At 45.4% G+C, this 59,327-nt stretch overlaps 1 protein-coding gene across 1 annotated transcript; it reads left to right on the top strand.

The window, feature by feature from the left end:
* The first annotated feature begins 19,634 nt into the window (after positions 1-19,634).
* On the top strand, positions 19,635-46,371 carry Map3k8 (mitogen-activated protein kinase kinase kinase 8). Its single transcript, XM_004659711.3, is given in 9 exon segments — positions 19,635-19,908; positions 23,344-23,702; positions 33,247-33,414; positions 34,981-35,242; positions 36,736-36,842; positions 42,229-42,348; positions 42,350-42,382; positions 43,207-43,453; positions 45,515-46,371. Coding segments are annotated over 8 exon segments (1,404 nt in total). The 5' UTR covers positions 19,635-19,908; positions 23,344-23,366; the 3' UTR covers positions 45,646-46,371.
* Positions 46,372-59,327: the final 12,956 nt, after the last annotated feature.

The raw sequence follows: 59,327 nt of genomic DNA, 5'->3' as shown, positions 1-59,327 counted from the left end.
CACAGTCTGGAAACTCCCTCACACATATGCTCAGGGGTTGGTCTGTTAGGAGGTTCTCCCGCCCGTCAAGTTGACAATCAACATCGACGCTCACAACACACATACATAATTTTAGTTGATTGTTTTTGAGACTGAGTTTCACAATATAGCTTAGGTTGGCTTCGGATGTGTAGTTCTGCCTGAGGCTTCTGAATATGTACCACCAAGCCTGGCCATGTTTTCTTTTTTAAAAAATATTTTTATTTATTTGCAAGCAGGGAGAGAATGGGCTCCCCAAGGCCTCTTGCCACTACAAACGAAATCCAGATGCATGTGCCACTTTTTATATGGGTTCTGTACAATCAGATCTGGGCTGTGAGGCTCTGCAAGCAAGTACCTTTCGCTGCTGAACCATCTCTCCAGCCTCCCCATTTTGTTTTGTTTTGTTTTATTTTGTTTTAATTGATTGAAAGGACAGAAGGAAGGATAATCAGAGAAGGCTGCTTTGTCGTGTCTCTTTTCACTGCAGGCTCTTGTCCCCTCCCAGGGCCACTGGCTCCCTTAGGAAATACTGCAACCAGCAAACTGCAGTTAGTCTGGCTTCTCGTGGGCAAGGACAGACAGACAGGCCTGGAGCTGGATGGCACCCGGTGTCTGGGAGCAGTCGATCCTCTCTGTAGGGAAGGAGCCCAGGATTTCTCGCTTGGATCCAGCCGCTTCCGCTTGCTCTGTGAAGTCCTCACTGGGCTGGGGAAAGAGAAGTCTGCCTTCACAGAAAGGCCCACAAACCTTCAAAAGCTAGCCTTTTTTCTTTTTTTTTTTTTTTTTTTTTTTTGGTTTTTCGAGGTAGGGTCTCGCTCTAGCCCAAGCTGACCTGGAATTCACTATGTAGTCTCAGAGTGGCCTCGAACTCATGGTGATCCTCCTACCTCTGCCTCCTGAGCGCTGGAATTAAAGGCGTGCACCACCACGCCTGGCCAAAAGCTAGCTTTTCTCACATGCTCGGGTTCTAAGACATATAAGCACCCGGTAGACGTCCCTGAGACACAAAAACTGTTCTTTGACCTTTTAAGATCTCCCGAATGCCTCTGCAAATTGAAAACAGTCAGGTATTTCCTGAAAAATCTCCTGCTTCTTATCTATTTCTGATATATTTTTTTTTTCCAAGAACCGGAGGGAGATTCGCAGTGGGATCATCCAGTTCACAGGGTAAAAATGAAACCACCACCACAAAGCTTATGATGCAATAAAGTGAAGGAAGCACAAAGGAAACTGGGAGGTTGGGTATCTTAAGAAGAAAAACCGCAATGATAAGGCTGCAGCCTGGTGAGTCGCTTACCAGGTTTCTCCACGCATAAAGCTGGGTTTCTGCTAACTGGAGCTCCGCGGGGTTGACAGGAAAACCAGCAACTCGGCTCTGTTTGCCCTGCATGGAAGAACTTAACCTTCTTTCCTCCAGGCTGTCTTTTAAAATCCCAATCTCTTGCTGCTTTCTACATTAAAAAAAAAAAAATTTACTTAGGGTTTATTAGCACACTATTTTTAGTGTGCTCTGAAAGTATTAAAAAACATGAAGCGGTATGCTGGTCCCCCTTTTAACTTGGCGTAAATACATCATGGCTTTTAATTAAAATCTTTAAATCTGTGGGGATTTGCGGTAGGTAAGATTGCATTAAAATTTTTTTTCCTCATTAACAATTTGAAATAGCAAACATGCTTTACTGTCTTGGCTTCCTAAATAAGGACTCTAAAACTCAGAAGGATTAAATGGAATTTCCAAATCTCAACTTGTAAAAAGAAAGCAAAAATTGGCACCTGCACATGTTATAACACTAATAGCCATGTTTTCCAGACTTTCTTTGGGTGGGGGGAAGACAAGGGTACTGTATAATGGACTCTGTTTGATCATGGTGTGCTGGTGGGATGTATGTTGGGCAACATTCTTTATATCACTCTCTTTAAAAGGTGCTGTGTGTTTCCGGGCATGGTGGCTCACATCTTTATATTTTCATTTTTTGTGATTTTTATTTTTTGTTTTTCCAGGTAGGGCCTCACTGTAGCTTAGGCTGACCTGAAATTCACTATTTTGCCTCAGACTGGCTTCAAACTCACCGTGATCCTCCTACCTCTGCTTCCTGAGTCCCAGAACTTGGGAGGCAGAGGTAGATCTTCATGAGTTCGAGGCCAGCCTGAGATTACATAATGAATTTCAGGTCAGCCTGGATGAGCGTGAGACCCTACCTCAAAAACAAATAAACAAAAATTAAAAAAAAAAAAAAAAAAAAAGGAGCTGCCTGTTATGGTAGGGGTGACCGGTGTTTCAGGTCTGATTATGTTATTTGCTAGAAATGGGATCCTAATTGTCACCCCCTTGACCCCAGTTTCGTCTCTTCTCAAGTGACGCTGCTGCATTAAATCACCCCCAAGGTCTTTGCTTACTTGGAGGATCTAGCCAAGTCAATGAATGACAGAGTGGAAGCCTGAATATAAAAACAAACCTGTCATGATCTGCAGTGACTTTGGACACACAGCACACACACCAAGGCACTGTAACCTATAGAGAGCACTGTCTTTATGTGAGATTGTCTTCCTGGGAAGGGTCATGGCCTCTGGGAGGTCAAGAGCATCTCTCCATCCCTCACTCCCTTCATCCTTCACCTTGTGTGCTTCCTGCAAGCACTTGTCACAAGCTGTAGCTCACTCCCTTCCCCTCCCTGTCCCTGTCCCTTTTCTTCCCCCTTCCCCCTTTCCCTCTCTCCCTGACTCAGCAAGCCACTGCTGTTCCCCAGCCCTGGGCACTGTAACAAGTTACAATTCACACTCATGTCTTTTCTATGTGAATAAGTGAGATAATTGGTTTTTTTTTATTTTTATTATTATTATTTATTTATTTGAGAGTGACAGACAGAGAAAGGCAGAGAGAGAGAGAGAGAATGGGCACGCCAGGGCCTCCAGCCACTGCAAATGAACTCCAGACGCATGCGCCCCCTTGTGCATCTGGCTAACGTGGGTCCTGGGGAATCGAGCCTCGAACTGAGGTCCTTAGGCTTCACAGGCAAGCTCTTAACTGCTAAGCCATCTCTCCAGTCCAGATAATTGTTTTTAAAATGGCAAGGAAATAATGCTTTTCTTCTCCTTGCAAAGTTAGTTTTAGAAGTGGACAGCAGGATCAGGGTAATAACATTTGAGTGTGCTTTATAAAGAAAATCAGATAAAGTACACTAAAATTTCACAAAAGTTATTATTAATCACAGTGTAAGGACTAAGAATAAATATAATCTCTATTTTCCAGAATGCATTTTACTGAACACAAATTGTTTTGCAATCAGACCTAAGTTTTTTGTAATTTTTAATTTTTATTTATTTATTTGAAACAGAGAGAGAAGGAGAATGGGTATGCCAGGGCCTCAAGCCACTGCAAATGAACTCCAGACACATGCACCACCTTGTGCAGCTGGCTTTTCATGGGTATTGGAGAATCAAACCAGGGTCCTTGGGCTTTGCAAGCAAGGATCTTAACTGCTGAGCCATCTTTCCAGCTCCATAGATGTAAGTTTTGTTTTGTTTTGTTTTTGTTTTTCGAGGTAGGGTCTTACTCTAGCCCAGGCTGACCTGGAATTCACTATGGAGTCTCAGGGTAGCCTCAAACTCACGGGGATCCTCCTACCTCTGCCTCCCAAGTGCTGGGATTAAAGGCATGCACCACCATGCCCGGCAGATGTAAGTTTTAAAGAAAAAGAACATGTGCTTTTTGAGAGCTCCTGCTTTGGAGTCCACTCCATCTCAGTTTTGTTTACTATGTTACTACGTTACTACGTTACTACGTTAAGTCACCTCTAAGACTTTTGATTACTTTGAGAATCTATCCACATCACCTAGTAATGGAAGCATCAATGACAAATAGTATCTTGGTGGCAACATTTGATACTTGCCCATCTTCAATTAACTGGAGCCAAGAAGTTGCTTGTCCTGCGTCCTCACTCTGAAGTCTCTGTGCCCCAAGACAGTGCTCCGTGGCTCTTGAATCTGAGCAGTGGAACAGGAGAACCAGCAGAGCAGCCATCCACTTCACTAAGACCAGCTGAGCTGTGGGTTTTAAGCAAGGATGGGGAGGACCACCTGGCGTAACTGACAGCGAGGCTGTGGGCGGAAGTGAGGAGGGTGGACCAGTGTGGCTTTCAGGTCGGCTGCAGCTGTCAGTAACATGGGTATATATATCCCCTGTGCCAACAGAGAGCCCTGGAGTCATCCCACAGACAGACGGGTCTTAATAAGTCAGTAACAGCACAGAATTTTGAAATCAAAAAGAGTGGGCTAGAATTTTGACTTTTGTGTTACCTTGCATGCTCTTGGACAACTTACTACCTCTAACTTTCAGGTTACTCAAAATAAAATGGAACTGCTTTCAGCAACTGCAAGGATTATTATATTAGTCACAATAACTAACCAGCAAGTGCAAGTATCATGTTTCAAAGTACAGTGTCAGCAAATACCAAATTGATTTTACTTTTCTCTAAGGTTAGAGCTGCAAACTATCAACCAACTTGATATTATAAAAGGAAAAAAGAAAAATAGCTTTTCCTTTCCCTTTATGGCAACAAGGAAACCGAGGCTTGGTGAGTTGAAGCTACTTGCTCAAGACCACATGATCAGAAAACAGAGAAGTGGAGATCTGAGCTCCTTCGCTGGGCTGGTGTTTTCTGCTTCCAGTCCGCTCACGCACTCAGGATCCTCCATGGGTGACTGAGCCAGGCTTCCCAGGAGGTAACCAGGAAGCGCGCAGAAGTTCCATTCGCCAAGCCATCATTCGTGTCTTGCTGGGACAAAGTACCTCACAGCTCCCAAGGGTGAAGCCCTCATGGCAGGGAAGGCATAGTGACTGGGTGGCTCAGTTGGTGGAGGCAGGAGTGTGAGGTGAGCTTTTCTTCACCTCTCGGAGGATCAGAAAGCACAAAGCTCAGGCCAGAAGTGGGGCCAGGCTGTGACCCTCCAAGGCCTGGCTCCAGTAATCCACCTCCACCAGCCACGGCCTCTCCTGTTCCAGAGGTCCTCTAACCCTCCCAGAACACATGGGCCTATGGGGAACAGTTTTTGTTTTATATATATATATGTATATATATATATATATATATATATATATATATATATATATCTTTTTTATTTTATTTTATTTTATTTTATTTTATTTTATTTTATTTTATTTTATTTTATTTTTTTTGGCATTTCGAAGTAGGGTCTCACTCTAGCCCAGGCTGACCTGGAATTCACTATGGAGTCTCAGGGTGGCCTCGAACTCTCGGCGATCCTCCTACCTCTGCCTCCCTAGTGCTGGGATTAAAGGCGTGCGCCACCATGCCCGGCTAAATTTTTCAACCAGATCAGTTACCCCCACAGCTGTGGGGGTCACATTCACTGTGCACATGTCCTGTTGTCCTAAGCCAGATGTCAGTGAGGATGGTCCCCTGACTAGCAGTCTGTCTCCTTTGGTTCTGCAAGGAAAACATGAAACTACAGTAAGGCCCACCTGAGCAGGCTGAGGCCCATGTCACTCTTCATTGCCCAAGATGTAATTACCATTAGAAATGAGAAACGTGGGCTGGAGAGATGGCTTAGCTGTTAAGGTACTTGTCTGTAAAGCCAAAGGGCCCAGGTTCAATTCTCCAGGACACACATAAGCCAGATGAACAAGGTGGCGTATGCGTTTGGAGTTTGTTTGCAGCAGGTGAAGGCCCTAGCATGCCCAATCTCTCTCTCAATCTCTCAAATAAATAAAATTTAAAAAAAATGAGAAATGAGCAGGGCGTGGTGGCGCACGCCTTTAATCCTAGCACTCGGGAGGCAGAGGTAGGAGGATCGCCGTGAGTTCGAGGCCACCCTGAGAATATATAGTGAATTCCAGGTCAGCCTGGACTAAAGTGAGACCCTACCTCGAAAAACCAAAAAAAAAAAAAAAAAAAAAAAGAGAGAGAGAGAGAGAGAGAGAGAGAAATGTGAAGACTGGTATAAAAATAAAGTGTATTTACATTCAAAATTGGCTAAAGCCTGGCGTGGTGGTGCATGCCTTTAATCCCAGCATTCAGGAGGCAGAGACAGGAGGATCACTGTGAGTTTGAGGCCAGCCTGACACTACAGTGTGAGATCTAGGTTAGCCCGAGCTACAATGAGACACTACCTAAAAAAAAATAACATAACATAACATAACATAAATAAAAATTGGCAAAACAGCAGGACATATAAACAGTGAACATGCTGGTAAATGTTCAATAACTAGCTCTCTGAAAACACTTCGCTGCTTTCTGGAGGTGAATGCCTCTGCCAGGCTGCCGTCAAGCTACTGCCATGAAAAGCCCCTGATGCAATGTTTTTTCCAAGGAGCTGCATAGAAACTCATTGTAGGATATTCTTTCCACCACAGATATCACGGTGATTGTGTCTACTTCCTGTGTGTTGAGGTATCTCAATAATCAGAAAGTGGTGCATGCTTATCTATTACTTTTGTCTTTATATATAAGTCATATGCATGTGATTGGTGAGCATTTTGTTGTTAAAAATGGCCACTTTTAAAAAACAAGATCTCGCCAAGTGTTGTGGCGCACGCCAGTAATCCCAGCACTCAGGAGGCAGAGGTAGGAGGATCGTTGTGAGTTCGAGACCAGCCTGAGACTACCTCATGAATTCCAGGTCAGCCTGGGCTAGAATGAAACCCTGCCTGGACAAAACAAAACACAAGCTCTCACAGGTGCTGAAAAACTTAACACTGGCTCCCACCAGCTGATATTTCAGGCTTCTGCTTGCGGGGGTCTCACACAGCGGATCTGTGTTGGAGCTGAGTGAAGAAAACAGATGTCTCCTTCTAGCATACCTGGAAACACCTTAGGAACATGAAAGCGCCAATACCATCTCGTCTCGCCCACCATGATAGCTCCCTGAGCATTTCCTCAGAGTAACGGGAAGCAGGAAGTCCCTTTGGGTTCCTGCAGACCCCAAGAAATTAAAGCAGGTTTGCCTCAAACACAAGACAAAGGAACTGCCTTCAAAGCTCCAGCTCTTGGGAGATTAAAAATGGAAGAACTGAGCAGATCAAGCACTTGGGAAGTAGAGATGGAAGGAAGAACAGTTCAAGGCCAGTATGGTCTACATGAGACCTTGTCTAAAAACAAACAAAACACAGAGAAGGTAACCTGGAGATGAGAGGAGAGGAAAGGAGAGGAGAGGAGAGGGGAGAGGAGGGGAGGGGAGGGAAGGGGAGGGGAGGGGAGGGAAGGGGAGGGGAGGGGAGGTGAAGGGAGGAGAGGGGAGGGGAGGAGAAGACGGGAGGAGAGGGGAGGGGAGGGGAGGGGAGGGGAGGAGAAGAGAGGGGAGGAGAAGAGAGGGGAGGAGAAGAGAGGGGAGGGGAGAAGGGGAGAGGCCCGAGCTGGATGACTGAGGGTTTCATAGGCAGCCAGGGGCAGCCGTGTTCTTCAGGGGCCATCAACAAAGACCGGCTGTGCATAGAGCTGCCTGACCACGTGCACTGTGCGGGCTGGGAAAGGTCAAAAAGATACGGAATTGAATCTGTTTTTTCTTGGGCATTTTACTTCTTCAAACTCATTTAAATTCCCCATGAGAATGGACCGTATAGCATACACCTCAGAATTATTGTAAAAGTCAGAAGAGACAGATGGTTTGTCTAAAAGGCTTAGCAGGGCTGGAGAGATGGCTTAGCGGTTAAGTGCTTGCCTGTGAAGCCTAAGGACCCCGGTTCCAGGCTCAGTTCCCCAGGACCCATGTTAGCCAGATGCACAGGGGGCGCACCCGTCTGGAGTTCATTTGTAGTGGCTGGAGGCCCTGGCACGCCCATTCTCTCTCTCTCTCTCTCTCTCTCTCTCTCTCTCTCTCTGCTCTCTGCCTCTTTCTCTCTCTCTGTCACTCTTAAATAAATAAATAAGAATGAACAAAAAAAATTTTTTAAAGGCTTAGCAGCTGGGTGTGGTAGTGCACACCTTTAATCCCAGCACTCAGGAGACAGAGGTAGGAGGATCACCATGAGTTCGAGGCCACCCTGAGACTACATAGTGAATTCCAGGTCAGGCTGAGCTAGAGTGAGACCCTACCTCAAAAAACCAAAATAATAAATAAATAAATAAATAAATAAATAAATAAATAAATAAATAAATAAAAGGCTTGGCAGAGTGCCTGGGACACTGCTAAGTCTCAAAATGCAAGGACAATAATGAATGTTACCTTTGCTTGTTTGTTGCCTATTGACACAAGATCATGAGTTGTAGCCTCGGCTGGCTTTGAACTTCTTAAATAGTCCAGTCTTGTCTCTAACTCATGATCCTCCTCTCTCTTGCCTTATGAATGCCAGGATTATGGGTTTGGACTGCTACGTTGGCCCATGAATATTGCTTTCATAGGGTTGGAGTCTATAATGATGTCTCGTGATTATGAACTAGATCAAACAAGCATCTCTGTTCAAAGAAAATGTATTGATGGACATTAGCCCATTGGTTTAATTTAAAAAGGAAAATAAGGGCTGGTGAGATGGCTTAGCGGTTAAGGCGTTTGCCTGCAAAGCCAAAGGACCCCGATTGATTCCTCAGGACCCACAAAAGCCAGATGCACAAAGGGGCGCATGCATCTGGGGTACGTTTGCAGTGCAGGAGTCCCTGGAGCGCCCATTCTCTCTTTCTCTCTATCTGCCTCTTCCTCTCTCTCACATAAATAAATAAAATATAAATAAATAAATAAATAAATAAATAAATAAAAAGGGAAACAAGTGCCTCTCTACTTGTATCAGAGACTGGTAGGCACCTGCTGGGATTTCTAGGTTCTTATGTCCAGAAACTAAACAAACAAACAAAAAAATCCAGAGATACTTAGATAGCAGTAGGAGCAGAGACAGCTGATTAAGAAAGAATAGACTTGGGTTTGGGGCGCTGGCTCAGTGGTTAAAGGTGCTGGCTTAACCTAGGTTTGATTCCCCGGTACCCAGAAACACAAAGCGGTACGTGAACCCTGGAGTTTAAAGTAGCAAGAGTCTCGGGTGCACCTGTACTCTCTCTCTGTCAAATAAGAAATAAAAACTACAAAGGGGGAAAAAAATACACTTTCAACAGAAGTAGGTTGGAACTGGGAGAATGGGAGAGAGGTTAGAAGCTCAATGGCAAATGCTATAGGAAGGATTGGGGTTTCTTATCCTGGGGGAGGGGTTTTGGGGTCTTTTACATTCTCCATCCGTCTGCCTGAAGATGGGCGAACCTGTTTCCGGGCTTCCTGTATGCCAATTGGTTTCTTTCCTAGGCTAATTTTGACCTATCTCTCCACCTCACCCACCTTCCGCACTGCCCGCACTAAGCATTAACCGTTACGGAGCACTAAGCGGTGGGGCCTTTGAGAAGCAAGTGGCCAGGACGATGGCCATGGACGAACACTTATGCTGGGGTCAAGGTCCTTGGAGAATAGGCACCATGCAGCCATCAAGTCTCCAGCCCTCTCTGTCTTTCACCATGTGAGGACACAGCCTTAGTTCCTCCAGGAGATGCAACAGGGTGTCACCTTGGACTCCTCAGGCTCTGGAGCTGTGAGAAAGTGAGTTTCTGTTCTTAATACATACCTTCCAGCATTTTCATATGGCAGTACAAAATGAACAAGGAAAGAAAAGGGCCAAAAGAGAATTATATTTAATTTAGTGCTAGCAGTCAGTAGGCAGAGGTAAGGGATCCCTGAGAGTTGGAGGCCGCCTGGGCTGCAGAATGAATTCCAGGTCAACCTGGGCTAAAGTGAGACTCTGTCTGCAAAAAGAACAAGAAGAAAGTCTCATTTTACTCATTTGCTTTAAAACAAAGCATCACAGGATGATAAGCATGTGTTGCAGTCCGGTTCGCATTGCTGTTAGAAATCACCCAACCAAGAGCAGCTTCTGGGAAAAAGAGGTTTATTTGGCTTACAGGCTGGAGGGGAAGCTCCATGATGGCAGGGGAAAACGATGGCATGAGCAGACAGTGGACATCACCCCCTGGCCAACATAAGGTGGGACACAGCAACAGGAGGGTGTGCCCAACACTGGCATGGGGAAACTGGCTATAAAGCCCATAAGCCCACCCCCAACGATACACTCCCTCCAGGAGGCATTAATTCCCAAATCTCCATCAGCTGGGAACCTAGCATTCAGAACACCTAAGTTTATGGGGGACACCTGAATCAAACAACCACAGCATGCCACTCTTTTAATCTGTTGAAATATATTAATATCTTCCCATGCTCTATATGAAAAAATGCCATTTTGATAGAGATTTAGTAAACTATTATTTTTGAAGGATAGGATAAAGCTAGCTTAAAAAAAAGAAAGAAGGAAAGAAACAGTTTCAGCTAGAGATTAAGGCCCATGGACTGAAGAGATAGCTTAGCAGTTAAGGCTCTTACCTACAAAGCCTAAGGATCCAGGTTCAATTCTCCAGGTCCCACATAAGCCAGATGCACAAGATGGTCCATGCATCTGGAGTTCATTAACAGTGACTAGAGACCCTGGTGCACCCATTCTCTCTCTCTCTTTCTCTGTCTCAAATAAATAAAATTTTAAAGGCCCAAAGAGAACTGGGAGATGCCACCCCATGGCACCTCACCCTGGCACAAGAATAGAACTGTTGGATGGAAACTGATCTATAGCACTCCCTACTGCCCATAGTTTATCAGGCTGTCTAAATAAAATGGCCCAGTTGGATTGGCCTTGGGATCCACCCTCCAAATCTACACACCAATCAGTTCTTCCCCTGGCATACATGAATCTGATGCTACAAAGGCGAACGGCTTTCCAGCCCCTTTCTCTCTCTCATCCTCCGTGTGTGTGTTGGGGGAGGAGTCTCTGGATTCCCTCTCATCACTGCTCAGTAAAATCAGGCCTCTACTGTTTGCTTTTGTTTTTCCAGGTAGGGTTTCACTCTAGTCTAGGCTGACCTGGAATTCACTCTGTATTCTCAGTGTGGCCTTGAACTCACAGTAATCCTCCTACCTCTGCCTCCTGAGTGCTAGGATTAAAGGCATGCGCTCATAACATTATTTCTTTTTTTTTTTTTAATTATTTATTTATTTGAGAGCAACAGACACAGAGAGAAAGACAGATAGAGGGAGAGAGAGAGAGAATGGGCGCGCCAGGGCTTCCAGCCTCTGCAAACGAACTCCAGACGCGTGCGCCCCCTTGTGCATCTGGCTAACGTGGGACCTGGGGAACCGAGCCTCGAACCGGGGTCCTTAGGCTTCACAGGCAAGCGCTTAACCACCAAGCCATCTCTCCAGCCCTCGTAACATTATTTCTTGATCTGTTTTTTTTTTTATTTTGAGGTAGGGTCTCACTGTAATTCAGGCTGACCTGGAATTCACTATGTAGCTTCAGGGTAGCCTCGAACTCACGGTGGTCCTCCTACCTCTGCCTCCCAAGTGCTGGGATTAAAGGTGTGAGCCACCATGCCCCGCGCCTCTGTTTTACACTTTGAAATACTCTCCCTCTGAGTACTTGTATAATTTTCTTCTGGTCTCCTAATGTGCCACGTGTGCACTTTCCTTACCTTAGATCTGCCACGTGGGGGCTCTGACCAACTCTAGGCTTGCTACCTGTGTAGCTGTGGGCAGAATACTCTTTACTCCTCATATCTCATCTGAATATTTTCTCTCTACTTAAATATTTTCTCTCTACTTAAATATTTTCTCTCTACTTAAATCACCACCGTTTGCCCTAAAGGGTTAAAAACTTTCTTCCATGGGGAAGCCCAGGATGCATGCTGAGGGTGTTCCTTCTCAATCTCCTTACACAGCTCCGAAATTCTAGCCTGCTTGTGCTTACAACTTTACCCTAATCTCTCTCTCTTTTTTTTGTTTTTCCAAGGTAGGCTCTCACTCTAGCCCAGGCTGATGTGGAATTCACTATGTAGTTTCAGGGTGGCCTGGAACTCATGGCGATCCTCCTACCTCTGCCTCCCCAGTGCTGGGATTAAAGGCGTGCTCCACCACACCTAGTTTACCCTAATCTTTCTTTTAAGGCCTCAGTTTCTCTTAAACCCCAATCTCCCTTAAATAAATGACACAACTAGTGAGTCACCCTAAATAAAACTAGTAACACATAATTTATCCTTCTCCAGTCCATCTTTATTAATTTTTTTTTTTCTAGCCCAGACTGACCTGTAATTCACTGTGTAGTCTCAGGGTGGCCTTGAACTCACGCCGATCCCCGTACCTCTGCCTCCTGAATGCTGGGATTAAAGGCGTGCACCACCACACCTGGCTATTAATTCTTTATTAAAGGTAGGACCGAACTCAAATCATGGCGTTCATAAACTCTGGGGGACTCCTCCTGAACGCCCAAATCCTGCATCAATAGTAGCTGATTTTTCTTTACTGGCGTGTATATACTCGCATATACAGAAGGAGGAACAAATTGTACACATGGTTTTCTTAACCAGCTCTTCCCCAACCCCTCCTCGCTATGCCAATGACACCAACCTCAGGTGGCAGGCAGGGTCCCCGCTTGTGTCTGGGCCCAGACTGTGCACCCCACAGGCAGAGAAGGCTGTGGGGTTTGAAGGCAAAGGAGCATTAAGAAGCCAAAGATTGGGCTGGAGAGCTGGCTTAGTGGTTAAGCACTTGCCTGTGAAGCCTAAGAACTCTGGTTCGAGGCTCGATTCCCCAGGACCCACGTTAGCCAGATGCACAAGGGGCGCATGCGTCTGGAGTTTGTTTGCAGTGTCTGGAAGCCTTGGTGTGCCCATTCTCAATCTCTCTCTCTCTCTGTTGCTCTCAAATAAATAAATAAAAATAAACAAGAAACTGAAGATTATCAGTGAGTAATCTCCAGAAATCCACCTGGGGCAACTTTCTTTGGCCCCAGGCAGCTCGGGGGAATGAGAAGTTAGGGGAAAGATCACTATTGATGTTTCCACCACTCTCTCGAACCCTGACAGAGGACAGAGTCTTCTGGAGAGCCTGGGAGCAGCCTTCACTGTAAGGTCACTGTGGAAGGTCGTGGTTCAGAAATACTGTGCCAGGGCTTTCCACCTGGGAGGTGAAACAAAGAAGCCCAGGGTGTCAGTTTCAGTTTCAGTTTTCAAACTGTGGCTCAAGAAGCTCAAATTTGGGAAAGTTTCAATAGTAAACAAGCAAAATTAAAAACCATAACCCCACCTTTATATTAATGCTACTCTCACTTTGGGTAGAGAATCTTCTCTTTTCAGATGGCAGCGACCTTGGGACAACTCAGAAAGTATCATGGTGCTGGAAAGAAGTGACTAGAGTACCGAGTAACACCTTCCAAGGCTCAGGGTTTAATGCATAAGCGGTGGCGGAAAGAATGTAAGAGCCAAAAGAAGGGTAGGACTCCGTATAACATGCTCCCTCCAGACACAAAATGGCCTGGATATCCATGACCTCACAGTGCCTGACACCACCTACACAAGACCATCATAAGAGGAGGGAAGGATCATGGCATCGGTATAGAGGAGAAACTTATTGAGACAGGGAGGGGATGTGATGGAGAATGGAATTTCAAGGGGGAATAAGGGGGAGAGAGGGTATTACCATGGGATATTTTTTATAATCATGGAAAATGTTTTTAAAAAATTGAGAAAAAATTAAATTTAATTTAATTAAAAAAAACCATAACCCCATATACAGAACAGTGCAATTTAACAGTTTGAGGCCAACGTTTTAGCTTTCTGCACCCGATAACACGTGGTCTCCATCAACACAGGCCCAGTCGCTATGCAGCCTTCACAGATAAACAGTCACAGCTGAGTGCATTGAGGAACTCCCCTTCCCTTCCCAAGGCTACCCTGGGGGACTTCTCTCCCCCTCTCGGCCTCCTGAACACACCAGCTGTGTTTGGGGTCCAATATCTCTCGTTCAGTTGCTGTTTCTGCCTTGCACAGTGATGGCGAACGTGGCTGAGTCCAGTGCAGAGGAGAAGGCCAAAGGAGGCCGGAGGACAGAGGACACTGTCCACTTCTCTACTCTACTGTGCTCTACTCAGTGCCAGGGTAGATCTGAAGGGAAGACATATGTCATATGAGCCAGGACGAAACCTTGCACACTGCACTACAAACGCTCATACGGGTGCTCATCCTCCACCGTTCCCAGAGGCGCTGGGGCCTGTTGCCTTTCCAGTGCCATCTGAGATGTCCTGCTGGGTGCTGGGACAGAGCAGGAGGTAATGATGTGCCCCGTGGACCCTGTGAGTCTGATGGACATGTCCTCCTTCTGCAGAGCTCATGGCTGCGGCGAAGGCCATTGTGTGTGCTAGAGGAAGGAATTGGGTCTTCAAGTACCGGAAGAACATGCCCGGAGCCCAGGGGCAGTTACTGGGAGCAGAGCCTATACCCGGGAGGCAGCCTTGACTCTTCAGTTGCATAGTGCTTCATCTTTGGACTTGGGGCTGACGTGTCTTGAGCACCCCAGCTAGCTGTTCGAACAAAGCAATAAAGCTTTGTCATTGTCAAACACTCAACATAAAAAAGGTTTCATCATAGTTCATATGTTATAGTTTTATTCACTTACGAGAGAGAAAGAGAGAGAGAAGAGGGCTAGCTGCTGCAAGCAAGTTCCAGACACATGTGCCACTTTGTGCATCTGGCTTTTCATGGGTTCTGGAGAACCAAACAAGGGGTAGCAGGCTTTGTACACAAGCACCTTTAACCACTAATCCATCTCCCCAGCCCGCCAGTCATATTTCAAATCCACACACACGGTCACAATAGAGATATGTCCATGAAAGAAGACAGGCAACCAAATTCTGTCTATTTTCTGTTTCAAAGTAGGGTCTCCCTCTAGCCCAGGCTGACCTGGAATTCACTATGTAGTCTCAGGCTGGCCTTGAACTCACAGTGATCCTCCTACCTCTGCCTCCCAAATGCCTGGCTCACATTTTTATAAGATATATACATATATTTTTATTTATTAGAGAGGTGGGAAAGAGACAGAGGGAGAGAATGGGTGCACCAGGGCCTCTAGCCACTGCAAATAAACTCCAGAAGCATGCGCCACCATCTGCATCTGGCTTATCTGGGTACTGGGGAATTGAACCTGGGTCCTTAGGCTTCACAGGCAAGAGCCCCAAGCCCTAAGCCACCTATCTCTCCAGCCCGACTCACATTTTTTTTTTAAAATCCAGTTTCTATTGCTTAAAAAACTTAACATGGTAATACTTTTAGTGAGTGTGTACTTTCTCACTCAAAGTTATCAGAAGTGTAAAAAGATCATTTTATTTGAACATCTCAGTAATACATACTGTTTCAATATGAAACAACATAGAAAAAAGTTATGCTCATAAAGTCTCAAGTTCATTATAACTTTTGGGTTTTTTGGGGGGGATTGTTTTTCGAGGTAGGGACTTGCTCTAGCCCCAGGTGACCTGGAATTCACTATATAGTACCAGGCTGGCCTTGAACTCACAATGATTCTCCTGCCTCTGCCTCCTAAGTGCTGGGATTAAAGTTATTTGCCAGTATAACAGCTTAATTTTAAAAATCATTCAAATTGAGCATCATCTTCTTTTAAAATTTTATATTTTATTGTTATAGTCTTAAAGAGAACACTGAATTGCTGCTACCACTAAAACATATGTAATTATCTCCTAATTTATTCTAGCTCTTGTTGCTCACAAAAATCCCATATTTAATTTTGTTTGTGCTCTTTTGTTTTAATTTTTGTCTATTATTTAAGAGCAGCAGAGAGAGAGAAAGAGAGAGAGAGAGAGAGAGAATGGGCGCACCAGGGCTTCCAGCCACGGCAAACTATCTCCAGACACATGTGCCCCCCCTTGTGCATCTGGCTAATGTGGGTCCTGTGGAATCCAGCCTCGAACAGGGGTCCTTAGGCTTCACAGGCAAGTGCTTAACCGCTAAGCCATCTCTCCAGCCCTTGTTTGGGCTCTTTTTAGATAAGGTTTTGTTATGTAGCCCAGGCATGCACTGAACTTTGGATTCTCCTGCCTTCACCTTTCCATGTACCACCATGTCTGGCTATGTTTTAGAAATATGAGAAGATTTGAAACAATACTGTGTATTATGTTTATTAAAATATAACTATACTTGTGATTATCTAGACCCATGGACTGGCCAGGTTACCTAGTTATGGACGATTTTCTTTCTTGAAAGAGTAGTTAAGCAAATTAATTCAGATTTCCTAACTACATATTCTAAATTCATTGTTGTCCCAACTGAGTGAAGAAAAATCTTTCAGGCAAACTGCAACTGGTTACAGTCTAGTTTATAAAAAGGCATTTTGTTGACTACAAAAGGCTTCACAAGAGCTGAGTTGTAATGAACTTTAAAAAAATTTTTTAGGGCTGGAGAGATGGCTCAGTGGTTAAGCGCTTGCCTGTGAAGCCTAAGGACCCCGGTTCGAGGCTCGATTCCCCAGGACCCACATTAGCCAGATGCACAAGGGGGCGCATGCATCTGGAGTTCATTTGCAGTGGCTGGAGGTCCTGGCACGCCCATTCTCTTTCTCTCTATCTGCCTCTCTCTTTCTCTGTAATTCTCAAATAAATAAATAAAAATGAACAAAAAATTAAATTCTTTATCTTTTTGGTTTTTTTAGATAGGGTCTCACTCTATCCCAGGCTGACCTGGAATTTGCTATGTAGTCTCAGGGTGGCCTTGAAGTCTCCATGATCCTCTTACTTCTGCCTCCTGAGTGCTGGGAGTGCTTGCGTAACGCACTTTAAAATGATTTCTCAAGCTGGAGAGATGGCTTAGTGGTTAAGGCACTTGCCTGCAAAGACAAAGGACCCAGGTTTGATTCCCCAGGACCCTCCTAAGCCTGATGCCCAAGGTGACACATGCTTCTGGAGTTCATTTGCAGTGGCTGAAGGCCCTGGCATGCCCATTCATATTCTCTCCCTCTCTCTCTCTGCCTCTTTCTGTCTCTCAAATAAATAAAGATTTAAAAAATAATAATTTCTCTACCTGTGGCCACTGGCTCCAGCCTGTAAAACCAGCACCGGGGAGGCAAGGGTGGAAGCCTGGATAGTTACAAAGTGAGTTACAGATCTGCCAGGGCCACAGCGTGACTCTGCCCAAATGAATGAGTGAATGAATGAATGACTTCTCCAACCTCCTGCTATGCTTCTGAACGCTCTGGGCCAGGTGGCTTCTCACTGCGCATTCAAAACACATTTGGCTTAGCAGCATAATCGTGCACATTTTTACTCCCACCTACTTGTACACAAAAATACGACACACACACACACACACACACAAACGCTTTGAAAACCTCAGGACTACTTCTGAAAACCTGTATTTTTTTTTTCTTTTGACAGAGAAAGGAGAAGGAGAGAATGGGTGCACCAGGGCCTCCAACCATTTCAAACGAACTCCAGATGCATGTGCCTTCTTGCATCTGGCTAATGTGGGTTGTGGGGAACGGAACCTAGGTCCTTTGGCTTTGCAGTCAAACACCTTAACCGCTAAGCCATCCCACCAGCCCTGGAAACGTGTATTTTTGCAAGACCTGACCCAGAGAAATGCAAAGAATTTGCAGTCTTTGCAGGTGCTTTCTGGCTCCAGTCTGTTCAAGGTTTGCCCGGATTCTATCTTTGTTAAACTGCAAAAATGTTTTGAAAGGAAACTTTTGAAAGGAAACTTCCTAGTCAAGTGTGGTGGTGTGGTGAGGCAGGGCTGGCTATGCTGGGAGTTAGAGGGTCAGCCTGGGACTGCAGAGGTCCAGGTCAGCCTGGAAACCGTACTTCGGGAAAAAAAAAAAATCAAAATAAATGGATAAATAATCGTTCACCCCGCCAGATAATGTCTCCAACGCGAAGCAGCCAAGATGAGCGGCAGACATTGGCCCATCTCCTTAAGACCTTGGCTGCATTTCGAGGCCTCAGTGCTAAGAAGTCAGCTCCCCAGGACTTCCCAGATCAGGCGCGGTTTCAATGAGCTCATCCAGGAGGGCGGGAAGGGGAGTGGCTCCAGGGATCTATTTTTAAAATGTTTATAAAGCTCCTCCTTGGTTAAAGATAGCAGATGAGGACGAGATGGGCCACACGTTACAAGCATGCTAACCTAGTTTCCAGCGAGAAAGCCACGGGGTACGGGTACTTCCGGGTCAGCCCAGAGGCGGGAATCAGCTGCAGGCTGGTCAGCTTGGAGCCTGCAGGTTGCTCGGATCCTCCTGGGGCTGCCGGGCTAGCAGAAGCCATGCTCCTCTCAAAGACGAGAGAGACCCCCAAACCCCAAGCAGGAGCGCTCCTGAGGTTCTTGCAACCACCGGAGCGTGACAAGGGAGGGCGACCGCCCCGTCTCTCAAGTCACAGCATTCGCCTAGAGCCGGCCCTTGAGGTCACGATCGATAGTCACCCCCTTCCCGAGCTGTGTAGCGCTAGTGTTGCGTGTGCGCAAGAGAGTCCTACTTCTCCGCCCAGCCAGCTGTCCCAAGTCCACCAGCAATTCTCCTGGGATTTCCTTGGGGCTTGGGAGCTCTTCCACGGGGAAATCGTGGCCACCCCGATGCAGTTTTGAACCTGACCAGGGCGAGTGACCGTGGGCAGTGCAGGCGTGGACTCGGGAGCGTGCAAGATCCCGTGGGTGGGATGGACAGGATGCCCGCCTGATCTGGCCCCTAGTTCTCGGGGCTCTTCCTAGTAGGTACTGATGCTTGGGCAATTTGGAGGGGAGAGGGGAAGGAATGTCCGGGGCAGTGGGTTTGGTGGAAAGAGACGCTTTTTCCCTAGAACTGTCTTCGGGCTTCACCCTACTCGAAATGTTTTCCAACAAAGAAGGAAAACCCCCAGATTATCAGCTAGGGCCAAAGGTTGCAGGGCGGGATCAGCGTGGGGACTTTGGTTGCGGTGCCATGACCAGATCCCACAAACACCAAATCCAACCCGAGTACACCGCCCCCCCCCCCCCGCGCGCCCGCTCCGCAGCCTCCACCAAATCTCTACGCCCGAGTGAGGAGGCCGAGCTTGCGGACAGCGCGGCCCTCCCGGTGGACGTCAGCGCTGGACTCTGGGCAGGGCCGGTCCGCAGTGCCGGGCATCCACCGACCCGGTTCCGAGAAGCCAGCACGCCACCCGTGGCTCCACTGCGAGATCCGACGACGCCTGGAGCGTGTCCTCCCAGCCCGAGCCCGGGGCACGGAAGTGGACTCCGGGCACCGAGCCCGTTCGCACTCCGCGCCCTACCCGGGAGAGCCTGCGGCGACCCCAGGATCGCGGTCCCGGCCCGCCCGCAGCGTCCTCCCAGAGGCGGGGTCAGGACCCCTGGGGTTCCGCGCGCTCCGCCCAGGTTCCGCCTCCGGCTCCGCCCCGCTTCCCCGGGGCGCGGAGGGTGGAAGGACGGAATTTCCCAGCGCTGAGGCTCTGGCTTCCCCCGTTCCCCGGCCGGCTCTTTTCTGTTTACGGAGAGAAAGGGGAAATGGAAAAGGCGGGGAGGCGGCGGTCGGGCCGCGCCGCACCGCCCCGGGCCGGCTCAGACGCCGTGAGTCAGGGGAGCGCACTGGGCGGCTCAGCCCCGGACCACGCGCCACGCTCCGGGGTGGAGGCGGCGGCGCCCACGCCCGCGCCCGCCCCTGGACCCGGCTACCCCGGCGTGCCCGGCTCTCGAAGGCCCGCCACTCGCTGCGCCCCGAGCCCCGGGCTGGAGCGCTCGGCCGAGGACACCGGTAACCCAGACTTTAGGGGATCAAGGTGGCACCCTCTTTGGGGTACCCACTCCGCCCAGGGAAGGTAGTCCTCCTCTCGGGTCACCTGCTGCACGCGCTGATACAGCTGGAAAGCACCTTGCGCAAGGGCCTCACCAAGGGCTGTGTGCTCCGCCCCCTTCCTCCTCTTTCCGGGATCCCCCCCTGAGGCCGGGCAGTGCAGCCTGGGCAGTGCCAGGGGAAAGCGAGGAGCCGCGGTCACCGCATCTCCCGCGGGCGACGCCGCCCAGACCGCTGCACCCTCGCTGCCGAGGCCCGGTAAGTGCAACCTGCCTGGCCAGACGACCTGGCTGCCACCGCGCGGAGGGTGGGCGCTTTCATGATAGGCAAGCTTGTTAAGTGAGGCTTCCTGGTATTTGCGGACGAGATGCATGGGGAGTGGAAAGCTATATTTTGGTCCAGAAGAAAAGGAACACGGATGCCCCTTGCTTAACATACCTGTGGCCTGAGTCCTACTTCCCTGGTAAAGAACAATTGCAGTTTCAGCCAAAGCTCGTGACTCTCTCTGATGGGTTGAGGCGTGCAGTCAATTCTGGTCCTTAAAGACTAGCCTGTAGGACAATAGAAAAATAGGGTAGTTGAAGCGTCTAGAAGTTTTGAAGCTTTTGATTCTGGAGGAATCTTCTTTTTCTGGAAACATCTTTCTGGGCTTTTTTTCAAAAGAAAAACATGAGAGGTATGCCCAGAAAGACATTATTATTTACCCACTTTTTTGTTGTTGTTGTTGTTGTTTGTTTTTCACTCTAGCTCAGGCTGACCTGGAATTGACTGTGTAGTCACAAGGTGACCTCGAACTCACAGCGATCCTCCCACCGCTGCCTTCCAAGTGCTGGGATTAAAGGCGTGTGCCACCATGCCCAGCTTATTTACCCACTTTTAAAATGGGAAGTAAAAAAGGTATTAGCAGCCTTGCCCGTGCAGAACTCATGCCTGCAATTTTGGCCATTTTCATTCATGCTTGGGAGCCCACAAGTTTCGCTTATGTTGATGTAAGTACCCAAGGTTGATTTTCATGTTTAGGATGCATTTCCTCTCAATTTTATTGCTGATTTCTGATATAGTTCATAGTTTATCTCGTAGTTTTGAAGGTTAGTCACAAAACTAGCTTTAAATAAATAGATATTTAATATTTATTTATTTGAGAGAGGGGAAGAAAGAGAGAGAGAATGGGCATACCAGGGCCTCCAGCCACTGCAAACAATCTCCAGACGCATGCACCGCCTTGTGCATCTGGCTAACATAGGTCCTGGGGAGTTGAACATGGGTCCTTTGGCTTTGCAGGCAAACGCTTCAACCACTAAGCCATCTCTCCAGCCCCAAACTGTAGTTTTGACTGCATTTGCATAGCTTTTTCTAAAATTGGCATAACCTTGTATTCTGTTTAGGAATTTTGTGATGAGGACTCATATTCTAAGTTGAGACCAGGGGCAGTCTTGTGTATTGCTGTGCTTGAACATCTTTACCACACACACTTCCAACGTGGCTCCTCACCGTGCTTAACTCACAAACCATTAGCATTTTGTCTGTTTGGTGAAGGCAGGAACGTGCTGGGCAGGAGTGTTCAGGAGGCTGCCAGGGATCAGGGTTGCCTGGTGGCAGATCTGTGATCAGAGCCTGTGTTGCCACGGAATGGAGCTAGTATTGCAGAAGGTCTTCAGGGTCAAGCCCTCCTCCATCTTCCTGCTGTCTTTTGCTCCACCTTTTTTCCTCAACTGGCCATTTGGGGTGTGTGTGAGACTTTCTGCAAGATTCAAAAACCAAGACCAGTCCTTCCTCTCCAGATCTGTGTATTGAATTTAAGCCATTTAGACCTTTTTCCTCTTTCTTGAGTCATGAATTTTATTTTCCGTCAAGTCATTCATTTGACATGTCCAGGAGCCTTGGGTCTCTTCAGCCAGTGGGGCCCTAAAGTAGACCTTTTTTAACTTCTGTTTTCCTAGTAAGTTCCACAGTTACAGAAACTGCAACTTAAATGGCTTTGTGACACTGAGGTCAAGTATTCTCCTATCAGCCTGAGAAGTTCCCTCCATAACTCCACGGGTTCCAAGAGCTTGAATCACAGTGTCCCTGCTGAACTAGGTTCCCAACTCTGTAGGTGAAATGAAATAGAAATTGAAATGAAATGAAATGAAACCAACACTGGCCAAGCACTTGTACATGAACATCTCTAATCCTCTCAACCAGCTGGGAAGTAGGTACTGTTGCTATTTCTCCCTTGCAGGCCAGGGTGGTTGAGGTATAGAGAGCTTAAAATCCTTGCCCGGTATCATGTAGACAGGAAAGGCGGGGTGAGGTTTGGCCCTAAACAGAGAAATATTTGAATGGAGAATAGATGCTAGATGACTTTCTTCAGACACACTGTGAACATTGCAAAGTGACCCGTAAGTAAGCTAACAATGATACTGGGTTGTGGGGTGTTTTTGTTTTTGTTTTGCTTTTTGGCAAATGACATGCACTCAGAGGCAGATGGCTGGTTCATGTGTACAGCCGGCCCCACAGGGCCGTGCTTCCTGGAGCTTTCAGTGGACGCTCCAGGTAGATGCAGGAGCATGACTTTGGCCAAGTGCACGTGTGTGTGCACGTGCATGTGTATCCTTTGTGGTGCTAGGGGTTAAACTCTACCACTGAGCTACATCCTTAGCCAAGCTTGTGCTCTGAAGAATACATTATAATCTTTCAAAGAGACTGTTAGATATACTTTGAAAGTCCTTTGCATGCTCTTATTTGGTTTTTTTCCCCTGTCTTTTCCAAGTGCTGAGAATTGAACCCATGACCTCATCTATGCTAGCCAGGCCCTCTATCAGCGAGGCAGCCTGCTCTTATCTTTTTTTGCAATCGAGTTGCGTTGTCATAAGACCCAGAGGGACAGTCACCTTTTCTCCTTGTTTTACCTTGTTTTTGTCACCTATAGCTTCTTAGCTGGCGTACCCTGTTGTGTAGAACTGAAGTCTTCCTGTGCCTTGATTCTAACCTGTAGTTTATAATAAATTTGGCTTTCCTGGCTTCTCTCTACTACCATAGCTTATACAGGCCCACTGACTTCAGTTTTAAACCAGCCTTCTGAAACCCTGAAGTGGGTGCTTTCGGGTCTCAGGAGGGCACTGCTGGGGGCTGACCCACAGGTTAAGCCCGTCTCTTTTCTCATACTTGCTGTTGGCAGAACTAGGATCTCCAAGTCCTGCCTACCTTCCAAAGAGCTATGTAGCTCATTTGCGTCAGAATTCGTTCCTAAACTTCTTATCATCCCATTTGCTTAGATTAAAATCTGTTTTACACTGTGCTCTCGGAGCCCGGAGCCCGAGTTCTAGTTGCCAAGTTAGTTCCTCAATTTCAGTAGTTCTTTGGCCTTCAAGTCACCAGAGGCTCAGAAGCCAGGTCTAAAGCTGGGACTCTGGGCTTCAGAGATTGCTGAGCAACCCTTGACTTGTGCTTCTGATTGGTGAAAGTTTGTTTCCAGGAGCTAGAATTGCAATCACAGCAGCGAGTAGCTCTCAAGCTTTCTCAAGTTTCCCCCTGCAAAGTGTGTGTGGGGGGGGGAGGCTGAAGATTACCTAAGGTCCCTTTGAATTTGCAGTCTGCCTATCTGCATTCACACAAGCTGAACAGAAGCCCTGGAGGATTAGCTTTCCAGCCCCCTTGCTCTCAAATGCAAATACGTTCCAGGAGACGGATTATTTGTGTTTTGTTTTACAGACTCTCCAGTGGGCACCACAGTGATGGAGTACATGAGCACTGGAAGTGACGAGAAAGAAGAGATTGACTTATTAATCAAGCATCTAGACATGTCAGATGTAATAGACATGATGGAAAATCTTTATGCAAATGAGGAACCAGCAGGTTATGAACCCAGTCTGATGACCATGTGTCCAGACAGTAATCGAAACCAGGAGCCCTCAGAACCCCTGTTGCGAAGTGGCCAAGAGGGGCCTTGGCTGTCGTCTGTCAGATACGGAACCGTAGAGGATTTGCTTGCTTTTGCCAACCACATATCAAATACCGCAAAGCATTTTTATGGACACGGACCACAAGAATCGGGTATTTTATTAAATATGGTATGTTTCCTCTCATCTGTTGAGTGTTCGACTTTACCAGTGTCGGTTCATTTAATGCAAAGTGGCATTAAACTTCATGTAGACTGGCTGCTAGAGATAAACTGTAAATATATGTTTGTCAGCAAGAATCACCTTTATGTTAAAAAAAAATCAAAGACAGTCTCCGTGAAGAAGCCCATATCAATAATCTAGAAACAGTTCTTTAACCAGGCAGTTAGGAATATACTTTCTTTCCAGTGCTAGGGTGGAACCCAGAGTCTGGTACATGCTAGGCAAGTAAGGCACCACTGGGTTACCTCCAGCCCTTAAGAATGCATTTTATTATTTTATTTTAATTTTTTTATTTTGCGTTTAAATTTTTTTTTGTTTATTTTTATTTATTTATTTGAAAGCAACAGACAGAGAGAGAAAGAGGCAGATAGAGAGAGAGAGAGAATGGTCGTGCCAGGGCCTCTGGCCACTGCAAATGAACTCCAGTTGTGCGTCCCCTTGTGCATCTGGCTAAGGTGGGTCCTGGGGTATCAAGCCTTGAACTGGGTTCACTAGGCTTCACAGGCAAGCGCTTAACCGCTAAGCCATCTCTCCAGCCCGTTTTTTTTTTTTTTTTTTTTTTTTTTTTTAAATTTTTGTCTTTTGAGGTAGGGTCTCCCTCTAGCCCAGACTGATCTGGAATTCACTGTGGAGTCTCAGGGTGGCTTTGAATTCTTGGCAATTCTCTGCCTTCCCAATGCTGGGATTAAAGGCATGCGCCACCATACCTGGCTCAAGAATGCATTTGAGCCTTTGATCCCAGCACTCACTCTGGAGGCAGAGGTAGGAAGATCTCCATGAGTCTGAGGCCTCCCTGAGACTCCACAGTGAATTCCAGGTCAGTCTGGGCTAGAGGGAGACCCTACTACAAAAAAACAAACAACAAATGCATTTTAACATAAGAATTCATTATTTATACAGGAGACAAAGGCTGGACTTAAAGCTATCAGCTGAGACCGATGAGCACTTTTGTCTCAATACTTCTCGAGGCTGAATTATTCTCTCATCACATTTTGAAACGTTATCACATACACCAGTATTGACTAAATTCAGTTCCTGCCAACATGTAGTTTGTAGGTGGGCACATAGCTACCCACAGATTCACACCGCTTAAGTGCGATGAATGACAAGTGATGTATTTGCGTAGTCACCTCAGGCATGCAAATCATGCAAAACATTGCGACAACTCTTCATTGCCACAAGTCCGGCAGGTGGCGTGTTTAGGTGTGGCCTTCCGTCAGGCCCTCAGTATGTCAGAGCTGAATGCGTGGGCACTGGCTACGGGTGATCTAATTTTGTCAAAAGAACCATCTGTGAATGAGGAGGTGGCGAGTGGCAAGTGTGCACGTTGGTGTGACTCCCTTTCCATTGGTGTTTATGAATGGCAGGGGAGCAGGAGTTCCAGCAGAGACTAGAAGACTACTTCATTGGCTTTTTGTTGTGTTTTCTTGTTGTTGTGAAGGTCTTCCTTCTTCTTGCATTCCACATTCATTTAATGAAAAAAGCAACACAGTAATTTAGGTCAGCTATGTAGTGAATTGTTTTGTTACAAATCAATTAGGTTTGGTTCCACGTGAAGCAAGATTACATTTTGCATTGTGGCATGATGTCCTGTGATCTAGATTTTATAGTTGACTGAATACTTGGCCTTCAGAAAGTTACTTCCTTTTATAAACGGGGAAGTATTAATTTGAAGTAGGAGCCATACCTGATTTTTTTTTCAGTAATGTACATGTGGCAGCTCACAAGTACAATTGTTGTATGTTGCTCTTATTTGTTTACATAGTAAATGAAAACATTCAGAATAAACAAATTGTTCTTGCTTGTAAATCTATAGAAGATGAGATATATGGTGTGGTTGACCATTCCCTTGTCCCTCAGACTGAGGATAGACGAGCCATGTACCCAAGGGAATTCCAGGGAATTATAAGGAATAAAAAAAAAATAGCCAGGCGTGGTGGCGCACGCCTTTAATCCCAGCACTCGGGAGGCAGAGGTAGGAGGATCACCGTGAGTTTGAGGCCACCCTGAGACTCCATAGTGAATTCCAGGTCAGCCTGGGCTAGAGTGAGACCTTACTTTGAAAAACCAAAAATAAATAAATAAATAATAATAATAAAAAATAGGGGTTGCTCAGTGGTTAAGGGATTTGCCCATAAAGCCTATGGACCCAAGTTCTACTGCCCAGTACCCATGTAAAGCTAGATGCACAAAGCAGCACGTGGATCTGGATGTCCTTTGCAGGGGCTGCAGACCCTGGCCCATTCATTCTCTCTCCCTTTCTCTTTCTAGCTGACCCTTTCTGTAAATAAACAAGTAAATAAATAAAAACAAATATTTTAAAAATAAGGTTAGGAATGTAGCTCAGTGGTAGAGCGCTTGCCTGGTGTGCACAAGGGCCTAGATTCAGTCTCCAGAACCACAACACACGCACACACACACACACGCACACACCCCACACGCACTGGCCTTCTGCTGTTGCTTTCAAGTGGATCCAGACAATCTAATACAGAAAGGGCCGGAAGTGGAAGTCGTTAAAAGGAAGTAAAATTTTTTACCAGCAGGAGGTGTAAGATAGGATCATTCTCTGCCAAGGGGCCTATGCTCCTTGAAAAAAATGACCAATGAAACAAAACTACAGATTGGAAAGAAAATACAGGCTCGAGGGACGGCTCAGCTGTGAAAGGTGCTTGCAGAGCCTGATGACCCAGGGTCTGCTCCCCACTGTCCACATAAAAGCTGGCGCTCAAAGAGATGCACGAGTTGAGGTTATTTGCAGTGGCAAGAGACCATGGCATGCCCATTCATATTCCCTCCTATCTCAAATAAATAAATAAATAAATATTTTTTAAAAAATACAAAAATATAAAGCAAGAAGACTAAAAAGCAAATTGGAAACAGAGGAAGGATGGAGTTCTGTTCCCAGAAATGTAACCTTGGCCTCAGTAGGCCAGTGGCGTTACCCACTACAGCTCTGTGCGTATTAGGACGTGTTGTCTTTGATGCTCACCCGAACGAGATGGTAACAGAAGCCGAGATGGTAACAGAAGCCCGGTTTGCTTTGAGCTTACTTAACTCGGGCGCAGGAGTGCTCTTTGTGGGCCTCTGCTGTGGTCAAGACCTTCCCCTTCTCATTCCCCACCTACTAATCTAGTAATCTGTTCTCTGATGAGCATTACCTGCTATTTTCTGGCCCCGTATTAGAAAACGCACTACCCCATAGATTGGTTTCAAGGTAAAAGAAAAACAAAAAAAAAAAAACTTCTATAAAGCATAGCTCATAGGGACAGGAAGCTTTTGTTCCAGTAGTCACGCGTACATTCGCTAGACGTGGCTGGGATAGCCGTGGTGCACCGGGGTTGTTCCAGATGCTGGATACAGGGTTCTGAATCAGTCTGTGCCGCAGGAAGCCTGGTGCGTGCAGGAGGTGGGTGAACAGGTATCCATACCACTGTGCTCAGCTCCCGTATGTCCACACCTGGGTGGCCCTGGGAATGCTCAGATGCCGCGAGTGTGGGGAGGGAAAATGGAGAATGTAGGCACAGGCTTCCAAGAAAAATTAGTCCCGGTGCCAATGTCTGAGTTGGAGTCAGCCAGACGAAGTGAAGAGAGCTTTGGGCAAAAGAACAGCATGTGCTGAAGCCCGAGGGCCCAGAGACCTGGAGTGTTCAAGCAGCCAACAACTATGGCCCTGCAGAGCTAATTAGACAGGGTGGAGAAGCAGGATTTACAATAATATCCAAAAGCATGGGCATGTTGAATGCTATTCTGGGTGTGTGTGTATGTGTGTGCTCGTTTTCTAAAAGAACTTACTGAAGATCATCCCCATATCTAGCAAGTCCCAGGGAAGGAATTTTAGGAGGCTAATCTAGGAACGACATTGTGTCAGAGGTCAGAATTATTTATAAATAACCAGTTCATCAACCTGATCTGGCATTGAATAGTTCAAAATGGGTGCCAAGCACTTAACACTCATAGTTATATGTAGATCTAGAAGCCCCAAGGGACTTACTCATAGAGGCTGGTGTGAGATTGGGTGATGTTCCTTGAGACTGAGTCATAGAGTCATGGAGTCAGGCTTCTTGGGGTTGGAAAAAACCTTCACGATACTTGAGTCTAGCTGTCTGCCCAGAGTTTTGAAACACCTTATTATCTCCAAGAATGGGTGGAATATTTTGTTCTGCGCTTCCAAATCTGTTGGTAGAAGCTTATCACACACTGGCATTTAGTTCCCCACTTGTCACGTTCTGACTGTAAGAAAGTTTTTCCTTATATCCAACCAAAAATCCATCTCTTGTCTCCCCTCCACCTCCAAACCCAGGACTATACTCCGGCCACTATGAGAAATGGTGACATTGGAGTAGAGGCAATGGCTGTAGGCTCTGAGTTAAAGTGCCCAGAGTGTCATTGAATGTAAAATGGGTTGTCTATGAGATCTTAGGTTAGTTCCATGCCTCAGTTTACTCAGTATTCCATAGGGTGATGTTTGGAACAAATAATGGATATATGTGACCCGCTTACACACTGTAAATGTTTAATGAATGTGAGCTTATTGTACTGTTGTAACTTCCTTCAAACAATAGCCCTTCCAGTATTTTAAAAAGCACAGATGAGCTGGAGGGATGGCTTAGCGGTTAAGGTGTTTGCCTCTAAAGCCAAAGGACCTAGGTTCGATTCCCCAGGACCCACATTAGCCAGATGCACAAGGGGGTGCATGTGTCTGAAGTTCATTTGTAATAGCTGGAGGCCTTGGTGAGCCCCTTCTCTCTCTGTCAAATAAATAAAATATTAAAACGCACAGATGCCAGGCATGGTGGCATACGCCTTTAATCCCAGCACTATAAGAGGTTGAGGTAGGAGGGTCACCATGAGTTTGAGGGCCAGCCTAGAGCTACAGAGTGAGTTCCAAGTCAGCCTGGGCTGAAGTGATACCCTGCCTCAATAAAACCAAAAACAAACAAACAAAACCCAACACAGGTTCCCTAGGTTGGCTCTTCCTTCACATTCTTTTTTTTTCAAACTTATTACTGACAACTCCATTCATCAATATAATGTACTATGATCCTAATATCCCATCACCCTTCAGTGTCCCCACTTCCACTGAACCCCTTCTTCTTTACAGCTAAGTCCCTCTTCTATCTTGATGACATCACTTTATTTTTTTCTTTTTGCGCTCTTCTCAGGCAGGGCTTGTGTAGGTAGCATCAGCTGCTCTGCAGTGGCCATGACTTCACACATGTCCCGTCTGCTACTTAGATTTTGCAGTGCCGCTTTTCCTTGCTGTCTGGTGGTGCCCTCTGAACTCAGGCCCTAGCCTCCTGTCTTACCAATTAGAACTTGGATATCCTGGAGGTCCACTTGTGGGCCCAGCAGGGTAGGAGAGAGCTTAACTTTGTCTTTCTTCTAGATTCCCATCTCCTGCTTCACAGTGGTAGCACCTCACAGGCCCTGTATGGAATTTAATCTTGCTAAAATACCCAAGATGTTTTCTCAAGTACTGCCCCGGGCCCAGAGTGGCTTGGTATAGGTTGTCGAAGTCTGGATGAGGGAATAGAAAATACCTGTCCAGTGCCTGTACTCGAAAGTGACCTTGGCAAGTCGAATAATCAGCAGAGGTAAACGGCACAGAGTTCTGCAAGGTTGTTTAGAAGGGCCCTTGGAAAGGAGATCAGAGGTGAAAACCTAGGTTGGAGAGATGGCTTAGCAATTAAGGTGCTTTCCTGCAAAGCCTAAGGACCCAGATTGGATCCCCCAGAATCCACGTAAGTCAGATGCACATGGGGGGCCATGCATCTGGAGTTTATTTGCAGTAGTTAGAGGCCCTGGTGTGCGCCCCCCTCTCTTTCTCTCTCTCTTTTTGCCCCTCTCAAATAAATAAATAAAAATATAAAATAAAACTCATGGCAAACCCAAATAGGAAAGGTCTGTGCTAGGGAAAGCCAGGAACCCTGTGACTTGCACGCTGGTCAGGACGTCACCAGATAAAATCAGGGCCTGTCATCAAGGTGCCAAGGAGGTACCAGTGTAATGCAAGCAGGATCCTCAGAACACCGGTGCTGCCAGACCTGGTAGCAGAGAACTGCAGGGGAGAGGGCACGGTGGCACGTACATTTGTGGGGTTTTGTTTGTTTGGTTGGTTGGTTTTTGGCGGTAGGGTTTCACTCTAGCCCAGGCTGACCTCGAGCTCACAGTGATCCACCTACCTCTGCCTCCCGAGTGCTGGAATTAAAGGCGTGCGCCACCACGCCCGGCCACATTTGTGTTTTGAATGACTGGATTTGCATCCTTGCTCGGCTTTAGTGACAGCTCTGGCTTTGGGGTTAAGCTGTCCTGAGTGTGAATTCTCTTTCTGGCACTGATTAGCGAGTTAATCCACCTATCAGCTGGTTTCCTCGTCTCTAAAAATAGCATCCAGCATAGGATTGTGGGAGCCTTTGATGAAATAATGGAGTGCAAACCCAGCACCCGGTCCATAATTAGCCGTTGGTTATTAATGTTCCATGTCCTCCTGGGTGCAGCAAGAGGATGAAGCTAGGTTGTGGCAAATTGAGTTTGGTGAAAAGCCATGCTTTCATGAAGCGATCAGAAGTTAACCTGAAATAGTGAACTGGAGGGGATGATGAAATGAGTGTTACTACTTAAGGAGAGAAAGGGGTGACCAGCAGGTGCCCCAGGATGCCCTGGACCTGTCAGATGTAGAAGGGACTGCGATCGCTAGCTGTATCCTCAGCTTACTGCAACAAGAGGCCTTTGCTGACCCGAGGTGACAGTTGGAGAAGCGGCCGTATGTCTAACAACGAAGCCGCTATTCTGTATTTACTCGCATTCTCTGTGGGGACCAGCACTGGGCCCCACTGAAGCAGGGACGCTGATTAAATACTGAAATTTTAAGAAAAATATTTTATTTTTTATTTATTTGTCGGGGGTGGGGGAGAGAATGGGTATGCCAGGGCCTCCAGCCACTGTAAACGAACTCCAGACCCGTGCACCCCCTTGTGCATCTGGCTAACGTGGGTCCTGGGGAATCTCAGGGTCCTTTGGCTTTGCAGGCAAATGCCTTAACCGCTAAGCCATCCCTCCAGCCTCCAGTATATTGAACTTTTTTATTCAGTAGCTGTGCATTTCTAAGTAGAAGGGTTATTCTCTACTTAATAGTGAGCACATGTCTGTGCGCTGTGTAGCTAAAATGAGCAATAATAGAGGCTGAGTGACTTGCCCTGAAGTCACCAGAGCCGGTCGCCTGCTGTGGCTCATTCCTCTACGTGGGATAGACCTGGGGGTTTCCATGCCACGTTCAGCTTCTTCAGATAGTTTGAGGCCCTTTCGCATTTCATAATTCCTGAAGTGATATCTGAAACCATAGTATTGCTAGTTAGGATTTTAGACAACTGTTTATCCCTTTGAAAAACACTTCAGGCATTTAAACATTTTAGATTTTTAAATTTATTTTAATTAATTATTTTAATAAATTGATACATTTATTTTAGAGAGAGAGAGAGAGAGAGAGAATGAGAATGAGAATGGGTGTGCCAGGGTCTTCAGCCGCTGCAAACCAACTTCAGACGCATGTGCCACTTTGTGCATCTGGCTTATATATGGGTCCTGGGGAATCAAACCTGGGTCCTTTGGCTTTGCAGGCAAGCACCTTAACTGCTAAACCATCCCTCCAGCCCCACTTCAGACATTTTTAAAGGTGTGTGTTCCAGGTCATATTCCCCATGGACCACCATATTTCTTTTCATTGTAATTATTATATTATCTTTTCAATGTCTGTATGTTTTTGTTTTTGACCCAGGGTTGCTATTCAGCGAAGGCTGTCCTGGAAGTTACCATTCTCTTGCTTCACCCTTCCAAGTACCAGGATTATGGGAGTGTCCCACCACACCCTACTTAAATATCAAATTCCATGCACATTAATAAACACATCCTCACATCCCACATCACTGTCAGAATATATAAGTTTTTAGTTGACTTGTTTTTATTTTGTTTATTTTTTCCTTTTGGAGTTAAATAGTTTTTTGCCTGTTTATGCAGTGCTGAAGGCCAAACCCGGGGCCTTGTGCATGTTAGGCAAGGGCTTCTCCACTGAGCTACGCCCTCAGCCCTCTCTGGGCAAGTTCTGAAAGACCTGGTGCTAAGTGTTTGCATGTTGACGAACACCTAGAGGTCAGAAACCCCCTGGCTCTTGTTCAGGCTGGGCACATAAGAGGTACACGGTAGGGCTGGAGAGATGGCTTAGTGGTTAAGCGCTTGCCTGTGAAGCCTAAGGACCCTGGTTCGAGGCTCGGTTCCCCAGGTCCCACGTTAGCCAGAAGGGGGTGCACGCGTCTGGAGTTCGTTTGCAGAGGCTGGAAGCCCTGGCGCGTCCATTCTCTCTCTCTTTCTCTATCTGTCTTTCTCTCTGTGTCTGTCACTCTCAAGTAAATAAATAAATAATTTTAAAAAAAGAGGTACATGGTAAATATTGTGAGTAAGACAAAAAGAAGTAGCTTTACCGTTTATTTATGTCGTCTGAAAGCTCATGTTTTTGGCATCACACGCTGGTTTCCACAGTCCTCTGTGATCCTTAGTTCATTCCCATGCTCTCTATGCATCATGTGTGAGTAAAAACTATGCAGACGAACAGGTTAGCCTATTTTAATAGAAACAAGTCAGTCTACAGGCACAGTTGGCAGCCTTTATTTTTAGCCTTTATGTCACCAAAGCCACACTCCTTAGATAAATAATTTTTTTCGATTTCCATTTGTCAGTGAATTACTCACGAGCATTTGGAAATATGACCAGGTCAGACCAGAGACCTGTGTCTGTTACATCCTTTCTCTGTCTTGCTCAAGTTCTAAACGTAGACTGTGGTGTCAGCATTACACACAGTGTCCCTGAATTTAAATGCCACGTGTAAGGATGTTTCTCAGGTAACTTCCAGGGTAGGGGAGGTGTTTAGCAGTCAAAGGCACTTACTTACAAAGTCTGCTGGCCCAGGTTCAATTCCCCAGACCCCACCTAAAGCCAGATGTACAAAGCGATGCATGCGTCTGGAGTTCATTTTCAGTAACAAAAAGACCTGGCTGGCCCATTCTAAATCTAGCTCATTTTCTCTCTCTGTCATCACAAAAAATAAAGATATTAAAAAAAAAAAATAAAAGTGACTTCTATTGAGTGGGCCTTGGTGAAGGGTGGTCTTCTGAGATTCTCACCCTTCTCATACGTTTGTATTAATTTTTTTTTTTGAGGCAAGCCCAGCAGACTGTCCCCCGCTTTTTTTTAAATGTGAGAGTGGGAGCAAGAGTATGAGAGAAAGAGAGAATGGGCATGTCAGGGCCTCCAGCCACTGTCACCAAACTCCAGATGCACGCACCACCTAGTGCAGTGTGTGGCCTTGCACGCTTGCATCACCTTACCTCCAGCTTACGTGGGACCTGGAGAGTCGAACATGGGTCCTTAGGCATCACAGGCAAGTGCCTTAACTGCTAAGCCATGGCTCCAGCCCTGTGTTTTTTAATTTTGTTTTTTACAGGTAATCACTCCCCAGAATGGGCGCTACCAAATCGACTCAGATGTTCTCCTCGTTCCCTGGAAGCTGACTTACAGGAACATTGGTTCTGACTTCATCCCCCGAGGAGCCTTTGGAAAAGTCTACCTAGCACAGGACATAAAGACTAAGAAAAGGATGGCATGTAAACTGGTACGTGCACTCGCACGCCGTGCCTGACCTTCTCGCTTGGGCCATTTGCACTGACCCAGCAGCTTACCCGTACACTGGGTCGTACCTACTGGTGGCCTACTCACAGACATTCTCTGTTTCTGGAGTTGCTGCTACCTGGCACCATTCGGCACCTAGTTCTCTATGTAGGTGCTTTCTTTCTTTCTTTTTTTTTAAAAAAATATTTTATTTATTTGAGAGAGAAGGAGAGAAAGAGGGAGGAAGGTAAAAATAGAGAGAGAATGGACACACCATGGCCTCTAGCCATGGCAAATAAACTCCAGATGCATGTGCCAGCTTCTGCATCTGGCTTACATGGATACTGGAAAATCAAACCTGGGTCGTTAGGCTTCGCAGGCAAGCACTTCAACTGCTAAGCCATCACTCCAGCCCATAGGTGCTTTCTTGATTTCATTCTAGTTTAAGGAACATATTTGTGTAAGTTTAGTTTCCTTGTATTGCTTGCTATATTTACTATTTAAGCTGATTTTTAGGGAAGATAAACACAGATGATTAAAAACTTCGCCATTAGGTTCAACAAATGATGTGGCTTTCTGTAAGGCAAACACGTTTAGTGGATTCTTGTTTCATGCATATTTCCATGCTGAGATGTGTGTACATTTTTTTAATAATTGGGCCCATAATGCATGAGCTTCTGTCTCTTGCTTTTTGCACATAGCACTATATTCTAGAGACATTTTCAAGTTTCTCTGCTCTGAAAGTGCTATTTCATATATATATATGTGTGTGTGTGTGTGTGTGTGTGTGTGTGTGTGTGTGTATATATATATGATTTTAAAATATTTTTATAGTATTTTATTTATTTGTTTCTGAGAGAGAAAGAGGCATATAGAGAGAGAATGGCCACACCAGGTCCTCTAGCCAATGCAAACCAACTCCAGAAGCATGTACCACCTTGGGCATCTGGCTTATGTGGGTATTGGGGACTTGAACCTGGGTCCTTGGACTTCACAGGCAAATGCCTAAACCTCTAAGCCATCTCTTCAGCCCTGAAAATTCTACTTCTTACTGATATCCATCAGATCTTTTTGTGGGATGCATAGATGGTGAGTGCTTATTATTTTTTTTTTCTTTTCTTTTTTTTTTTTTTTCTGGTGAGTACTTATTTTAAAGGCATTGCCACAGAGTAAGTGGGACGAGTGGCTTGTTTTAAAGGCACTGTTAGAGGAGAACTTGTAGGACCAGTGGCTTCATATTACCACAAATTAAGTTGAAATATTAAATTTAGGTGCCATAGAGAGTGTATTGGCTATAGAAAATTCTCTCAATTCATTCACCATTTTAAAATCTTACTTGGATTTCTCTGTTCTAAATGAAAATGTCTCTCCTGTCTTTCGTTTCTGTTCTGAATTTTATACCTAAAGCTAATATAATGCAGGGCTGGATCTGAGGGCAGTGCCATTTCTTGCCAAGTCAGAGTGTCCGTGGGCGTGTCCGTGTGTCTCCTGGCTTGTGGGCTGCTCATATTGTTTATTTTTCACTGGTTCTAAGATTGTTTAGAATCTCGCTCATGTTTTCCTCTTTTAGATCCCTGTAGATCAGTTCAAGCCATCAGATGTGGAAATCCAGGCTTGCTTCCGGCACGAGAACATCGCTGAGCTGTACGGCGCTGTCCTGTGGGGCGACACCGTCCATCTCTTCATGGAGGCAGGCGAGGGAGGCTCCGTCCTGGAGAAGCTGGAGAGCTGCGGGCCCATGAGAGAATTTGAAATTATTTGGGTGACAAAGCATGTCCTCAAGGGACTTGACTTTCTGCACTCCAAGAAAGTGATCCACCATGATATTAAACGTGAGTCGCTTGGGGTGGACTCTGTTTAAGGAGACTCACAAGCTCCTCCAGCCTGAAGACACCCCATTCACTGCAGGCTCCCCAGAGACTCCTCATCTTCCTTCTCTGCTCCCGAGCAAGCGCTTACCGTCAAGCTAGGTGTATCAGACAGCTTCAGGTTCACTGAGATGAACTTCCAGACCAGGCACAGTTATGGAGGAAGGGATATTTATTGAAGTTTACAGATCCGGGGGAGGTTCTGTAAATGGCAGAAGAAGCTGGCCTGCCTTCACAGGTCCAAGCAGAGAGAGAGGTACAAGCCAAAAGCCACAGCACACTTTAGGAACTCCATCTAGGCACACTTTGCGTATCTTTAGATTGAAATCTGAAACCCACCACCACACCTTAAGATCCATCCAGTGACACTGCCTCCAGCCAGGTGGCTGCAGATGCAAACTACAAACAAATAAAAAACCGAATATATTGGGAGCCATCTATTCAAACCACCACAACAGGTTTCCAAGTTTTCAGTCACAAGAAAGCAAGAGTATCCAGAATCCATGTGGACTGTAGTCACAGAGCCAGAGCTCATTAGATGCACACCTACGCCTTTGTGGCGAGCCTTTAAAAACAGTAATTTAGGGCTGGAGAGATGGCTTAGCGGTTAAGCACTTGCCTTTGAAGCCCAAGGACCCCAGTTCGAGGCTTGATTCCCCAGTACCCACGTTAGCCAGATGCACAAGGGGGCGCACGTGTCTGGAGTTTGTTTGCAGTGGCTGGAGGCCCTGGTGTGCCCATTCTCTCTCTCCTCTCTCTCTCTGCCTCTTTCTCTCTCTGTCGCACCCAAATAAATAAGAATAAACAACAACAACAACAAAAGTTTTAAAAACAATAATTTAGGGCTGAGATTGTGGCTTAGTGGCAGAGTCCCTGCTTAGTACACTTGAGGCTCTGGGTTTGATCCCAAACACTAAAACTTTTTTTTTTTTTAATTAACTTACTTAACACATAGGCATATATTTTTGAGGAAAAATACCTTTCCCGTTGTGACCACCAGTTTGAGAACAGTTTATCGAACAAGCTTTCACTGCCTCTTTGCTAGAGTGTAGATATGGTGTGGAAATGGGCCAGAGAGCTGTACTATCAACCTTCACTACTTCAAGACCTAGTGCCAAATTGGACAAGCACAATTTTAACCAGAAAAAAAAAAAAAAAACTTTTTTATTTTAGAAGAGTGGCTTGAGAACAGTGTGTTTGTATCAGAATATGAAACTGAAGCGCTTGATCTTTGTAATGGCTGAAATCATACGTGTCCACACTGGCTAGATTCTTGACAGATCTGAAAGGATTTTCACCTAAACTCTCACCAACATTCCTCTTCCTCTCTTGGGTAAAATATCCCTGTTTCATTAGGGAAAGCCTTTCAGTTTGTTTTGATTTGGGACTCGTTTTAGATAAGAGTCTTATTTGGCTATATAAGTAGTTTCATGGTAAAATGTCCTCTCTCATTGCAGCTAGCAACATTGTCTTCATGTCTACAAAAGCCGTTTTGGTGGATTTTGGCCTGAGTGTTCAAATGACTGAAGATATCTATTTTCCTAAGGATCTTCGAGGAACAGAGGTACTTATGTTTCAATAGAAAATTGTTAGTATCTTATTAAGCACAAAAATGAGAACTGGAGAGATGGCTTAGCTGTTAGAATGCTTACCTGCAAAGCCTAAAGACCCAGGTTTGATTCCCCAGTACCCTCATAAGCCAGATGCACAAGGTAAGACATGCATCTGGCATTCATTTGCAATGGCTAGAGGCCCTGGCACTCCCATTTTCTCTCTTGCTCTATCTTTCTCTTTCTCTTTCTTTTTCTCTCAATCAAATAAATAAATATATTTTTTTAAAAAGAACAAAAATGATGCTCTAGAAGTACTGTGGGACAGAATAAAGGAGAAGATACTGCATCAAATCATTTCCATTAGAACAAACTTAATGAATACTGGCCATGTAGTAAGCTTAAACACTTGATATTTTTATAGTAGATAGTATATGTTATTATATGTACATATACAATTAAAAACACTTAGAAACAATCCATTACCAAAATAGATTACTAATTGAATGTCCCTAATCTGAAAGCCCAGATGTTGGGTCAAGGAGATGTTGCAGTGGTTAAAGGTACTAACTTGAAAAGCCTGTCAAGCCCAAGTTCAATTCCCCAGTATCCATATAAAGCCAGATGCACAAAGTGGCGTGTGCATCTAGAGTTCATTTGCAAGTGGCAAGAGGTCTTGGCTTGTCATACTCTCTCAAATAGACAAAAATGTAAAATAATAACAACCCAGGTATTTATGAAAGTATTCCAAGATATGAAAATCTCTTAAATCTGAGATTCTGCTTGGTCCCAGGCATTTCAGATAAGGGATACTCAACTTGTATATTTTTAATTCATTTTAAAAACCTGGTTCGAGGCTCGATTCTCCAGGACCCACATTAGCCAGATGCACAAGGGGGCGCACGCATATGGAGATCGTTTGCAGTGGCTGGAAGCCCTGGCGCACCCATTCTCTCTCTCTTTCTCTATCTGCCTCTTTCTCTCTCAAATAAATAAATAAAAATGAACAAAAAAAATTTAAAAAAATAAATAAATAATAAAAACAATTACAGGTAGAGAGTGTAGGAAGAGCTCTCTTGGTGTTCAGATGACAGCTGTTAGTAGCTAGTATTTTTGTTGTTGTCCTTTTGCCGTGTGTGTGTGCGTGTGTGTGTGTGTGTGTGTTGTGCTTTGTGCACCTGTATGCCCCCTTATGGTGCCCCATACCCTTGCTTGTGGGGGGGGGGGTTGTTGCTCTCAGTGGCTGGAGTGGAACACTGAAGCATTCCATCACTCTTCCACCTGGTCTTGTTTTGACCCAGAGTCTCTTTAAACTGACTCCAGAGCCCGCAAGCTCCGGTTATTCTCAGATCTCTGCTCCCCTGCAGGATTGGGGTTATAGGTATTAGTGACCACGCCCAGGTGGAGATTTGAACTTGGGTAGTCTCAAGGCCCCTTCAGGCCCTCATGTTTGGGTGGGAAACATACTTAGCCTCTGATCCCTCCCTTTAGCCCTAGGAGCTAGTTTTATGTATTGCATTGAATTGAATGTCAATGAAGACAAAAAAAAAAAAAAAAGCATGCTTCTTTTCAAAGCATGGCTCTGCCATTCTCTCCTGAGCAGTTTCAAAGCAGACACTGGCTGCAGCAGTAGCAGAAACCCTTACTTGGCTGCACTCCCTGACAAGAGAAAACTCCTCACGTTTGTCTTTGGACAGAATAACATGCAAAAGAGAAAACCATAGACTTGTTTTTTTGAGACAGGCTTGCTCCGTAGCCCAGGCTGGCCTGGGACTCGCAATCCTTCTGCCTCAGCTTCCCAAGTGCTGAGTGGACAGGTGTGAACTGCCACACTCAGCTCTGTAGACAAGGTATATATATATTTTAAAAAAGAATATTTTATCCCCATTTTCTCAGAATACTTTGTCATGGCACAAAATTCAGTCAGACTTAATGCTGACAGCGTTGTCTTTGGGAAACATGTCAGCCTTTTGGCATTAGTCGAGAGTTCAGATATGTGACATTCCACCCGCTTCCTGGAGCCAGTTGGAGAAACAAAACTATTTATGGTATTAGAGACGGAAAATACCTTTTGCTTCCTGGCAGTGAGGTCAAGTTGAACATTATGCAATGCTGGAGAAAAGCTTGTGCTTTTGGGAATCTCTGCCAGGCTGCTTGGATGTGGAATAACTTATTTTATTCTGCAATAGTATGTTGTCTGAGGATTGGATTTTCATTATGTAGCTCAGGCTGAAAGAGCAAATAAGATAGAATCAGTTAACTGTACCGATTTTCTTCCCATCAGAACTTCATCAGATGGCTGTTGCAAAGCCAGGGACTATTTCCGATCTCTTCAGTGTAGCTCACAAATGCTGCGTATCTCTATCTGTCTCTGTGTCTCTTTCTGTCTTTTCAAATTCAAAGCATCACATGGTAACTATGCAATACATATCAAGGGGCTAATCTAGAACACATTTACTGTTGTTTAGTTACATTGTTCAGAGAAAATAAACAGTAAGCATAAAAACAAACTAGAATTGCTTTGACAATGTGGACATTTGTTTTATGGGAATTTACTCGTGTGAGTTAACTTATCATATGTGCACGCATGCAGTCAGTTTTCTCCTTTCTACCAAACACAATGAATGGTAAAGGCCTTGTCCCTGCTGTTAAGTTCCCTTGCTCACGTCCCGGGGTGCAGAACTCTCAGGGAGGGTCCCATGAGTTCGGTTCCAAGCCTTCCAGGCAGCCCAGAGATAGCTCACTCACTGCTCTCTCGGTCGACTGTTCTGCGCTGTGTGCCAGAGGGCTTGTACCCAGGTGAGCAGGCTGGGCTGGATACTGCCAACCCCGGATGCAGCCCAAGTGTGAAGTCACGTGGAGCTGCAAGTCCCCTGTGCCCTATGGTGGGCTGGACCAGTTGGAGGCTCTGTCCTGCGTCCTTGCCCTGGGTGGAGAGGAGGAGGAGGGAGGCGTCCACTTGTCATAGCCACGCACACACCACTTCTTTGTTCCTGCCTCTCTCTTAAATTTGATTGTGTGGAGACATTTTAATACAAAGTATACTCTCAGCGCATTTTAAATGCGTAACACGATGTTGTTGACTCTTAAGGCGTAAAGCTGGGCTATGCTGATTAAGTCCAGGTTCAAGTCCTGTGTCATGGCTGCAGGGAACTCCGTGACAAGGAGAGAGCGCAGAAGTGTGTTTTAGGAAGAATTTGAGGAGGCTTAACCTGGGGAAATGGGGCCGTTTCCCTGTTTTTTTTTTTGTTGTTTTTTTTTTTTTGGTTTTTCGAGGTAGGGTCTCACTCTGGTCCAGGCTGACCTGGAATTAACTCTGGCATCTCAGGGTGGCCTTGAACTCATGGCAATCCTCCTACCTCAGCCTCTCGAGTGCTGGGATTAAAGGCGTGCGCCACCACGCCTGGCTCTTTTTTTTTTTTTTTTTTTTTTTTTGAGGTAGGGTCTCACTGTGGTCCAGGCTGACCTGGAATTAACTATGTAGTCTCAGGGTGGCCTCGACTCACAGCAATCAATCCTCCTACTTCTGCCTCCCAAGTGCTGGGATTAAGGCATGTGCCACCACGCCCAGCCTCCTTAGTTTTTTTGTAAGCTAATTTTCTGCTTATTTACTCAGAAATGAGTTCCAGAAACACTAATCCTTTTTCCTCATATTTATTTGCATGATAGCATTAAAAGAAAAGCACCTTTTAAAGCTACATACTGGTTGAATTGCCTTTATTTGAAATGCTTAGGGACAGAAGTGTTCCAGGCTTGGGATCGGTAGACCCCTTCCTTCCTTCCTTCCCTTTCTCCCTCTCTCCCTTTCTCCCTCTCTCCCTTCCTTCTGTGGCTCGTTCTTTAAAATTGGGAATATTTGCATATACATAACAAGGTGATTTGGGGATGGGTCCCGGGTATGAACACAACACTCACTCTCAGGTTTCATGTGCCCTTACACAACAGCCTGAGGGCATTTATGTGATGTTTTTAGTGCACCTGTCCTGTACCCCTCACCTGCAGTCAGATGTAGATTTTCAGCCGTGGCATCATGCTCCAAAGCCTCAGACTTGGGAGCAGTTAGGATTTTCAAATTAGAGATATTCAGCCTTTATTGATAGTTCGGATATCAGTGACTATATTTCTGTACCAGCCAGAAATGCAGATTATTGGTGACTAGGTTTGCTGTTTATATCTTTTTCCATTTTAAGTGTAAAAATAACACACTTACAAAAGTGAACCCTACTTATTCACCATTGACTTATGAAATCAGGTGGAACTTATACACTGTATTTATTGTTCGTTTATTTGTTTAGGTGGATTTTTCTGAGACAGGGTCTCTCTGTCACCCAGGCTAGCCTTGAACTTGGGAAGATCTTGCCTCAGCCTCAGAACTTATATACTGTTTATATGACAGGCATTTAATTTGTAGTCACTGGGCTATGTGGTAAGTTAAGACAAGGGGTCATTCACCAGAAAAATTCATTAGGATTGCTTCACCATTACACTTTTAAAAATACATTTTATTTATTTATCTGAAAAAGAGAAAGAGGCAAATAAATCTATATAGAGAGAATGGGCATGCCAGGGCTTCCAACCACTACCAACGCAATCCAGACGCATGTGCCCCCTTGGGCATCTGGCTTTACGTGGGTACTGGGGAGTTGATTCTGGGTCCTTAAGGTTTGCAGGCAGGCACCTTAACCACTAAGCCATCTCTCCAGCCCTCATCAATGCACTTTTCGTTTTTTGAGTACTTCCCTTCTAAGCAACGGGTGTTTCTGCCACCAATTCTGACATTTAAAAAAAAAATTCTGACATTTTTTTTGATACTGTGCATAATTAGAGGTTTGGTATTTATTTTATTGTAAAGAAACTCATTTTAAAAATTGTGTGTGTGTGTGTGTGTGTGTGTGTGTATGTGTGTGTGTGTGTGTGTGTGTGTGATGTCATGCTGCTGCAAATGAATGCCATTTGGCTTTATATGGTGGCTGAGAAACTGAATCTGGACTGGCAGGCTCTGCATCCTCAAGGTTTGGCATTTAAATGACAAGCAAGAAAAGTATATTTGCAGTGCCTTTTAAGTATGAAAAGCATCAGGGTTTAGTACACAGTGAGGTGCTCTCAGTGTCTGCAGTCTGGCTCCGTGGTGGCCCAGGTGGGTTATGGCTCTGGGGTCTTAGCTGCCAGATCTGCCCCGTGCTCAGTCTATCCACGAAGATAACCTTTTCAGAAAGGCAGCACCCCCACGCAACACTCCTGACTTTGGGTTCGTGTCAGTGTCCTCATTAGCTTAAGAGGACGTCTATTCTCTTCTGAACAACTGCAATAAGCTATGACCGAGGCAAAGGAGTCGATTTCCAGAACTGGCTCAAGGAAATGGAAACCTGGGCAAATGATGTTTTCTGCATCTTTTTTCAGATCTACATGAGCCCAGAGGTGATCCTGTGCAGGGGCCACTCAACCAAAGCAGATATCTACAGTCTGGGGGCCACGCTCATCCACATGCAGACAGGCACCCCACCCTGGGTGAAACGCTACCCCCCGCTCTGCCTATCCCTCCTACCTGTACATAGTAAGTTTGGCTCAGCTGGGCTGTGGGTGCGGGGAGGGGGTCCATTTGCTCAAGGGGGGCTGTTCTACCCATCAAGCACCCCCACTCCTGGATGGGGTGATGGTGAAATAGTGACCCATGAGAAGTGGTTGCTGGATCTTCCCATGTGGGAGGCAACTATGTTCTTCCAAGGAAAGCATGGCTGTTTGATGGGAAGTGACTAAAATACACATTAGACACAAGGATATGCTATTCCATTATAATGTGTGTGTAATAATAATGTCATTTGCTAGCATTGGAGAACTATAGATCTGTCAGCCAAGGAAATTATGTATGTTTTTTTTTCTTTAAAACAAAATTTGTATTGGCCGGGCATGGTGGTGCACACCTTTAATCCCAGCACTCAGGAGGCAGAGGTAGGAGGATTGCCATGAGTTCGAGGCCACCCTGAGACTCCATAGTGAATTCCAGGTCAGCCTGAGCTAGAGTGAGACCCTACCTCGAAAAACTAAAAACAGGAAAAAAAAATTGAAATTCTTGCTCCCTAAGCCAGCCTCTGTCATCACAGCTTCTCTCATCGTGAAGGCGTCAAATGCATAGCCAACTCTGGGCCACCACAGGATGATGCCACTTATTTAAACCCAGTGTGCCTTTTTTTTTTTTTTTTGTACTATTAAACCAAAGGTGATTTAACTGGGTGTCCCTAGGAAATGAAAGGGAAGCTGGGTCCGAGTAGGGTCTACTTGCTGTGAGCCATGTGGTAGGTAACAAGTTACACCCCAGCTTTTCCAGCTGAGGGTCTGTTTTCTCCATCATCGGTGCTAAGAGAGCTGGTGTGTTGGCAGATCCACAAGCAGGCGCCTCCACTAGAAGACATTGCCGGTGACTGCAGCCGGGCCATGAGAGAGCTGATGGAAGCCGCGCTGGAGAGGAACCCCAACCACCGCCCCAGAGCGGCCGACCTCCTGAAACACGAAGCCCTGAACCCTCCCCGAGAGGACCAGCCTCGCTGCCAGAGTCTCGACTCTGCCCTCCTTGAGCGGAAGCGGCTGCTGAGCAGGACGGAGCTGGACCTTCCTGAGAACATTGCTGGTAGGATGCCAGGCTGTGTGTGTGCTGTGCCCTGCGGGGAGGGGGAGAAAGAGGCCGAGTGGCGGTGCCCGCCTAGAGTTCCAGCCCATAGACACGAAGACAGGAGGATTAGAAGTACAAGGTCAGTATGGGCCACCTGAGACCCTGGCTTTAAGGAAAAGGCAGCAGCTGACAGCATATGCCTGTGGCTCATCTTCTCGGCCCTCTCAGGAGGCTAAGGCAGGGTGATTGCTTGTGCCCACCTTCAGAACCGCTTGAGCAACACCCAATATAGTGAGGCCTTGCCTCAAAACAAAACAAAGAGGAACGACTTCTTGAGGACCATGCATCATGCGAGAGATTCAGCAAGCACATTAACAAAGCACTTTTTTATTTTATTTTATTGTCTTATTTGCAAGCACACAGACACACACAGAGAGATAGAGAGAAAGACAGAGAGAGAATGGGCACACCAGGGCCTCCAGCCACTGCAATTGAACTCCAGATGTGTGCGCCCCCTTCTGCATCTGGCTAACGTGGGTCCTGGGGAATCAAGCCTTGAACCGGGGTCCTTAGGCTTCACAGGCAAGCACTTAACCGCTAAGCCACCTCTCCAGCCCAACAAAGCACTTTTTAAAAAAATATATATTTATTTATATGCAAACAGAGAGGAAGATAAAGAGGGAGAGAGACAAAGAGAATGGGCACGCCAGGGCCTCTAGCCGCTGCAAACGAACTCCAGGCACCTTAACAACTGAGCCATCTCTCCAGCCCAACAAAGCATGCTTTTTTTTTCTCTAAATATTTTATTTATTTATTGGATAGAGACAGACAGAGAGAGAGGGAGGGAGGAATAAAGAGGCAGATAGAATGGGTGCACCAGGACCTCCAGCCACTGGAGACGAACTCCAGATGCAAGTACCACCTTGTGCATCTGGCTTATGTGGGTTCTGGAGAATTGAACTTGGGTCCTTAGGCTTTGCAGGCAAGTGCCATAACTGCTAAGCCATCTTTCTAGCCTGCAGCAAAGCACTTTTGATAAGCTCATTTGTCAGCACATCATAACAGATTTTCACATATAGGTCCAGTCACTGGACATTGCTTCTGACTTGATAGATTTGGAAAGGACTGTGATTGACTTTGAGAACAAATCAAGAGTAGTGGCCTTGCTTGTGGTCAAGTGCCGGGTGCTGCGAAATTCAGGTGGGGTTGGGAGCACAGACAAAACCATGGGTGTGAAGTCACGTTACATTTTGTCATCCTATACTTAAATATCTGGCATGGCTGGGGAGATGGTTTAGTAGTTAAAGGCACTTGCTTGGGTTTGGTTCCTCAGCCTCCATGTGAAGCCAGATGCAGAGAGGTGCATGTATCTGTAGCTTATTTGTAGCAGCAAGAGACCCTGGTATGCCCATACACACACATGTGAGCGTATGAATAAATAAGGTTCGTTTGGAAACATCTTGCGAGCTGTGAGTGGTTCCCCTCTAGGAGAGCCAGTGTACATCTCAGGAGCCCTGAATAAGCATAGAGAAGGCTCTCCATTTATTTATTTATGGGTGATAGAGAGGCAGAGAGAGAGGATGGACATGCTAGGGCCTCCGACCACTCCATATGCATGCACCATCATGTTCATCTGGCTCACGTGGCTATTAGAGAATCGAACCTGGGTCCTTAGGCTTCGTAGGCAAACACCTTAACCGCTAAGTCATCTCTCCAGCCTGGCTCTCCCTTTTTATTAGTCTGAGCTGTTCGTATTCCACATGAGGCCTGGAGTACCCATTTGTTTTCTCTATAGTTATCTGATTTCTTTGTATCTAGAAAAAAAATTTTTTTGAAGTATTGGAAAATATGCCAGAATTTTGACCCAATTTCTTACTTTCATCGGTTCACTTTTGAACTCTGCTGCATGTCATATTCCAGAAGTAGCCATAGTGGGTCCTGAGGCCCATGGAAGATAAACAGAGCTGGGCACCATCTTGTGAGGCGTCAGAGGACTAGAGCTTTGCAGAGGGAGTGTGTGCTTATTACCTGATGGATTCCCTTGTCGTTCATGTGTCGGTTTCAATGTTTCCTTCACAGATTCTTCGTGCGCGGGAAGCACTGAGGAGTCGGAGGTGCTCCGGAGACAGCGTTCCCTCTACGTGGACCTCGGAGCCCTGGCCGGCTATTTTAACCTTGTTCGGGGGCCACCTACCCTGGAGTACGGCTAATGAGTGGCTTTATCTGTGCCAAGCCAGGACGTTTACCTCCAGGATGTTGCTTCTGCAGACCCTGCACAGTGATCCTGGCGAGTGAATTTTTACCCTTTGTTGCGGGGCATTGAGGTCCCCAATGACACATGAATGTCATTCCAAGTGGCCCCCGTGTGCTTGCTTTTTGAAGCTACTCTGGTATATGCCAGGTCTCAAGGTTCTCATTTCTCAGGTGTTGGGACTCAGAGGGAGGAATGGAAGGGTCATTTCTGATGACCAAGTCCATTCACTGTGCACTTTGCTGTAAACTTCTCAAACGGCACTCACAAAGGCTGAAGTTGCTATTCTTGGTTCTTATTTAAGTATGGGCTGCTCATATAATCCCGAATGGCTATTTTGTGTATCTGGTGTATATTATGTAATAATTCTTTGAGCCTTTGTGGGTGTGAATTGAAGTTAAGATATATACACATATTTATATATACAGCTAGTGTCTTACAAATGGCCAGTTCATCTGGGGTCACCTGATAGCAAGCCACTAGTGACAGTTTCTGTTATGTTCCTATGGAAACACTTTGTACTGTACATACTGTGCTTAAAACATTTAAAACATGATGTTTTAAATGTGGATACAACTGTGTAAACCACATAATTTCTGTACATCCCAAAGGATGAGAAATGTGACCTTTAAGAAAATGGAAACTTGTAAATTCTGGGTGATGCTACATTTGTAATTTATATGACTATTTCTTTAAGCATTTGTATATTAAAATATCATACTGTGTATGTTTTGTATCAAATGCCTTCACGAATCTTTCATATATATATACAATTTTAACGTTGTAAAGTATGTGAGTATTCTTACTTAAAATATGTTTTTACATTATGCAAATGAAATCCGACACATCAGTCTAATATGATTTGTCAACTCAACTGAATAAATTCAGTGCTTTGTCTTCATTACTGCAAGAAGCGTGACTCTCACCTGGAGTGAGATGGTGATGGGGCTGGAACAGATGTAGGGGGTAAACATCTCATAAAAAGCCAAATGAGGGCTGGGGAAATGGCTTAGCAGTTAATACCAGGCAGGAATTCCCACCCGTGGTGTGGGCTTCAAGTCTAATCAGAGAGCAGTTAGTTTCCCCCATAACAGACATGCCACTATTGCATGGGTTGGTATATTTGCCCTGGCTGGCCCGCTATAATGCTTGGCAGGGCCCACTGCTGGTTAAGACCATTGATGACTTTTCTCCCCCAACAGGCTAAGGCTACATAGGTCTTTCCAGCATTCTGACAGCTAGTCAACTGGGAGAAGGCTCCCAGTTCAGCTGCAGCTTGATTTCTCACTGACTTGAAGCCCTGTCATCTAGTCTATAGCAATAGGGTCTTAACCACCTCGTTCTAGTGGGTAACCAACAGCCTTGGCAGTAGGCTGTAATGTTTGGGGAAGGCCCCTCAGGGACATCCCTGGCCAACAATTCTATGGAAGGTATCCCACTCCTGGAATTGATATTTTTACAATAAAACAATCTGTGGCTTTGGGGATACAACATTATCTATCCCCATAGGACAATTTTGCCACCTTTGAATACAGGTTTCCATGCTGTTTACTCACAAATGTTAATAGCCAACTTGCCTGTGTTTAAGGCAGGTTGCAATAACCTCCACTAAATTCTCATAAAGACTTGAATGGTACCATGAGACTTCCTGCCCTGCGTGACTCTGATTCAACCCTTTAACACACGTTACCCAGAACACGCCACTCCTTGTGTATCTTGTGTAACTGTTACAAAGTGCTTGAGATAATCAGCTTTCAAGAAGGAATGGTTTATTTTGGCTGGAGGTTTCAGAGACCTCTGTCCATCACTTCTTGGTCTGTAGCCTTTGGAGTTGTGGTAAAACAGTACATTATTAAAAAACACATCATGATACAAATGCCAGATTGAGTCTGTTCATGTCGTAGTTTCCAAGGAGAGAGAAGAGGAAAGAGAGAAAGACTAGAGTCCTTATTTATATCCCTCCAAGTGTACACTCCCAAATACCTGACTTCGTTCCACTAGGTTCCACTTCCCAAAATGAAGGGCTGCTGTCTCACATTAGTGCCACGTGTTGGAAACATTGTGCATCCACATCTCACCATCTTCATGTCACATACATGAGGTGCACTCTTTTTATTTATTTGAGAGAGAGAGAGAGAGAGAGAGAGAGAGAGAGAGAGAAAGAGGCAATATATAGAGAAAGAATGGACACGCCAGGGCCTCCAGCCACTGCAAACAAACCCCAGACATATGCACCACCTGTGCATCTGGCTTTATGTGGGGCCTAGGGAATTGAACATGGGTCCTTTGGCTTTGCTGTTAAGTGCCTAAACCACTAAGCCATCTCTCTAGCCTATAAATGTGCATTTTTATTAGAGAGAGAAACTGAAGCATAGGGCAGTCACTGCCCAAGGACCCCACGTAAATAAGACAGTGGGGCTTGTATTCGAACCTAGGCCTTTTGGACTGCAAAAGCTTGGGCTCTTCTTTACGCTCTGCTGCTCAGGATGAGAGACCAAATCCACTGCAGAGACCTGGTGCCACCTCCGGGACGCGGTGCCCTGGGTGAGGGCACAGCTAAATGATTCATGAAGCTGATGAAAATGCAGCCTCAAGACTTTTCAATTGTACAGTCCCCTGCATGGTCCCAGATGAGGCCTGGAAAACCTGGCTCTGCCCCTGGGCAAAGGTCTACAAGCATCAGTAATTTTTGATGATAAACTTCTGTCGTCATTGAGAAATGAATTCCAGTTAGCAGGCTCTGCTGGGGATGGAGGCGACCACTCTTTTTCAGATGGGAATGCCTGTGGAGAAGCCTGGGGGTGTTGGTGAGCGTGGCTCTGTGGTGGCGGAGGTGTCTGAGGAAGTGGTCACAAGGCAGGGCATAAGAGGAAGTTCACAGCTGCGACCCGTGCACCAAGGACGCGAGCTGCTCACTTGGGAAGCCAAGCGCAGACCCTCCGGTGCAGCCTGGGATGTGTTGCCAGGCAGAAGTGAGCTCAAGTGAAGCAAGGAGCTCCAGCAGGTTTGGAGGGAAGTCCTTACTTCCTCCTGAGAAGGTGGGCGGGGGGATCGTGGGCCTTGAGGGGTAGCTCAGACAGAAGGATCAACCTCCCCAAACCAAATGCTGGTCTCCCTTGCTGCTCTAGCTCCCGGCAGGAAGCCTTTGATACTGTGTGGACTGGAGAACTTCGGGTTTTGTGTGGTTGAGCATGCTTGTGGACGGTCCACCCAGCACCTCCATCATCTATCTCTTCACGACTCACCTCTGGAGATCGGAAAAATCCACAGGCAGTGTTGAAAGACTGCCTGCCAAGAACTTGCTGGATCAGATGGGAAGCTGATCAGTCTTGAAGAGATGTTCCCATCTGGGGATCAGACAGTGTCCCTCACCCTGGTGAGCCAGGCTTCCACTGAAAATCTGCCACATAGAACCAATAGAAACCGGATTCCAGTTAAATCCACTTGGAATGGAAAAAAAAAATACTTCTGTAAAGAAACTGGAGGGATCTGGGCTATCTATAAAGAGCAGGTCTGTGGTGAACATCAGCCTGAGGATTCTGTCAGGGCTCGGCTTCTCACCCTGAGCTTCCTTCTAGTCTGAAAACCAGAGTAATTTCATCTTCTCTTGATGGTGCATTTCTGTGCTGTATCTTAATATGAAAACCAGTCTTGTTTAAAAAAATTTTTTAAATATTTTTTGTTCATTATTTATTTATTTATTTGAGAGCAACAGACACAGAGAGAAAGACAGAGGGAGAGAGAGAGAATGGGCGCGCCAGGGCTTCCAGCCACTGCAAACGAACTCCAGACGCGTGTGCCCCCTTGTGCATCTGGCTGACGTGGGACCTGGGGAACCAAGCCTCGAACCGGGGTCCATAGGCTTCATAGGCGAGCGCTTAACAGCTAAGCCATTTCTCCAGCCCTTTTTTAAAATTTTTTAATATTTTTATTTATTTATTTGAGACAGAGAATTAGTATGGGCATGCTGGGGACTCTTGCCACTGTAAATGACTCCAGATGCATGTGCCACTTTGTGCAGATGGCTTCACATGGGTACTGGGGAATCAAACCTGGGCTGTCAGGCTTTGCAAACATGCTCTTTTAAATGCTAAGCCATCTGTCTACTCTCTCAAAAAATATTTTTATTTATTTATAAACACAGAAAGAGAGAAAGGGAGAGAGTACAAATATACTGATCTTGAGAGAGAAAGAGAGAGAAAATGGGCACACCAGGGCCTCTGACCGCTACAAATGTACTCCAGATGCATGTACCACTTTGTGCACCTGGCATTATTTGGGTACTGGGGAGACTGAACCCTGGGCCATCAGGCTTTGCAAGCAAGTGCACTAAGCCATTTCCTCAGGCCTGAAAAACCAGTCTTTACAGGAGGATCTGAGGATTCAGAAGGTGGGATACGTCTGCAGTTTGAATAGAAGGAAAGACTGCTTGATGTCAAGTTCTACGGCAGCCAGGTGGGATGTGGCCAGTGAGGAAACAGGCCTGCTGATGGAGAGCTGAAGCCAATGGGGACAGCGCTGGGCAGAGAACCGTGCTGGGCCTTGTGGGAGCCACAAGGAGAGCAAGGCTCCACCCTGTGATCTGGCTGGTTCCAGCTGAAAGCAAGCACCATGATGCACTTTGCAACTGGTCTTTGTTGTAATTTACATCCCCGTATGCTTCCAAGAAGATCTTTCTGGTCAAGAATTTACTCATACTGGTACCATTTGTCTGAGATCCATTTTGTTTACTTGCTTGTGTATTTAATTCATTTTTCTTCATGCTACTGAGGATGGAACCCGGGGCCTCATGCATGCTAAGCCCAGCACGTGCTCTGTCCTGAGTCCCACCTTTGATTTCAAAGCTCTGAAACAATGAGAAAATGACCATCACGGTAACATCACTGGGTTCCTGCACCAGGTTCCAAAAGCTCAAATGACTTTGGACCAGAGAGGAACGCTCTATGCAATGTGTCCACTTGCAAGCATTTCTGGACTAATGTGTGTGCAGGCCAGGATTTGTGTCTGCCTCCCGGGAGGGGAGGATGCGGTTCAGATGGGAATGTGAGGCAGAGACTCACGCTGCTACTCCGCTGAACGAGCCCCGCTGCCCAGGAGCAGTGCCCCATCCGTCGGCAGCTGGCATTTGGCTACAGCTCTTGCTCTCTTCCCTAGATAGGACATCTGTTCTGCCAATGACAACTTGCAGCTATTTCTCACTAGAAAAAAAGCATACTTTCTTTTTTAAAATTTTCCACTCTAGGACCAGCTCAAACTACTTCACCCATTCAGAGACATCTGATTAAAGAACCAGAGGGTCTTAGAGCCCATAGTGGGCTGTGTGTTTACCCCAAAGGCAATAGCTGATTTTGTAAGACCCTGTTATGGTGATGGTAAAAGAGAAATCAACTGCAAATACACATCAATGTGTAATCAGCTAAGAGCAGAGCATTCTCTCATTACAGTGTTGCTTGGAGGTATCCTGGGTTGACCTGGTGATTATATTACTAAGATTACAAGAAATATTGGCTACTACTGTCATTTTATTTAAGTCATTTTAATTGTAAATGTTAAGTGATGTTTCATCATTTCCCATAGGAATGTAAAGTTTCAGAGTATTTTATTAGAACACAGTGGCCCAATTATAAACTCAAATACACTTGACTCTTTGGACCTAATTAACATTCTTCTAAGGCATTGAAGAAGATGAAAATGAAGAAGAGTATTTTTAGCAAAAAGAGAGTAAATAAGCCTGAAGGCTTGGAGCAGAGGGAACTTGTGGTTCAGCCTGGTTTTTCACAGGGGCAGCAACATTTCTGAACCCACAAGACTGACAGAGGAGAAAGTTCTAGAATAGCAACAATAGGGTCTTCTTGATCTTTTAGATTGTGTAAAAGAAGTGTGTGAAAGTTCACTCACATCCTCTTCTTTCGATCCAGATATTTTTTTCTGATGAGAAACTCATATCTTGCCAAAGTTTTACTCTCAACAAAACAGAGGTCTGAGCCATAGACTGTTACAGGAAGTTCTCAGTGCCGGTGGTGGGATACCTTTCAGTGAGTTGTTGGTCAGGGAGGCCCCTCATGTCGCCCAAATACTACAGGCTATTGTACAGGTTCTTGGTTGCCCACCAGAAGTAGATGACAATACCCTATTACTGAAGACTTCACATGATTGGGTGACAGGTCATAGAGAAATCTAGCTTGACCTGAACTGCCTGTTGACTAGCTATCATGATGCTGGGAAGAGCCCGTGGGTGGGGGGAGTCATGGATGGTCCTAACCAGCAGTGGACCCCGCAAGTTTTATGGCTGGTCAGCCAGGCCAAATGTACCAACTGCTGCAATGGTGGCATGTCTGTAATGGGGGAAACCAACTGCTCTCTGGATTTCAGGGCTGCTTCATAGGAGGTAATTCCTGCCTGGTACTGAAAACCTAATTAAAAGCCCATGGCTGGGAAGGTCATAAGCCCTAGGGGAAAACTACTACTGTTATCTGGCTAAAGGGGTATATTATACCCACCAAACTGGTCTCTGCATACTTATGTTTATGCCCATAATATTAATGCCATTCTTACTTTTGGTTAGGGAAACTTCTCTTTATACGGTGATGACCACAGGGGTGTCTCAAAACTCATCAAAGTGCTGAGAAGTGACAGTGGAGTGTTTAGCACTAAGTGAGACGTCTCTATCACACCCTCCAAGGCTTAGGAACCATTGTGAAAGAGGCGGCAAAAAGAATGTAAGAGCCAAAGGAAAGGGAGGAACGTTTTGCAATGCTGTCTTCCAGACACAAAGTGGCTGAGCTAATCATGACTTCCCAGTGCCCGATGCTTACACTAGACCTGAACAATAGGAGGGAAAATAATGACATCAAAATAGAAGAGAGACCAGTTGTAAAGAAGAAAAGGGTTTAGTGAGGGGGATTTGGGAAGAGGAAAGAGAGGGTGCTGGGAAAGCATTATTGCCTATGAGTATGTAGGTTGTCAATAAAAAGTTATATAAAAAAAATCAGGTCTGAGGACCGAGACAAGGCCTTGGAGATCCCTAAGACCTCTTCCACTTCTCTGTATGGACTTATCTGTGAGTTGTCTCCCGGGAAGCCAGCCAGACAGAGAATAAGCAAATTAACTCAGATTTTCTTATCCAACTTCCTTCTTTAGGTCTGAGCAGTAACTAAGAGAGAACAGAAGCTGTAGCGCTTGCCTGGCTCATTTGCCTTTTCAGCTTCTCCTCTGCTCTTGTCATAACTGCGCTGCCCAGTTCTTCAGCATGGCCGCAGACGTAGTGTCTGATGCCGGCCAGTAATCACACAGGTGCAAACCTGTGAGCCGATGACACCTTTCCTTATAAACAACAACCTTGCATATGCTGGTAAAGTTTATACACTTTTCTACCTCTTGGGCTCTTTTTGTTTGTTTGTTTGTTTTGTTGTTGTTGTTGTTTCTGAGGGAAGGGTTTCACTCTACTCCATGCTGACCTGGAATTCACTCTGTAGCCCAATCTGGCCTCAAACTCACAGGGATCCTCCGACTTTAGTGATTATAGGTGTGCATGCACCACCATACCCAGCTTTTTAAAGAATATCTCCCAAAGATTACAAAAAGGGGCTGGAGAGATGGCTTAGTGGCTAAGGCATTTGTCTACGAAGCTAAAGGACCCAGTTTCAATTCTCCTGGACCCACGTAAGCCAGATGCACAAGGGGACACACGCATCTGGAGTTAGTTTGCAGTGGCTGAAGTCCCTGGAGTGCCTATTCTCTTTCTCTCTCAAATAAATAAATAAATAAATAAGTTAAATATAGTAAAAGAATATTTTAAAAAGCTTATAGAAAGAATGTTCATGAAGAACCCCTTGGGATGCTTCTTACTTTGAAGAATAAACCTTTCCTCTTCCATTTTTTCCATGAAATGGGAAACTGTAATTTGGCTTTACTTGTTCATTTGTTTACTTTTCTGGAAATTGGGAGGTAGAGTGGATGGCCTTTCAAGTTGCATCTAGTCATTAGTTCATTTTATGGATAAGAAAATTGAACAACAAACAACTTACCAACCCCCCTAAAGTCCACGCTTATGTGTTCAGAAGAAGAACGGGAACCAGATCCCTGGGCTTCTAACCTCAGAAATTTTGCCAGTAGATTATACTATTGTTTTCTGCTTACTGTTGCTTTTTTCATATTTTTGGCTCAGGAAACCCCAGAGCAGAAGAAGCAAGGCAACAGTTTATACTTACGTATGCTTTTGAATGTGTGGAATTGATAGGAGCTATCTGGCTAAATTAGCTGAGCTTCTTGTATTGCCAGCAATGGACTAGACCTGTCTCAAGGTGATGTCATGAGAAGTGGATTCAGGTGAATAAGAAAGGGGCTTTGGGTTAAAGAGTGGCAGGGAAAAGAGAGGCAAAATCAAAGTGATTTTTAAACCTTATTTATTTATTTAAGAGAGGGAGTGTGTGTGTATGGACACACCAGGACCTCTTGCGGTGTAAACCTAACTCCAGATGCATGTGCCACTTTGTGCAAGTACTGGGGAATCAAACCTGGAACAGCAGGCTTTGCCAGCAAATGCCTTTAACCACTGCGCCATTTCCCAGCCCACAAAGTGATGGTAAAGAATTGATAGCATTTGGGCTTCTCGATGATGTAATGACAAAGATTGCTGCTAGCCATATTCCATGGACTGACTTGGGGGCACTTGAATTCTCTCCACATGAGCCACACTGGAGTGCTGCTGCGCCTCTGTTCAGGATGAACCGGACCTCGGCCATCTGCGGATTCTGCAAAGCAAGGCCCAGTGCTCTAAGAGCAATACTTCCAAGCTCGCTTGCCCTTGGAGCCGGGAGCGTTGGTCTTCATCACTGGCTTTGAGTCTAGGCCGAGAAGGGGGAGGACCCAGTGGGTACGGCCTGTGGCTGTAATGCTGAGCCCAGGCCTAGGCGGGAATTTCCAAAAACCCTGTGTTTGGGATTTATACAGTCTGTTCAATTAGAAGTAGTCAAAATGTGAAGTGAGCTATTGTCCTCTAAGGTTTTTGTTTTCTCCTTGAGGGAGAACAACTTCAGAGAAAACTGGATGTCTACTGAGTTTTTACATTTTTTAAAATTTTTATTTATTTATTTGAGATAGACAGACACAGAGAGAAAGACAGATAGAGGGAGAGAGAGAGAATGGGCGCGCCAGGGCTTCCAGCCTCTGCAAACAAACTCCAGACGCGTGCGCCCCTTGTGCATCTGGCTAACGTGGGACCTGGGGAACTGAGCCTCGAACCGGGGTCCTTAGGCTTCACAGGCAAGCGCTTAACCGCTGAGCCATCTCTCCAGCCCAGTTTTTACATTTTTACATATGTTAGCAAAGTGGAGAACTGGCACTCTGAGAGGCTGACGTGAGGCAGGTCATGCTGCCCGTATGTGGCAGAACTGAGATTTGAGGCCACATTGAGTGTTGCGCTTTCCCTCTAAATTCTATTGCTTTATGACATGGCTGCAGGGAAGAGGAGAAAGAAATGCCTTCACAAAGCTTATTGCAATGGGAACCCGAGCTGGGCGTTGATGGGACAACATCTCAGCACATAAGAGGCTGAGTCAGGAGGATGGATCATAAATTCTAGGCCAGCCTGGGCTACAAAGTAATCCTGTCTCAAAATCAAAGAAAGGGCTGGAGAGATGGTCCAGCAGCTAAGACACTTTCCTGCAGAGCCTAATGACCTGAATTTGATTTCCCAGTAACCATGTAAAGCCACATGCACAAAGTATTACAGACATCTGGGGTTCATTTGCAGTGGCTAGAAGCCCTGGCGTGTTCGTTCTCTCTGTCTGTCTCTCTTCTATCTCTGTCTGCTTACAAATAAATAAATAAAAATATCTTAAATTAGAAGATAAGGGAGGAGAAGAAAAGCAATCCCTCCCTCTCTTCAGGAACACTGGATCCTACCGGGACTCTCCAAAGATACCTCACGGGACTCAGAAGACTGCTGGGTCTCTTCTCAAGAACGGAAGACTCATTCTAAAGCAAGAGGTCAAACAGCATCAGTGCTTTCTTTTTCTCCTACTAGCTTTTCCCCTGATTTTTGCTGAAGATAAGCTTTGGAAGTTTTTTATCATATCCATGATAAATTTACTAGAAAAACTCTTTGGGGGCTGGAGAGATGGCTTAGTGGCTAAGGCGCTTGCCTGCAAAGTCTAAGGGTCCCATTCTCCAGAACCCAAGTAAGCCAGATGCATAAGGTGGTGCATGAATTTGGAGTTCATTTGCAGTGGCTGGAGGCAATGAGGCGCCCATTCTATTTGCCTCTTCCTCTCTCAATCTCCTCAATCTCTCTCTCTCAAATAAATAAATAAAATATTAAAAAAACTATTCAGATGACATTGGAAGTGGTCGAATGTGAGACTAGCTAATGGGATCACTCTCAAAAATGCAAAAATATGTGTATGTTAGCAATTTTCAGAAATAATTGAGAACTGGGCCAGTCATGGTGGCGCATACCTCTAATCCCAGCACTCGGGAGGCAGAAGTAGGAGGATCGCTGTGAGTTCAAGGCCATGCTGAGACTACATAGTGAATTCCAGATCAGCCTGGGTTAGAGCGAGACCCTACTTCAAAAAAACCAAAAGAAGCCGGGCGTGGTGGCACACGCCTTTAATCCCAGCACTAGGGAGGCAGAGTTAGGAGGATCGCTGTGAGTTTGAGGCCACCCTGAGACTCCATAGTAAATTCCAGGTCAGCCTGGGCTAGAGTGAGACCCTACCTCGAAAAACCAAAAAAAAAAAAAAAAAAAAAAAAAAGAAAGAAAAAGAAAAAAAAATTGAGAAATGAAATCTAAATAAATTTTGATTAAATTATACCCTTTTCCTAACTAGTTGCATATCTCTTGTCTCATGTGAAAGAAAGTTTTGAATTCAAAATTAATATGAAATGTCAACTGTCAGTGAAGACGGGCAAAGCTATTGCACAGGAACATAAAGAGACCAATTTCACAAAGTCATTGACGGATTAGCAGGAGTTACAACTGGAAAAGAGACTAACTTATTGGCCTTTACTGCAACAGTTAAATAGATGTAGATAAATACATTTAAAAAATATTTTTATTTATTTGAGGGAGGGGGGGAGGGAGAAAGAGTGAGAGATGCCTGTGCCACTGTGGGCATCTAGCTTTATGTGGGCACTGGGGAATTGAACCCAGATAGCAGACTCTGCAAGCCTTGAATCACTGAGCCATTTCCCCAACTCAAACAAAAATCCTTTAATGTAATTAAAATTAATATACCTTTGCTGTTTTGTACTGTGATATTTATTTTTGTTACTTTTACTATCCTTTTTTTTTTCATGGTAGGGTCTCACCCTGGCTCAGGCTGACCTGGAATTAACTAAGTAGTCTCAGGGTGGCCTCGAACTCATGACAATCCTACCTCTGCCTCCCGAGTGATGACAATAAAGGCGTGCACCACCATGGCGGCTTAATTTTACTATTCCTTTTAAAATATTTTTATTTAGGGCTGGAGAGATGGCTTAGTGGTTAAGCGCTTGCCTGTGAAGCCTAAGGACCCCGGTTCAAGGCTCAGTTCCCCAGGTCCCACGTTAGCCAGATGCACAAGGGGCGCACGTGTCTGGAGTTTGTTTGCAGAGGCTGGAAGCCCTGGCGCGCCCATTCTCTCTCTCTCCCTCTATCTGTCTTTCTCTCTGTGTCTGTCTTTCTCAAATAAATAAATAAAATATTTAAAAAATATTTTTATTTATTTGCATGTATGTGTGTGTGTGTGAGAATGAGGGCAAGCCAAGACCTCGTCCCACTGAAAATGCACTGCAGACATATGCCCCACTTTTGTGTTTGGCTTTCGTCGGTAGTGGGGGATAGAACCTGGCTCAGCAACCTTTGCAAGCAAGAGCCTTTAACAACTTAGCATCTTCACAGCCCTTCATTTTATCTCTATTTTAGTGATACCATGTATTCAAGTTCAATAAAAGAATTTTTTCATCTGTGCTTCATTTCTGGCCACATTTGTGGTATTTCATTTCATGGCTGTGACTGTAAATAATTTTGCTATAGAGAGGAGAGAGGTGCTAAACATGATTGGCTCTGTGCTGACTTATGTAAAATATGCCACTGTAATAAGAGTATTTCTTTGTAAATTGTGTAAAGAGATCTTTCTCTGGTAAGAAATTCAGGAAATTGAATAACCTTTTAACTATATTTTTATTTAAAGATATCTCATTCATTTAGTAGAGAGAAAATGAGTGGGCACCCCAGAGCTTCCTGACACAGCACATGAACTCCAGACACATGTGTCACTTTGTGCATCTGGCTCTACATGGGAGTATTGACTGGAACCCAACTGGCACAGTTTAACCACCGAGCCATCTCTCCACCCCAGCATTTTAAGTTTGTATTTGTTTATTTGCAGACAGAGAGAGAATGAGAATGAACGAATGGGCATTAGGGCTACTGCAAACTCCACATGAGTGTGTCCTTTGTGCATCTTGATTTATGGGGGCACTGGGGAACTGAATCACTTTGCAAGCTAGTACTTATTTATTTATATTTTATTTTATTTTTATTTATTTATTTATTTTTTTTTTGGTTTTTCAAGGTGGGGTTTCTCTCTAGCCCAGGCAGACCTGGAATTCACTATGTAGTCTCACGGTGGCCTCAAACTCATGACAATCCTCCTATCTACCTCTGCCTTCCAAATGCTAGGACTAAAGGCATGTGCTACTACACTCAAGCAAGGGCTTTTAACCATGGAACCACCTTCCCTGCCTATTTTGCTTTCTAAAAAGAAAAAAAAAAGGTATGTTTTTATTTACTTATTTGAAATAGAGGGAGAAAAGAGAATTGACCCACAAGGGCCTTCTACTGCTACAAACAAATCCTTGCCACTTTGTGCATCTGGCTCGTCATGAGTACTGGGGAATCAAATTCTGGGCTGTCAGGCTTTGCAAGCAAGCGCCTTTAGCCACTCAGCAATCTTTCCAGGCTCCAACTTTTTAATTCTTTTTTTATTTTTGTACTGTAACTTTAAAAAATGTTGTTTTTTTCTTTTTACTTGTTTGAGAGAGAGAAAGAGGCAAAGAGAGAGACAGAGAATAGGTGCACCAGGGCATCTGGCCACTATAAACAAACTCCAGACCCATGTGCCACCTTGTGCGCCTGGCTTACATGGGTACTAGGAAATTGAACCTGGATCCTTTGGCTTTGCAGGCAAGCGCTTTAACCACTAAGCCATCTCTCCAACCCTACTGTAACTTTTTAACTCTTCTTTTTAAATACATTTTATTTATTTATTTGAGAGAGAGAGAGAAAGAGAACGGGTGCACCAGGGCCTCCAGCCATTGCAAACGAACTCCAGATGCATGTGCCCCCTTGTGCATCTGCCTCACGTGGGTCCTGGAGGATCGATCTGGAATCCTCTGGCTTTGCAGGCAAACGCCTTAACCGCTAAGCCATCTCTCCAGCCCACTTTTTAACTGTTGATCAAGATTTGAGTCTTGGGTTGGGGCTTGACTTCTACTTAATTTTACCCAGATTCTAGTAGATTAAGGAGTAACACAAGTCTTACATATTTGGGAACATATTCTTGAACAGACAAATGAATACATACATAAATGCACAGAGACAATGATTCCCTGAAAGCCCCTTTCTGCATGAGGGCCAGGCAGATTCGTCGTAGG

The sequence above is a fragment of the Jaculus jaculus genome, chromosome 5, assembly GCF_020740685.1.
Source record: "Jaculus jaculus isolate mJacJac1 chromosome 5, mJacJac1.mat.Y.cur, whole genome shotgun sequence".
NCBI classification, from domain to species: Eukaryota; Metazoa; Chordata; class Mammalia; order Rodentia; family Dipodidae; genus Jaculus; species Jaculus jaculus.
Note: the sequence above shows the minus strand (reverse complement) of the source record. Positions and strands in the feature narration are given on the sequence as shown.